The sequence below is a fragment of the Saccostrea echinata genome, unplaced genomic scaffold (assembly GCF_033153115.1).
Source record: "Saccostrea echinata isolate AGI-Se365-2 ecotype Australia unplaced genomic scaffold, CSIRO_AGI_Sech_v1 ptg000038l, whole genome shotgun sequence".
NCBI classification, from domain to species: Eukaryota; Metazoa; Mollusca; class Bivalvia; order Ostreida; family Ostreidae; genus Saccostrea; species Saccostrea echinata.
Genome location: NW_026889787.1, coordinates 969,793 through 1,041,881, shown reverse-complemented (window position 1 = coordinate 1,041,881; position 72,089 = coordinate 969,793). Strand labels below are relative to the sequence as shown.

The window sequence follows — 72,089 nt, the reverse complement described above, 5'->3', positions numbered from 1 at the left end:
AATCAAAGCTTTAAAATAGGTCTTCCATTGCAAATATGAACAACAGAAGTTTATAAATGTTCTTTTTTCTGTCATTGAAATAGTTAAGTATAATATTGCAACAAAAATTTCCATCGAAGGTGCAGTTCATATTGCTTTAAATTTGTTTTAGATCAGTTTCAAATAAAATTTTCAAGATATTTTTATCTTAACTCGCACACTGATACAACTGTACATATTGGTGAGAACTATTCAACTGTGTTCAAAATGTATGACCTCTACTTTACTTTTCTTTGTTATGCCTTAAGCTGATTTCAAAAGAGCCATTAAAGCTAGATATTTTTATCTAAACACATGTACTGATACATGTATGTGGAAACTTATCAACTGTGTCATTTTTTTACCTTGACCTTCCCTGTTACCTTTGGTTCTTACTTCTCAGTTTCAAAGAAATATGACCTTGTCCATACTCTTCCTCATTTATCCAAATCTTACGCAAAAGAACAAGGTACAGGGTTGTCCTTAAGACCCACCAGGGGCTGAGGAATTTCCCTGCCTATAATGACGTAATCGCACGGTTATTCTGGTATTCACCCCTCAACCCCATATTGTTAGGGGAGGAGCCCTGGAGACCCCCTTCTACTTTTTTACTTGTCAGTCCCCTGCTATTTCAATTCTTAAGGGCAACCCTGCAAGGTACTTTTCTTTTCACGATGCATTACTAATAAATCCTGCATTCATGTCCTATTGACATATTTCAATTTTACCAGGAAATCTACATCCCCTCCCCCCCCCCCCCCCCCCCAACCAACCAAAATGTTGAAAGTTCAAAATGATATATTAGTACCCTTGTTCAAATTATTAGGAATACCAGGGAATACATAATAAAAAAAGGTGTACAAAGAAGTTGCCTCAAGAAAAGCAGGTCCACAAACAGATGTTTATCTTTAAAAAAAATGTTGCCTTGCTATTCATGAAAAAACTTCTCATTTCAAATTGAATCAAGTGAATATTTGCATGTGGTGCATGTTCAGAATTTATGATTTAAAAATGTCACTTCTATGTTTAAAAACAATTAGTAAATAATAGTCTTAATAAGTATGCACTGATTTTAAATACATTGTATTTTTTCAGATGGAGCAAATTCATTTTGTTGAGTTTTTGGATAAAGAGTGGGATCCACAGTCCAGAGGTTTTACTTACACTCGTAACTCTCGCAGTCAAAAATCTTCAGCTTCAAGCCACAGCACCTCTATCATCAACACAAACAAGGAGTTACACCCTCAAATGCCTAGCATGAATAAATCGCCAGTCACACTGTACAAATGTAGAGTCTGTAGGAGAGCATACATGAAACAGGTAAACCTAGAGAAGCATGAAAGAACCCATGAAGAACTGGTTGGTGAAATGAAAAATAACGAAGGACCTTCACCAAGGCTCAAATCAAAGCCAGGATCAAGTCAAAGAGATGATGTTCAGGAAGACATAGAAGGGGATGCAAAAGGTTCAACCAGATACAGATCAGAAAATAAAGCAACTCTCAGAAATCAAGATGAGGATTTGAATGGTGAGACAACTTCTACAGTAGAATCCAGGTCACTGCCAAAATCAAGTGATGGAGATGAGGTTCAAGATGATACAACAACTCCCAGAAAGTCCAACTCATCACCAATATCCTGTGATACAGAACAAGTCCAAGAAGATTTTACCAAGATTACAGGTAAATCACAATCAAAAGATAAACCAGAATTGTATCAAGAGGTTCAAGTTGAAGCAATAAATAGTAACACAACATCCACAAAGGCATCCAAATTAAAACCAAAATTAAAACACAGAAATCAAGTTGAAAAAAAGAGAAATAAAAATATGTCTACAACTAAATCAATGTCGAGCACAACTCAAAACTCAAAATCAAACACTAGAAAAAGATCTCAACCTACCACCAATCTGGAGAGCATGACCGACAACCAGGCAGGACTTGATTATTTGAATCCTGAAATTGAAAGGAAAGTTCGATCTGCTGTAATAGATAATTGCAGGTTTGAACAAGATACAGAGATGTTTGATTCCATCGAGTCTAATACGGCAGTAATGGAATGGTGCTCAGCTGAAACAAACTCTGGCATGTTTGACATTACTCAGCAAAATTTCAAAGCATTCTTAAAACCTGCACGAGAAAATGTAAAGATGGAACATGAACAGCTGGATGATGTACAGAGTCAGGTGAACAACATCTTAAACTTCTTAAATACTGAGGAAGAGGTCGATAATGAAACAAGTGAAGAGTATGAACTAGAGGCTGTAATACCTGAAACAGAATTGGATGTAAATCAACAGAAAAATAGCTCCCCAGCAGTGCAGATGGATTCTGACAGAGATGAGGAATCAGAGGAATTTGAAGAGATGGAAGATTTTTCTGAAGAGAAGGAAGATGTTTCTGAAGAAAAAGAAGATGCAGTTGAAAAAAAGGAAGATGGTCCTGTAGAAAAGGTAAATTCAGATGAAAAAAAGGAAGACATTTCTGAAGAGAAGGAAGATGTTTCCAAAGAGAAAGGAGATACAGGTGAAGAAAAAGATGATGCAAATGAAGAAAAGAAGGGGGTTGCTAAGGCTTCTGGAAGAGGCATTTTAAAAGTAAAAATAACAAAAAAATCTAAAGAAATTATTTCAAAGAAGAAAAAGCTGGAAGATTTTGAAAGCATTATATCAAAGAAGAGAGTGCCAGTGATAAAGCTGTTAAGAATTCCAAAGGAGAAGATGCTAGAGGATTATAAAAGTAGTATTTCAAAGGAGAGCACACCAATGGAGGAGCATTCAAGGAAGGCAAATTCAAAGACTGATCTCATTGAGAAAGATGGTGATTTAAAAAGCTGTTCCTCAGAGGATGATTTCAAAAATGAGGATTTAAGTGATAATGATGGATCTGATTACATAGAATCAGACAATGAAGATGTGAAAGTTGAGAGTTCTGAGACCGAAAATAAAAATGTCACTGAGCATAAAGCATTTAATTGTTTTCTCTGTGGTGAAAAGTTTTTGAGTAAAGGTAAAATGGAATATCACAGACGAAAGCACAACTTCCCACTATGGCCACTGAGTGTAGGAAAAGGTGCAAATTGTGACGAGTGTGGCAAAATGATCAAGTCTAGATCTGCCCTTCTTTCTCATAAGAGAACACACTTGCCTAAAATGGTGAAAAAGGTGAAATGCAACATATGCAAAAAGGCTTTCTCTGAAGCTCTCCATTTACGCCAGCATGTATGTTCAAAGGAACGAAAAGTCAAACACATTTGTGAGATATGTGGATCCACATTCAACAGAAGGGGTTGCTTGAATGAACATATGCTAAAGGAACATGACGATAAAACATATGATTGCGAACAATGCGGAAAATCTTTTAAACATCCATCTAATTTACGAAAACATGTTAAGATTCACTCAAAAGAAAAGTCCTTTATCTGTGACCTCTGCGGGCAGGGATTTACATTCTCTGGGACACTGCACCGTCACATGAAGGTACATTTGGATAGTAAACCCTTCAAATGCATCACATGTGGAAAATTCTTCCGCACAAATTACAACTTAAACAGTCATATGCTCACTCATACAAAAGAGAGGCCATTCAGATGTGACTTGTGCCCTGAAGCCTATAATCATAAGATCTCCCTCCAGTTACATGTGAGAAAGTGCCATCACTATGACCTAGTTTAATATGTGACGTACATTTAAAAAAAAAAAATCTTGTACATTCGTTCTTCTTAAATTTGTTGTCTTTTTACCCTTGCATATTCTTTACAAATAGGTCAAAAAAGATAAATAGATCGAGGCTTTAAAGTTACAAGAAATATTAAGCTAAGTGTTTTGTCTCACAGCATGATTTGTTCAAATAAAGGGGAGATAATAAATAAATAGTTGTGTAAGAAAATTGGATGGGATCATTTAAAACTCTATAGGAATCTTCCTACTGTGTTGTGGCAAATGACTTTTGTGCAAATCATTGTTCTCTTGAGAGCATTGCAAGAAAACAACGGAGAGGAGATAAAATTTTACTTGCAGAGATTTTAGAAAATTTAAATGAACTGAGGTCTATACATTTTCAAATACACAAGTATCTTTTGGATATAGAGGCAGTTACCCTTGGGAGAGGATGGAGGTACATACAATGCTATTAATATTTGAATACATGTATATGGTATTTGTGTGTGTGTGTTCCATACATCATTGTGAATAAAATTTTGTTAATTTCATCATATTCTTGTTTGTCTGTTTGTTTGTTTTTTTAGGGAGGGGGGGGGGGGGGAGGGGGGGGGGGCTAATAGACTTATAATAAATCATCTGTTTGTATCCATCAACTGTAAATATGTTCATTCACCCATGTTTTAACGTGTTTATGTGCAGCAATCCATCAAATGGACTTTGTTTCAGGATATATATATATATATATATATATATATATATATATATATATATATATATATATATATATATATATATATATATAATTTACTATCTAATAAGGTTAGGCCAAATAAACGAGATGTGAGTGTGAAACACTGATGCTCCCATGTGACAGCTTATGGCAAAGGTCAAGCTTTCTCATGAAGTGGTTTAGATTTTTATTTCATAGCCATCGTTTCGTAAATAATATTTTACAAGTATTTGCTGATATTTCAGTCAGATTATTCTATTTATCATTTGTTTTCAGTTGTTACTTACGTAAAACCCCTTTATAATTTGTCGTTTATAAGTTAGGACATGAGTTGACATTCCACGTTTTACTTTTTAAACAGGAAGTGTCATCCATGTTGGCAGTCTTTCCGTAGTACTTTTGATAGCTGTGTTCTGATTGGTTAACTTAGCTTTAGGATCTTTGATAGTCATTGGTTTTTATTTTGGACCTTGTTAGGTATTTAAACCCGTGTTCGAGCAGTTTTCTTCACTTGGTTAGGGATAAGCCTCGTGGCTCATTATCTCTGATTTTATGCCATCCTCAAGGTACACGGCATTATAGGTTTCATTTAGCACGTGCTGAGCGAGCACTTTATGATAGGTTAGGATGTAGGTTTTATAGAATAAAGTTATATGATAGGTTAGGATGTAGGTTATTTAAAGTAAATTAAGTTTCCCTTTCCAAGTCCTGCCTGGTCTAGGGATATGTAGATAACAGGTTTATTTTCTAGAACCACTATTTATTATTTATTTTTAGGTGTTGTTTATTTTCTGGGTCAGTTATTTTTAGAACCTAGAATTAGCATTGATATTTTCAGTTCAACTCTAGAGTGTTGATAGTAGTCATATTGGGTGATGTAGCTCATTCCTTTTACACTTTTCTGATTCATTCTTTTTATAGGATTTTTGACAACTTTCATAAGTATGGAAGCCCAGTAGGGACATAAATTATTTTTCATAGTTTTTCCACATTCCTCCCATTTTCTATTACATTTTTCAATTACTTATTTATTTATTGAGATTATTCATTGAGATTATTGTGAATCACCTACCAGATTAAATTACATTTTTGATAAAGCCCTATTAATCCTGTGCAATTTTCAAAGACTTTTCTGTTTGTTAAATTTTGATCATTATTTATTATTTGTTATTATTTACAACGGTTAATTCTCACTTTATCAAATTGATAAACTTACAACTGTGTTTTCATTTAGCGTTGATCATAGTTCAGATATCCCCTTACCTGGGTTGACAATCATAACTGGAGATAGTTCACTGCTTTAAGCCAAGTTGGCTAGTAACTTTGTTAAGTTATTCATTAAAGAGTTCTACTTCCGGTTACACTCAAATACAAGTCAAAGTCAAGGAATTAAAAATGTTGCACCCAAAGAAAGCTCTTGTCACAAGGAATACACCTTTGAAATACGAAAGCATTAGAACCAATTGTTCAAAAGTAATGACCAAGGTTGTTTTTTTTTCTTTTCAAATGTAGGTCAAACTCCAAGGTCAAGGTCTAAGGATAAAAATTAATGGTACCTATTGGAGACATCTTTTCTTGTCACAAGAAATGTACATCTTTAATATGAAAGCCCCAGCTCCAACCATTTAAAACGCATATGTCCAAGGTACTTTCTTTTTCAAAAGTAGGCCAAACTCCAAAATCAAGGTCAAAGGGTCATAATTATTGATACCCTTTGAAATTCTTGTCACAAGGAATACAACTGTAAAATATGAAAGCCTTAGTACCAACTTTCAAAAGTTAGGCCAAGGTAAGTTTTTCAATATTATATCGATCTCCAAGGTCAACATTTTTGGTACCCGAGGAAAGATCTTGTCACAAGAAATACACTTGCGTAATAATATGAAAGCCCTAATTCCAATCATTCAAAACTTACGTAATTATTCGATATGCTTTTTATGGCCCCGCCATAAAATGGCCGGGGCATATAGTGTTACCTTGTTCCGTCATGATTGACTTTCATTATCTCGGCAACAGTTGCACACATTCAACTCGCATTTGACATACGGATACGTCAAAGAAATGCGCAGTTCAAGTTCTAATTTGGTCATGGTACGATGATTTTTGACAGAGTTATCCCTCTTGAACTTAGAAAAAAAAAACAAGAAATTTTCATTTTCCGCTCTCTAACTTTAATAGGAAAGTATGTATAAGGTTGGATTTGCATGTGCAGGTATTTTACCAGTAAATACAGGTCAAGTTTGAATTTAGTCGTGGTTCAATGATTTTTGACAGAGTTATCCCACTTGAAGGTAGAAAAAAAAAACAAGATATGTTTGTGAAACAATGATGCCCCCGTATATGGCAACTTATAGCGAAGGTTAAACTTTCTCAAATGCAAATCAAATATGTTGTTGCCCAAAGTAAGGTCTTGTCCCGAGGAATGTACCTGTGAATTATGATATTCCTAGCAGCAACCATTGAAAAGATAAGGAAAAGGTTGAAGTTTTTCGAAAGTAAGTCAAACATCAAGCTAGGTCAAAATTAATGGTGCGCAAAGAAAGTACTTCTCACAAGAAATACACATGTGAAATATGAAAGCCTTGGCACCAACCGTTCAAAGATATGGCCAAGGTTAAAGTTTTTCAAAAGTAGGTCAAACTCCAAGGTCAAAGGGTCAAAGTTGTCAGTATCCAAGGGAAGGATTTGTTTCAAGGATTACATATGTGAAGTTTGAAAGCCCTAGCACCAACTGCTCAAAAGTAATGGCCAAGGTTAAAGTTTTCCAAAAGAAGGTCAAACTCCAAGGTCATGATCAATGGGCAATAATTGTTGGTATCTAAAGGAAGGTCTTGTCATAAGTAATACACATGTGAATAATGAAAGCCCTATTACCAACTGTTCAAAAGTTAGGGCCAAGGTTAAAGTCTTAAAAAAGAAGGTCAAACTCCAAGGTCAAAGGGTCAAAGTTATTGGTATCCAAAAGAAGGTTTACACATGTGAACTGAAGTATGCAAGCCCTAGCACCAATCTTCAAAAGTAAGTCAAACTCCTAGGTAAAGGTCAAAGGTCAGAGTTGTTGGTATCCAAAGGAAGGTCTTGTCACAAAGATTACACCTTTGAAGTATGAAAGCACTAGCAACAACTGTTCAAAGTTATGACCAAGGTTAAAGCTGGGTAAAATTTTGTAAAACTGGGTCAACCTCCAAGGTCAAAAGATCAAATAAGATCAAAGAAAGGTCCTGTCACAAGGAATACACGTGTGGAATATGAAAGCTATAGATAAAATCAATCAGAAATTATGAACAATGTTATCGTTAAAGTTTTTGTTGACAAACAGAAAAACAGACGGACATGGCAAAAAATATATATACCCCCGAATCTTCGATACGGGGCATATTAAGCTTGATTGATTGTATGTTGTTTTACGTCCCGTTCGAAAATGTTTCACTCATATAGAGACATCACCGTATACCGGTGAAGGGCTTCAAATTTAGACCTTTACTCGGCACTTAGGGCCATTGAGCAGTGAGGGTTCTTTCCCAACGCCTACCACATTTGACTTTTGTAGCCTTAGCGCCCTTTTCATTAAGAGGTCACTGTCAAAATAACTGTGTGTCTTTCAAAGTGATGGTAAAGTTGTGGTAATTGGTTGAATACCATTTAATCCTTTATAAATGAGTGAGAAATTCTGTAAGAGACATTAAACAAACATTAAACTAGTAGCACATCACCTACATGTATATCGTGTATCATGATGTGCACGAGATAGGTGCATGTATATTGCAGACACATAAGCTTGTCTCTCGATTCTACTTTTTTATATTTATTTTCGCAACCTGTCTGCTTTTCGGCAACTACTCGCACTGCTTTTCTTTCTACCATCGGCTCATACATTCATCTCTGTCGTTGGCTCGCAAATCTCACAGTAATAAACACGAGAAATAGTGCGATTATTTTAATTTATTATAAATTAAATACCTACGCTAATGTTTGTCCTTTATGGTCGATATATTCTAAATACATCTTAAACTATTAGTTGAATTTGAAATAATCCTTAAAATACCACGTTTTTACTTGATTTCAAAAATCTTGACGCGAGCCCATTGCAGAGGTGTCTGAGAGAGTAACGAACAACTCTGCACTGGAGATTGTGCTTTTCTGCGATTACTTTTTAGCTCGCCGGAGCCGAAGTCAGTTCTCTGTCGTCGTCATTGTTGCTGTCGTAATTGACAATCAAAAAAAAAAATCACCTTATTGCTAGCGCTCTCGAGCGCTAGCAACTACGTTAGTCTATATTTCTGAAATACGCATGCTCGTATTCACGGTCGGGGATTCTGGGAAAACTACTGTAGATAGACTGTACGATAACAATTTCATTTTGTCATGCAAAAATAGAAATGATCAGAATTTACACTTGCCTTTCCTGTCTGATATGCGCGATATACATTTCGAAGGTTAGAGACAGTCAATACCAGTCTAGATCCGGATTCTGAATTTTTTTTTAAAATTTATTGTCTAACCTACACATAAAAGTACAAGAAAAAATTTGGCTAGACATCTAGCTTTCCTTACATTCTTACCACCATAGTGGATAATTCCGGCAAGCTCGGAAAAACAACAACAACAACAAAAATCTTTTTTAGAGTATGTCGGAAAGACATGTCAATTTAGTGTTTATCATCTGAAAATACATATGATCTGAAGTTTCGTGTTTTGTTGTCTAACCTGCACGTACATGTAAATGAAAAAAAGTAACAATAACTCAGGTCTTATAAAACCAAGACTGTTATTTCTAATGTAATAAATACATAGCTTTTCTAATCTACCTTCATGGATCTTTCCGGCAAGCTCGGAAAACCGCGGCAACCTCGGATATGTTTTCCGAGCTTGCCGGAAAGGCCCGAAGGTGCTCATTGGTTCTTCTGACCTTTTATTTTTCACCTCGAAATTGAAATTACAGTAAAATACAGAATGCTTAAAGCACAGTTAGGAGTTACGCCATTGCCGACGTGAAGCACACTCTTAGATTCACCATTCTGAATTGTGACCCCCCCCCCCCCCAAACTCAACCCCCAGTGCACCAATCTGCCTTTCTATTAATAATTAATCGATTCAGCAAATTTAACAAATGGTTCAGATATCTTATTCTGTATTTTATTATGCTATAGCGCTAGCTCACCAATCTTTTCAAAAGATAAGCTTGTTACCTATCTAACTCATGGAATTTACCAGTGCTCGATCATACAACAACAAAATGTGTGCAGGGGGAGGGGGACCAGCATCTAAAGGAAAATTTACTGTAGAAAAATTCTGTACTCAGAAAAGGAGGGGGCTATAAGTGTAATTTTTCCATCACAGAACATTGTTTGGGTCCAGATGACCTGCCAGGACCGAGGTGTGAGAGAGGCCCGTAGGAAGCAATTTCAGTTGGAGGGGGGGGGGGGGGAGGTCGTAGGTATGTTTTCTATAGTATTCTATATATTGGCAAAATTATTGGGACACCCCCCCCCCCCCCCGTTCTTACGGCAATGTGAAATGTGACGGTCAAGGTGTCGTTGGGAAGAGACTTACTGGTATATACCACCATAAATTTGTATATGAAGTATATAAAATGGTGCAAAATCAGATATTTATATATCTGATCCACCTAATTTTTTTATTTATAAAAAAAAAAGTCTTGCTACATGTAACTATATCATGTACATGTTCTAGATAGCGGACATTGTTCAATCACAATATATATTAATACCTACAAATTTTTGGTTCTGTAATCTGTACAATTACAGCTAGGTAGCACAGTGGTGAAATAAAGATCTTGTATTATCAATATATGAATAATGTTAGGTAACAAAGTACATGTAGCTTATAGTACGTCATATAAAAGTAAAAATATCCCTAAGAAAAAACATAAAGATACAACAGTGTTTGATTAACTTTGAAACATATTCAATTTTTGAAAGGTAAAAAAAAAAAATAAGATCGAAATTACATTTGAATTTGTTGGGAGTATGCAATCAAAAACAAAATCTATAGACAAAAGTTTAACAGCTGTTCATAAAAGTTAAGCAACTGTCATTTGATAATTAAAGAAATTTAAAATTTTAGGGGACTCCAAAAAGTTCATGTCTGTTATATGATCTATGTATATATTTTTAAAGGCTTGTTGAATTTAGATAGTAAATAAATTTACAATAAATATATAAATAAACTGTAAAATATTTCAAATCAGCTGGAAAAGGTTAAAAAGAGAACTGTTTTGACTGTAATCAGGATTTTTGCCCAAAGTTGGTGTTGTCATGTGAGCTTAGTTTGGCTGTAAAAATAGGGTAACAACTGGACCCATGGCTGCTTTACTTCAAAGGAAATTTTCAGAGATGGTGACTATTTTATTCATCACTTTCAATATGAACATACATGTATAGGCCCCCTAATTATATACCTGTTAGAAATATTCTGTAAATGTATTGCTATGTTCATTTCCATAATTTCTAAATCATTTGTTTGTTTGGTGCTGAACTTATGAAGGTAAAAACCTTTGAAAAGCATCATGCCACTGATTTAGATACCTCATCTATTTGCACGTGCCCAAAACAGAATGTCATATACATTTGGAGAAAAAAAATCTATTCGTTAGTATTTGATTAAAATTTTGGTAATATTTGGATAAATCATAGGAACCTTTAAAGCAAAACTGCACTAATGCCCTATTCAGTTGTATTCGTTAGGAAAATTTTGTAATTGAATGCTTATTTCCACCGAAATAGGTTCCTCGAGGGTATATTTTTTTTCTTTTGTTAATGTATTTTGCTTTCTTTTTTCTGCTCATTTGTTGTATTTGTGCCTTATTGACCTTATACATTTTTGTCATTTTCTATGTGTTGGAGAGGACAATCTAAGTTAGAATAACTTGTTTCCAATCCCATTGATTGTATCAATAAAATGACCTTAGAAAACAGAAGACAACAAGGGGGCGTTTCCTAATTTTACACCGTCCCTGTTTTGTTTACTTCCTGTAGATTTCATGTGGCAAACTTAGCCAATGTTTTTAAATGTTAGACCAGCTCAACTTATGCAAAAAGAAGAACTTATTGAATATCTTTTACCACCAGTTTAAAGGTAAATTATGTTTTAAAAAATTGCGGTTATTCTCCATTGACGATTAAGTAACATATTAAAGTTCATATTGTTGAGACTCTTACTTTACTGGGGGGGGGGGGGGGGGGGGGGGGATACTTCACTCAGTATTGGTGAAAACTTATATCTCTTTTCTATTGTACATTCTTATATTCAGTATTCTGGTAGATTTAATTGATTGTTCTTATATTTAAAATGTTTATAGACAATAATTTAACAGTATATACATGTATCTATGTTGTTGTGAGTTGATTTATTCTGTACAAACTGTTGGAAATTACCACATTGTGGTATTACATGAAGGGAGAGGGTGAATTAAGTTTTTAGAACTTGTACCCAATCCCATTGTTTATATTTATCGCTATAAAATATGTTCAAATCAAATCAATAAATCATTTTGGAAAGGATGGAGGGGGTCACAAAATTTCTTTTGGATAACAGGTTTGCCTTGATAATGATAGAATAGAGAGGTTGAGATTTCAGACGTGTACGTGTATGGGTACGTCTAGTAGGGGAATTCCCTAAATTTCTTGCGTATTATGTCATCGGTTTTGGTGTTGATAATTTTCTACACGTTCCTACAACTTGTAAAAAGGCATCTACACGTAAGTGTAAACTTGTAGCTTTTTCAATAAAAACCAGTCAATTTATGTGTGAAACCGTTATTGTTGTTAATTATTTAGGATGTTAGGTTTCATGAACACTTATTTTAAGTAATAACCATGTTTTGTTCACTTACTAAAGTCAAACTAATGTCACAAAACTACTAAATAGTTGGAACAGAGACACCGATTACACTCTACACGTTTACGTTACACGTCATTGAAATCTCAACAGACAAATTACAAAAAACGTGTACCTGTACGTCAAAGTCTGTGCACACATACACGTACGCGTACAAGTTTAAAATCTCAGCCTCTCTAATGTTCACCTTAAGTGATTTCTCCCCAAGTATACCTGTATTCGATCCCACTTTAAAGTAATTAGTATATACATGTACCTGTAGACCTAATTAAAGATATCAAGTTTTCGTACTTGTGGAGTTGGGCATTTTTTTTTTACAAGGCCATGCAAATAAAATAAGTGGTAGCTGTACATCTGTACATGGCATATATATAATATGTAGGTATTATAATTTTGTTTTCTTTTTTTAGAAAAGATATCAAACCATGCACAGTGTATGACTGAAGGGTATAATTGGAATAGTTTATCCAAACCATATATATATATTAAAAAAAAATCAGCACAGAGCAGATATGTATATGATGAAGAGTTTCAAACTTATATATGATCAGGAAGAACCAGTTCCTTTGGAGACAGGCAGAGATGTAACTTCAAATACAACATATAGTGATTCTGATACAATTTCTGCCGAAGAAAACTTGGCAACTAATTTAGATACATCACATAGTGATTCTGATACAATTTCCGCAGAAGAAAACTCAACAACTAACTTAGAGACTGACAAAGATCTTTCTTCAGATACATCTGATATAATTTCTGCAGGAAGAAACTCGGACGATGACTTCAGTGCTGATGAATTTGAATGTGAACTGTGTTATGGAGTATTTAACAGTGAATATCAGTTAAATTTGCATATGGAAACTCATTCAGAGTATGTTCCCTCAGACGGTAGTGGTTCTGATGCTGAATTTGATCGACCAAATAAAAAGTATAAAAAATCTGGGAGAAATGATAAAAATAACAAAAAGACCAAAAAAGTACGGCCTAAAAGAGAAAAGTGCAAAAAATGTGATAAATATTATGCCAGTCTTGATAAACACATTGAGAAAGTACATTTAGCTGTCAAGTGTACAAAATGTGACAAGATATTTGATGACGGACTGAAAATGAAAGCGCATATATTACGTGTACATTCAAACAGAGCAAGATTTCCCTGTGAAGTGTGCAAGAAATCTTACTCGACAAAATCCTTTTTAAGAATTCACAAAGAAAGTAAGCATGAAAAGCGTGTTTTTATGTGTGAAGAATGCGGAGGAGTTTTTACCAGTAAAGAAAACTTGAATGTGCACAAGCGAAAGCATTCAGAAAAGAACACTAGTCATCGTGACATGTATCAAATAGTTTGTGATGTTTGTGGGAAGACGGTTAAATCTCATAACAGATGGAGACACATGCGAACCCACTCAAAGACGAAGGCCTTAAAATGTGCAGTCTGTGGTCGAGGTTTTAACGAAAAGGAACAGCTTGACAAGCATTCTCGAACTCACACAGGGGAAAAACCATATAAATGTAAGACATGTCCGAAAGCATTCAACCATAATGTCTCCCTGAAGGCTCACATGAAAAAGTGTCATTAAATGAGAGATGTGCCAGAATACATTCAAGGACAAAGAGTGCCCAATGACTTCATTTGAAATAGTGTCATTTATAGCAGTACAAATATGGTGAAATATGAGACCAAAATCACTCGACCACATTATGTTTTTTAATAATGCTAAAGGCTCACATGAACATGATGAAAATGTGTCATTTTTTGAGTACAAATGTGAAATATTTCTGCCCCAAAGCTTTCAACCACAGAGTGTTCTTAATGGATAATCTAGAAATGTATCATTTGTAGTTTTATAGATACATGTAGTTATTCACTTTTTAGTATTTTCATACAATATTTACTACCTAAGACATAGCAGGATATGGGACAAAAATAATGACAATTTAATGATTATGAGCAGAAAATACACTGAATTGGGTTGGGTTTTTTTTATGCGCCCGGATCGATAGATCGGGGGCACATATTGTTTTTGTCCTGTCTGTATGTTTGTCTGTCTGTTGTCAACTTTAACCTTCACCATAACTTTTGAACCATGAGAGAGAGAGACTTCATATTTGGTATGCATACTCCACTCATTAAGTTCTTTCAAATGACACCAAGATCAATGACCTTGTGACCTTGACTGTGACCTATATGCTAAAAATAGCTTTTTCGAACTTTGTTGCCGCCGGGTGCATAGTGTTTCACAAACACATCTTTTTTTTTTTTTTTTTTTTTTTTTTTTTTACATTAAATAAGGGGAATTACTTTGATACTGTTCCAGTTTGAAACAATACATTTTTTTTTTGGGGGGGGGGGGGGGGGGGGGAACTGCTGTTTTACATTGGGCAATATTTCGTGCAGCATAGTAAAATATACATACATATATATTTACTGTAATTCTGATTTCATATTAACCTAAGGATTTCTTTTTTTATTATTCAGAATATTATATTTTTTTCTGTGCTTGTCATGTACAAGAGTTATATTTCTTGAAAATATTAAAAGCCATCTACAAGAGTTATCTTTCTTGAAAATATTAATTAAGGGGAAAAATCATTGTTGCAAACCACAATCTAATTAAAATTAGATCCTTTACGCTCCTGTAGCGACATAACAAAATATGGGAGAGTAAAGGATCTAATTTTAATTAGATTGCGCAAACCACTTCCAAAATTTTCAATTTTTCTCCCACTCTGAGGAGAGCTATATGTGGACTCTGGACCTTGGCTTGAGATGATGGGGGAAAATATACTACCAGTAAAAACACTGAAATCACATTGGGTCCTCATTACCTAACTCTTGACCAATTAAAAATCTTCATACAAGAATCACAAGGGAAGGGAAGACAAAACTTATGAAAAGGCCTCTTTATAATTAATATGTTGTAGATCTAGATTTCAATTATCTAAATCTTGAAACCCTCTTGAAAGCCCCAACTTGAACCGTTCAAAAGTTACAAGCAAGGTTTTTTTTTTTTTTGTTTTTTTTTTCAAAAAGTAAGTCGACGGTCAAGTCATGAGAATTGAGATCAAGACTGTTGATAGTTTGGTACCCAAAGAAAGGTCCTCTCACAAGAAATGCACATGTGATATATGGAATCCCTATAGAATCCATCATAAAAAGTTATGGCTAAGTTTCAAAGGTTTTAAAAAGTTTTAACTCAAAGGTCAAGGTAAAAAATGTCGGTACTCGAAGAAATGTTTGGTACATGAAATACATGTAATACGTATGAAATATAAAAACCCTAACATTTACCGTTCAAAAGATATAGCCAAGGTTAAAGTTGGCAAAATTATGAAAAGTGGGTCAATCTTCAATTATGTTGTAATTGGTACCAAAAGAATAACAATAATAGTTCAGCAGCCCCTTACCTCTGTGTCCGCCCACCTGTCTGTATGCACTCTGTCACACTTTGTCCTCCGCATTTTTTTCTCTATCCGCTTGCAGATTATCGGGTTGATTTTTGATATGCAAGTCAATCTTAATGTATTGAGTTATACTTACAAATCAAGTTTTAATACATTTTAGTCTATTTTCGTTCCCATTTATTATTTGTGCAGAATGCTTGTTTTGTATGGAAATTTTCATTTAACAGAAAGGATGGTTGCCCCCTCCCCATTTTTTGTTGTAGTACATGTATATATGCAGTCTAAGTTGACCCTCCCACATTAATCGTGTTATTCATTGAACCCAATATTATTAGAATGAAATTGAAATCTGCTCCCTCTTCCGTCCCTCCCGTAATTTGAAAATTTTGGTCTTACGAAACTGTTTATTTTTTGTTTTTGTTTTTTTTTTTAATTAATGCTACTTATATGTGCATACCTGTTGAGTTACCGAGGATTGGAATAACGTGTGTCATCAATTGAAAGAAAGAGCAATGATGTATATACTTCCTGCAATTGAATATTTTTTTTGGGGGGGGGGGGGGGTGTATGTATGTAGGAATCAGTCTTAATTGGACCTTTCTATCTGTTTGTATTTTTCATATTTTTTTTAAATGGGGGAATATTTAGAGGCACATACGTGGCAAAATGTTGGATAATGGATATTACAAGAAGTTGCGTCAAAACTGCGTCATGAACTGAATGAGGGTTAAATGTCAAGGTCACAGAGTCTCCAGATGTAAAATTCGTCTTTGTTAAAATAGAGAAAATTTTAATAGGCTTGTACTGGACACAAAGGTTGCCAAGGTGGTGCGTCAGGATCCTAAACCAAGGCCTAAAGGACAAGCTAAGGTAATGTATAATTATACGTGTATCAGGGTGGGGAGTGTAAAATTATTCAGGGCTACTAGTATATAGGGCAGGTTCCTTTATTGAATTTCAGTAAATCTCGGTGTACGTGATTGCAGGTCGATCTTGGAAATCTGAAAATGTCAATGCTTAAAAGAACTGAAAGTGTTCAGATGAAAAAAAATATAACAAGAAAAAAAATCATAGATTCACAAGATCGTCATTGAATGATTATAGCTGGTTACAAAAAAATCTAATATATTCATACATCATAAACTAAAGCAAATGAACTTACTTTATAAAAATCAATGTTGATTAAATGAATTATAAATACATGTATATTATGTATTATTAATTTGACGTCTAAATTTTCCTTGTATGAAGAAAAACAAATCAAAAAAAAAAAAAAATGATGAAAATGTCGGTCCATGTATTACTATAACATGTATAAATTGAATCGTTTTTGGTCTTATAGATTACAAATATTTATTTGGTTTCCCATTATTGTCTTTAATGGTCCCTATATTCTTTTAAAGGTACTTTTGTGGTACTTTGGGGATTTTCGATGCACTGGTTTCCTATATTTACCGAGCCCCAATGTTTATTTCCGGTGAAAACATTGTATGTACAGTAAACTTCAACTTGGAATTGTATACTTTGACTGAATAAATGAATCATTGAATGAGAAGAGCATAGCCAACATATAGTGAAAATTAATGAATATTTTGGTAAGGAACAAACACCTTTGGCTGTACTACATGTACTTTTATATGAGCATGCTGAGGTAGTGTGTAGTTTAGATTCTTACAAGTTTTGCACCACTTTTGGCGGAATATGACATAGAATAAGAGGAATAATTTTTATTTTTATGATAAACAAACAAAGCTTCAGACAAACAAAAATCCCAATGAAACATTCAAAGGAAAAAACTCCAGACTAAACAATAAAAGTGCAAAGTAGTCTGGAGGGGGGGAGGGGGGGCATCAAATATTATCTATATTACAGGGGTAATTGGAGTGTAAAAAATATTTTATACATAATTTAATTTTGTTTTCCTCAGTAGTTACATATAAAGTAATAATGCACTGCGCATTACAAGTATTGAAATAGTCAATTAGTCATCTCATGTGCATATCTAGAGTGGTAAGTTTTAGCAGTTTAGGGTCCAGTGCTTCCTTTGGGATTTCTGATTTGTTTAATTATGTAAAGTAGCACAAAAATTACATTGATCCCCCCCCCCCCATGCCCCTCCACCCACCCACCCTAACAATATAGGTTTTAAAGGTTTCGCAGATATGCATTCGGATCATTATTCAGGAAATTCACATGTTCTTTATCAAATCTTACATTGATAAATCAGAAAAATCACAGATGAAACATTTCTATTATTACCCATTGTATAGATCTGATGTCAATGAGTCAGAAACTAGAAGAAGCACCTGTCTTACAACTTCATCAGTTGACGTCTATAAATGAAAAATTTGCCCTAACAAAATATTGAAAAGTTCAACACTACCCCGGAGATAATTCATTTGGATCTGTTTGTGAAAATAATTATGTAAAAACATTATCAATGAAAAGTGCTGCTAGAATCTTACTCTCCCGTCACAGAAATAATTATTTCACACTTTGCCATGAAACCTTAAATTACCAAAATTTTTACACAATTTGTACATAAGATTGAGGAATTTTCATCAATTCATGTTAAGTACACGATTCTAGAAGCACTTTCCAAGTACAGTACTATGGAATACAAGCTTTTGATATCAACAAAAAACAAGTTTCAAAGTATCTGGCATATTGTTTGGGAATTTCCAAAACAACAGAAAAAAGACTGTCTTGTAATTATGGTATCATTTTGATGGTGTTGTGAAATAAAAATTCTCCACCAAAGAAATTTAAAAAAAAAAATATTTTTGTCAAATTAATTGCACCTTGAATTTTACATTGAAGTCTATATATGGGCAATGCATGAGTTATTAGAATATTGTAAAAAGTATTTTGAATTTCATAAAAAGCTCTTGGTGAAAAAATGCATACACTCTCTCATTATTAAAATACGAAATAAAATTAATCATTTACCACAAATATTTTGACGAAATTAAAATTTTCTTCTTTGCATCAAGGGCAGATAACTCTTCAAAAACTTTAAAAGTGCAGAATGACAAGCTTCTTATATGTTATCAGTCATGTGAATTTGGTTCATTTCACTTTCATCGTTATCTAGCAATGCAATTTTAACTAGTTTAAAATGATTAAAAAATTCTTCAAAATCCCTTCATTATACATTGAATACCTTAAGATGTAATTCTGTACATATAATTTTTCAATGTCCATTTGTAGTTTCCCCACCAAACATCTTATTGTTATCTGAACACTAAGTTGTAAGTTAAGTTAAGTTGTTTTTCTGTTTTTAGTTAATGAATATTATTACCATAAAAAAGGATTTTACAGTACTGTAGTAAGTTAAACTATATTTTTCATAATCAAAAATATTTTTTTTTTTATTTCAGGGGTTGAATAGTGCAGGACATCTTCCATATATAGAGAGATAACAACTCATTGGACTGGTCTGACTGTTGTTCACATCTTTATATTGGAATGATGAATTTTTCGACAGGATTTCAAATGCCCTCCCAAGCTCCATCACTGTTTCTGATGAATGCTAATTATGCTAAACCCATCAACGAACAGCAGAATGTTTACTTTAACAATGCGAATCCTGTTCAGATTGTTGGAACTCCTTATCCAGTTGTTTACAACTTCATTCCTCAGATTGCTGTACAACCTGTACTGACCAATACTGGTTCTCTGAACCAAGTCCAAGGCAATCAAGGAACATTTTTTATGCAGGCACCATTATTACAAGGACAACAAGTGATACAAACTGTAAACGGTTTTAATAACAACTTAATCCAGACAAAACAGGAGCCATTGATACAGACGAACGCTGGGCAGACAGAGGCCATGACAAATGGTACTGCTTGCCAACCACTATCAGTCTCATCACAAACATCAACAGTGCCAAATTCAACCAATTCTGAAGTGGTCAATCAGTCAGAGGGCACAGCCTGTAAACCTGCTTTCCAAATTCACCAAAATTCACTCTCTGTATCATCTCAGACTTTTGCAGCACCAATTTCAACTAACTCTGGATCTGTCAGTCAGGCAAACCATTCTCAGTCAAGGGGCACAATCTGTAGCCCTGCTTTCCAAGTTCAGATGAATTCGCTGTCAGTATTATGTCAGACCTCCACAGCACCGATTTCAACAAATTCTGTATCGGTCAAACAAGCAGATTTTTCTCAGTCAAATAGTGCTAGTTGTAGTCCGACTTGCCAAGTTCAGGTGAATTCAGTACCAGTTTTATCCCAGAATTCCACAACATCAGTTCCATCCAATTTTGACTCCAACAATAAAGTATCTGACAAGACATTGTGTGAAGATAAGACAAATAATGAAATGCAGCAACCCAAAACATCATGTGAGAAAAATGCAGACAGCATGCAGCAGCCAAAGAAATTCAAGTCAAGTATGCCAAGTCAAAAGCACCGTCCATTCACAAGTTTTAAATTAGTTTTAGATGGTGATACAGTGGCTGCTGTGTCCTCATCCTTGTGCAAAGCCACACCTTTAGAAGAGAGTGAAAATGAGGACAGTTTACCTGGTGGTAGTTCTCAAGAAAAGGAAAATGAGGAAAATGAGACTCAGAGAGCAGATAATGAAGACTTCAATGAACAGTCTAGAGAATCTTATTCAACATATGAAAATGATACCAATGATTCAGAGGATTTGGAATGCGTAGGAGATAACAACTCAAATGACTTTGATGAAGAACAGTTGAAAGATAATGAAAAGATTAGGGTTAAGTTCAAGGAGAAGGATTTATTGCAGAATGGACAGAAAAGCAAAAAGAAATGCAATCTGTGTGGAAATTATGTTGTAAAGTTGGATTTACATTTTGAAAGATACCATGGTACTCCGTCCAAGTGTAAATATTGTGGAAAGATGTTTGAAGATGTGTGGGAAACAAAAAAGCATATGCAAAAGGAGCATTTAGAACAATTGAAGAAAGAATTCACTTGTAATATTTGTAACAAAACATTTTCCCAAAAACAAGAGCTGAGAAACCATAAATTAGCAGCTCATGGAAGTAAAAGAAAATTCACTTGTGAGGAATGTGGAAGACACTTCAATCATTTATCAACCCTGGAAGGTCATCGGAAAGTTCACACTGGAGTTGACAGAAGCTATGTATGTGAAATATGCGGTAAACGTTTCCCTCGCCGAAACACAATGAGACATGCAAGAATGCATAGCCAGACAAGGGAATTCAAGTGCCCTTCATGTGATAAGTCTTTTAATGAAAAGGATCAACTTCAGAAACATCTTCGCTTACATACGGGTGAAAAACCATACAAATGTAGACATTGTCCAAAAGCCTTCAACCACAATGTATCCCTCAAGTCTCATGTGAAAAAGTACCACCCTAATGTAGAGCGTAACGATGAATCAAATGAATCAAATTCAATGGATGTTATAATGATAGGATAAAATTTTTATGCCCTGAGCAGGTCTTCTTATTTTAGATTTTATTAAGATAAGAATAATATAATTGGTAGGTGATTTTATGTGTTGAGAGAAAACAAATGATACATTTCAAGTTTCTTGTCACAGTACAATATTATTGATACTGATTTTCAGTTTTCTTTTCTTGAATAAAAGCTTATATTGTTCTATGGGACATGCCACTGACTTTTTGAGGGGACATGCCACTGACTTTTTGAGGTCTTCTGCCAAAATCATGTAGGTATATAAATGATGTATAAGATGACATGTTTACAAATGAAACAGAAAAGTAGAAAATGTCTGGCTGGACTTGGAATCGAACCTGGGACCCCTGCAGCAATTAATAGTCTGCTGCTCTACAAACTGAGCTATCCAGGCTGACTTCCATGGTGCAAACTATTTAATTACACTAATTAATACAAGCTCACAAGGCACTTGTCCAAATTTAGTTTCCTAGAAATCTGCTGTTTGCAGCTTCCCTTAAAACAAGGGAGATTAACTTGAAAAAATAAAAAAAAATAAAGTAGTGGTTGATAAATAAAGCAAGATGTGTTTGTGAAACACTGATGCCCCTGTATGGCAACTTATATCAAAGGTTAAACTTTCTCAAATGCAAATCAAATATGTTGGTATCCAAAGTAAGGTCTTGTCTCGAAGAATATACCTTTGAAATATAAAAACCCTAGCAGCAACCATTGGATAGATATGGAAAAGTTTTAATTTTTTCAAAGGTAAGTCAAACATCAAGGTCAAGTTCAAATGGTAAAAATTAATGGTGCCCAAGGAAAGGCCTTCTAACAAGAAATACACATATGAAATATGAAAGCCCTGGCACCAACGATTCAAGAGTTATGACCAAAGTTAAAGTCTTTCAAAAGTAGGTCAAACTCCAAGGTGAAAGGGTCAAAGGTATTGGTATCCAAAGGAAGGTCTTGTCACAATGATTACATATGTGAAGTATGAAAGCCCTAGCGCCAACGTTTAAAAATTATGGCCAAGGTTAAAGTTTTGCAAAAGTAGGTCAAACTCCAAGGTCAAAGGTATTGGTATTCAAAGGAAGGTCTTGTTACAACGATTACACATGTAAAGTGTGAAAGCCCTAGAACCGACCATTCAAAAGTTATGGCCAAGGTTTAGATTTTGCAAAAGTAGGTCAAACTCCAGGGTCAAAGGGTCAATGTTGTTATCATCCAAGGGAAGACTTTGTCACAACAATTAAATATGTGAAGTATGAAAGCCCTCGAACCAACGGTTCAAAAGTTATGGCCAAGGTTAAAGTTTTGCAAAAGTATGTCAAACTCCAAGGTCAAAGGGTCAAAGTTGTTGGTATCCAAGAGAAGACCTTTGCACAAGGATTACATATGTGATGGATGAAAGCCCTATTAACACAAACTGTTCAAAAGTTATGGCCAAAGTTAAAGTTTTTCAAAACACGGTCAAACTCCAAGGTCAAGGTCAAAGGGTCAAAGTTGTTGGTATCTGAAGGAAGGTCTTGTCAAAAGGTATACACGTAAAGTTTGAAAGCCCTAGCATCAACTACTCAAAAGTTATGGTCAATGTTAAGTCTGAATTTTTTTTGCAAAAGGAGATGGGCGAACATAGCGTGCAGAAAGCCTATAGCTTCAGAAATATAAAAATCATGTTTAATTTGTGAATTTAATATTTAGAGTAAAGTTCTCATTATTGAAATTTATGAAATTGTGATAAACAAAACTTTTCTGAGGAATATTTTCTCGGCAAAATTTATTCTTTTATTAAAAAAAAATAATGTGGTATTGGTGGGGTTCGAACCCTAAAAATCCTGAGTACAATTTTCTTTCGAGACTAGCACGCTAACCACTAGACTACACAAGTCCTGATGAACAGTGGCATTTAAATCATGTTTGTGATATGACCCTTGACTTAATGGACTTCAAGTATTTCTCGAAAAGATGCGAATGTTATGTCATAAAAGTATATTTTTAAGGTATAGTGGGTCAATGCTCCATATTTTTGGTAACCAAAAAATGTATATTTTTATGCAAACTTTGAGGATTAACTTTAAAAAAGGTGGAGCGAAGACCCACTCATATCGAAAAATAGTGTTATAGTATGAGAAAATGACTCTTTTTGTCCGCTTTAGAGTGTGTCTAATATTTCACAGGCAAGTAATTTCAATCTTTGAGGGATTTTTGCAAATTGTAGAGATTTTACATAAAGTATATTTTAATGTTAGACGAAATATCAAGGAAAATTTTGATATAATTGAAATTTAATTTTTTATCTTCATGTTTGTCCCACTATAGGCTTATCGCTCGTCATGTTCACCCATCTCCTTTGGTCAAACTCCAAGGTCAAGGTCAAAAGGTCAAATTTTATGGTACTCAAAGAAAGGTCTTGTCACAAGGAATACATATGTGAAATATGAAAGCCATAGCTCCAACCAATCAAAAGTTATGGGTAAAGTTAAAGTTTTTGCGGACAGACAGACGGACGGACAGGGCAAAAACTATATGCCCCCGAATCTTTGATTACGGGGGCATAAAAATTCTCCATATTACAGTAAAACTTTTCTAATCCATACTGGCTCCATAGAAATTGTCTGCATTAGACAACATTCCAGATGAGACAAGATTTTTAAACAATTATTTTTTGATTTTACTGGTGTCCTTTCTGACATATTTCATTTTGTCAAATAAAATCTGCAACATGACTATAGGGGGAAAATAGTCATGTTGCAGATTTTATTTGACAAAATGAAATATGTCAGAAAGGACAGTTATGATTAAAGATAAAATTTCACTTTGAATTTTAGTCAATTAATATTTCAATTTGGGTTAAGATTAATGTATGTGGATATTTTAACATAACATTTTGGGTATTCTCGTTTTATAGGAATTATATAGTAAAGTCTTTATTTTATTTCCTGTTACAATTTCAGATATATGTATAGAAATTTGGTAATAGTATTTTATTTGATGAAAAAGAAGGAATGTCTTTGAAGAAAAAAATAAGTACAGGTAATTGTCTAAAATAAATAATATGTGTTACTCAGAAGATTTGGCATGAGGGATTAGTAAACTGTTTAAGCCTTTAGCCATACAATTATGTAATTTTGCTGGAAAAAGAGAACAGCAGTAATTTGTAGATAGGTGATGTGTTTTTTTTGTATATTTATTTATGGGTTCTTTTATCTTTTTTATCTAGTGTCAAAAACACTATCAAACGAAGTAGAATCCATTAACCTATTGTTAGGGGATTAACTTGTTAAGTGGCAGGTCAAATACTCAGGTAATGGTCAGTTCATGTCATGTGATTTTTCAAAATACGATATTTTGGCTATTATTGATACAAATTAACAAAGAAAAACTAATTTGATTGGACAAAATAATTCACGGCAAGCGTGGGTCTCCGAATGGAATTGTGCCCGCAACTCGGCCATTCTATTCGGAGACGTGAATAAAGTAACATCGTTTTTAATTTGATCCACGCTTTGCTTTTCCTTATTACAGGTATGGTAAAAATGTTTTATTTGGTTAAGTTATTTTTCTAGAACTTATAAAGAAAAGATTAATTAATTATTTATTAACATTTGCAATTAATTTCTGGAGTTTACAAAAATTTGAGCTTTAGTTTACAAAATTTGAGCTTTCATTAAAATAGAAATCTATTATAAAAGTATTATATTGAGATCAGGGCATTTATATTTGATGTGTGTTCTTATGATTTTTCTTGTATTTTGGTAGCTGTAGTCCTATGTAGAGTGTAGTTTTATAGTTAGACACGTTTTACTTTTTATCGGTTTTATACCGGAAATATAATGCCTTTCTTTGTTTGGCTCTATTATTATTATCAAACTCTCCAGTCGAGGGAGGTAAATTTAAATGTATCCAGTGTAAACAAAAGTACGAGCTTTAGTATTTCAGTTGGAAATTACATTGTCTAGATTTTTTATTATATAGAGTGAGTCTTTTAATATTGTTTAATCACTCTATGAGTCACCAGATGTTAGGTAGGTTAAGGCACACTTGTTTGTAATGCTACGAGCAACTCATAATGATTTATTTTATTGTGCCTGGTGACTTTTTGTTGTGCATTCTATTCGGAGACGTGAATAAAGTAACATCGTTTTTAATTTGATCCACGCTTTGCTTTTCCTTATTACAGTGCACCCAAACCTAATCTGGACCTGGTGGCTGAAAAGCAGAATCATTATAAATAAGGGTCTCTCACAAGCGAGCGAGCTAGACAAATTCCCAAGATAAGTGCGGTCACCCAATAGGGCGACACGACACTGGTATTTGATTCAGAATATACATCATGCATGCAGATTAGGCAAGCTTCACTGTATAAAAATATACAGTCAGACTTCGGTATCTCGAACACTGATATCTCGAGCACTATGGATATGTCGAAGTGATTGGAGGTCTCAATAGCTTATTCCTGTTATTATAATATTATTATTATAGCTGGATATTTCGAACCCTCAGATGTCTCAAAGTATTTTCTTCTCGGCCCCCTCGAGTTCGAAATAACCAGGTTTGACTGTATCTGCTGGCCATACTTTCACTATAGTATGATACATAAGAATTAGTATATATTGTAATAGTATATTATTAAATTTGTTCAAGGTCACACAAGGGCAAAGGGTATGGTCTCAAGGTCATATTTAAATATACCGTAAAGATGAATCCTACACCAACATTTTATTTAATGGTTCTTTAAGCCATCTCTTTAGAAGTATGATGTCAGCATGGAAAGATTGATATTAGCTCTTAATCATTTGATATGATTTTTTTTATCTATTTTTCCAAAGAAAATGTAAAAAAAAAAAAAAAAAAAATCATTTGCAATTAACATGCTTTGGATATTGTTAGGGTGTAATATTTACTGTTGATAAATGCATTTCTCTATTACATGTACATGTAAATGTGTCAAGTAATGGCGATATTTGAAATTTTAAATAAAAATTAATATACTTTATATATAAAAAATGTAATTTGTTAATATTTTATAAACTTAAGGTTGAAATCTCCAAGAAACAAGTCGCCTATAGAAAAGAAATATCAGGATTTTATAAAGAAATTGAAATGATCTTATATAACTTGAGTTGATCCACCTTCAGCTCAGGATGTTTTAACAAAAAAATACAAGTTGTCATACTCTTTGAATTTCATCTTTAATCTACTCCTCTGAGACTACTCGATCTGGTCTGCATTAATTTGGAGTGCTCTAGAGAGCAAAAAGTTTTTTTTTTTTTTTTTTTTTTTTTTTTTTTTTTTTAAATACCACAGAAAACGTAGATTTTCGCTTCCGAGAAGGTATCCGGAAATTTTTTAACCGGCTTGATTTCTTCTAAATTTATCGTGTCAATAAGATTTCCGGTGATGTATTCGTTCCGAAAAAAATCGTGATCCATGATAGATACATATATGAAATGCACAGTTTACCGGGAAGTGCTCGGTTTAAGAGTACCACTACAGGACGAGCTGATTCCACACAGAAGCCCTCTCAGACCGGGGAGGAAATATCCGAAAGGAAAGAGGAAATAGCAAAGAAGGAAAGTCAGCAAAAACGTCTCTACTTTTACCAGAGCGAGCTTCAAAACATGGCCCGAGAATTACCGGGGTATATATAGATCTGTGATAAACTAGAGCAATAGTTTGTAATTAAGGGATTTACAAGGCCAGTTTTATATGCTCTGCATTGCTTTTTTTTTTTGAAACGTGAACACACGGGTGCTTGGGAAGGGACCCCCTCCCCCCTCAAGTGTTCCCTACTCCAGGGTAATTTGACATTTTTTATATAAAATATTTCTTCTATGACACACTCACAAAGTATTAAAATTGAGAAATCCAAAATATAACCTTAAACAATTCACACTGAGTACTTTATGATACTAAAAGAGAACAAAGTTGGAAACTTTGACAGACGACCTAAAAAAAAAAAAAGATAAGAATGGAAGCTACTTACTGACTGGAAGTCTTCAGAATTTATTAATATATTGATACATCGCTAATTTGTGTCCCATTGTAATTTCAGTCCTGGGCATTTTCATGTTTTACACCTGCAACTCATCATTTCATTTGTCAATAAATTGATCAGAAGTTACTATTTCTAGAAGGGGAAAACCCTATGTTTTTTTTTTTTGTTTTTTTGTTTTTTTTTTTTTTTTTGAGAAACAAAATTTTGGGCACAGAACAGGGGGAGGGTCCAAGGGTGTCCCTCTTCAAGCACTTGTGATGTGAAATACACAAAAAGTTGCAAGTGTAGTATTTGTACCATGGATATATGATTTAATAAATAACTATTTTGACTAATTTAAAACCCTTAGGTCTTACAACTCAATTACCGAATGCATTTAATCATGTTAATCTTGATCTGCAATTATGGCAACCATATTTTATATTGGTCTTTCTTAATTCTAATGAAAATCCAGTGAAAAAACAAAGTAGTAGTGTTTCTATTATGCTATGTAAATAAATTATCCTTCAGTAAATATCAACAACGACTCCCATATGATCTGCTATCTGGTCTGGCCAGTTCCCTGCTGGATGGTACCGTATTTGAAATCGTCCGCAGTCTACAGGAAGTTCAGCAGTTAGAGGAGAGACATCTTCACACACAGCGAGTCAAACTCATCAATGATCACAAAGGTTAGATACTCCCACAGCAAGTCAAACTCTTCAATGATCACAAAGGTTAGATACTCCCACAGCGAGTCAAACTCATCAATGATCACAAAGGTTAGAGACATACACACAGCGAGTCAAACTCATCAATGATCACAAAGATTAGTTACAGACACACAGCGAGTCAAACTCATCAATGATCACAAAGGTTAGAAACATACACACAGCGAGTCAAACTCATCAACGATCACAAAGGATAGTTACAGACACACAGCGAGTCAAACTCATCAATGATCACAAAGGTTAGAAACATACACACAGCGATTCAAACTCATCAATGATCACAAAGGTTAGTTACTCACACAGCGAGTCAAACTCATCAATGATCACAAAGGTTAGAAACATACACACAGGGAGTCAATCTCATCAGTAATCACAAAGGTTAGACACATACACACAGCAAGTCAAACTCATCAATGTTCACAAAGGTTAGATATCCACACAGTGTGTCAAACTCATCAGTAATCACAAAGGTTAGATACATACACACAGCGAGTTAAACTCATCAGTGATCACAAAACTGGATACCCATTTGTAGCTAAATGTAAGAGTTAATCTTTTAATTAATAACTATACCCCCGCTCCAAAGGAGAGGGGGGTATACCGTTTTACCCTTGTGTGTCTGTCTGGCTGTCTGTGTGTCTGTCCGTAACAGATTTTTGTTGCAGTTTTCTCAGCAACTACTCATCGTAGATGCTTGAAATTTTAGCAGTCTTTGTTTAGGCATCCCATGTGGTGAGATTCATTTTTGTACGAATCTGATGTTAACTTCCTGTTTATCCATGTGTCTGTCAGTACCACACTTTTTTCGCAGTTTTCTCAGCAACTGCAATCAAATGTCAACTTCATGTTTATCTGTAAGACTGTTTGTACCAAATTTCTGTCACAGTTTTCTCAGCAACTATTCATCATTGATGCTTGAAGTTTTAGCACTCTCTTTGTTTAGGCATGCCATGTGGTGGAATTCATGATAGCCTAATATATTCACATCAGAGCGGGGGTATCACTAGTGAGCATTGGCTCACAGACTTTTGAGGTTGCAGGATAGAAGGTCTAAGTCAAACTATCTAGGAATTATAGAATTACTGATTTTTGATGAGGTCTACTCATGAAAACAGACCTGTATGTATTGCTTGACCAAGGCAAAGGTTAAGCAATATCTCCCCGGGTATGTATAATCAAGAGGAGACCAAATTCAAAAGTCAATAAATGTTTCATTAAATGATCAGGAATTTTACACACTATAGTTCTTGTTTCAATCAAATAAAAAAAAAATAATCAAAATATAATATATTATACTTTCATGTAAATTAGTTGAATCTGATTCGCCGAGAAACATTTGTTAAAAAACACTATCACCCGCTGAATAATGAAGCCACGCCCTCCAGCGTAGCAACGGTCAACATTGCTTGACGATGGGTGATATTCCAAAAAATATTGACTGCGCAGAATTTATGCGCGCAAGGTTCACTGAAATATGTATTGTATAAAACATTCAGTATAATATAATAAATACTGCATGTAGTTGAGTGTAACATTGAAAATTTTCACCCCTTGAAAACCATTGTCAACCGAGGCTGCGCCTCGGTTGACAATGGTTTTCTTGGGGTAAAAATTTTCAATGTTACACTCAACTACATGCAGTATTTATATAGTGTTGTGCAACAGCACATCAATTACATGTATATTTCAAAAGGTTAACAAATGTAAAACAAAGTGGAAAATTATATTAAAATCAATAAATACTCTATAATTTATGATATATAAGAATTTAGACTCTTTGATACTGGCATCTGTCATTTTTACATTCACAATGGCACTCTTTAAAATGCACAATTTAATTGGACTATGACATTGTAAGCAAAAATATGGTTTGTTAAGAGGGAAATCTGAATAAACCGCTCAGAACTACGTTTTGCTCAAGGTGAACTCACTCTGAGGTACACCTAATTACCAAGGGAAAGAAAGTCTGGACTAATCAGAGAGCATTAAAATTCCTGATTACTTAATCAAGGAAGATGCTAGATCTGTTCACTTAATATCCTGAATATCCTTTTGTTGACAGACACCAAGCTTGGTGTGCTGATACCATGTACCTTGTAAGAAGGCAATCCCTATTGATATTGGAGTCTCAGAGTTTAAGGTCAAAAGTCAAACAACTTTTGTCTGCCAATATCTTGTGAATTCCTTTGCGTAACAGACATCATCTTGGTACACTGGCACCCCCTAAGGAGTACAATTGGTGTTAGTCATGATTGATACTCAAATGAATTTAAAAGTGGATCTCATGTTCAATATTGACATACTGAGGCCATGTATATTTCTAAAACATTTCTTGTTTCACTTACAGCACAGAGACATGAACTGCAAAAGAGACACAAAGAATTACTACAGAGTTGTCAGATGAAGCCCCACAATTTACCCATCGTGGAGGCTCAAATTGAGAGAGAAAAGGAGGTATGTTAACTGCAAATTGATTAAAAATTTTTAATGACTTTATTCCGAAAAAAAAAAAAAATAATAATACTCTGCTTGAAATAATCCAGGTATTCACTTATTGATTGGTATATCCAAGTCTTAGAAAGTGTATTCAATTTTGTCTAGCTTGCTTAAGTTTATTGAGCCCTTAATTTATTTGTATTTATTATTTGAGCCATTTTGAGCTAAAACAAATGTTAAGACAGTTTAGAGAATGTTTGTAACTGAATACTAAAGATTGATTCAGAACTTTTTTATGGCTTTATTCAATAAAATAATAATACACTGTACTTGAAATAATCCAGGTGCTCACTCATTGATTGATATGTCCCAGTCATAGAAATGAATTCAATTTGTTGACTTACTTTAGTTTATTGAACCCTTTAGGTGTGTTGTCCCTCTGATAAGAGAGACAACTTTCCAATGAAATCCAATGAATTGTCCTACTAATCAAATCAAGTGAATCCGAAGTATGTTACAAATATTGCTTTTTATTTTCTGTTGCCAGTTTTTAATAATTCCTTATAATAGTTTACCTAAAACATGTGCACTAAGTTCCTTTAGACTGTTAAAATTGAAATATTTCTATCTCTTAACATATAATTCTTTTAATTGTTAGAGGAATTTAACATGTATCAGATGCAGAATTTTCATAATCTTTTTTTTTTCTCTTAAAAAATAATTTAAAGAAAGATAACTCCTGAAGATGGAAAGATAACTCTTGTAGATGGATACATTTTTATTTTACAAGCACAGAAAACAATGTGATATTCTGACTTAAAAAGCAACACTTCCTTATGTTTTCTAAAATGAATTAAATAGTAATGACAGTAAATATTATTTATATATACCTCAAATTTAAACTATTTTCCATATGAATCTAACAATATTATTTTTGGTGAAAATCAATGTAGGAAAGAAGAAGGTACGGTTTGGGCTTTATTGTGCCCTAAAAAAATTTAATGTTCTTAAAATGTTATGGAATTGGATAAAATATAAGATGAGTAGAGGAATGTGATAAATCTTGAAAGAATATGGTATAAAGGAGGACCATTGTGGAAATATGACGTCATAAATGTGTTACATTTCTACATTTTAAACAGAAAAAGCCTCAAAATGACTCATTTCTGGGATTATTTTCCTTAAGAAAATAGTGTCCACAGCTGTCGCCCACTGCCATTTTTAGATATGTTGTGTAAAATCGTTTTAAAAATCAGATATATTTATTTCTTTGTGGGCAGTGCATGTGCTCTATATTATTTTGTAGAAAATTCTACTGAAAATTGATGTCTTCTGCTACTTTTTAAGAAAATACAGGAAAATGCACAAGTTCATGACATCACAATTAGCATTTAGGAGGCCATATGAGAAAAACGATATGCATCTTCTTACTGCATGGAATTTCAATAATCCAGAAAGCATGAGTTTTATTTTCTTACATATCTTTCATATTTAAGAAAAAAATAGGGCACAATTTGTATTGAAACCGTACCTTGTTCTTTAAAAAAAATGATGAAATTTAGAGCAGAGGGATATTTCACCTTATACATGTACATGTATTAAATTGTATTAAATGATCATTTCAGCCATTTTGCTAATGTTAAGATAGTTTAGATAATATTACATGTAGTAACTGAATACGTTAACAATATTACATCTCTAATTTGTTACTTGTAAAAGTTGTGTAATGTGCGAAAATAGCAGAGCCACAATTATCTATAATAATTAACTAAATGATATAATAAAAGCATCTAATGATATAATAAAAGCATTTGCATACAGTGTAAAATTGGCTTTGTTCAAATCTTTCCCTCCTGTTTAGGGTGGAGCCACAATATGGGGGTAAAAATTTACCTGTGAATGCATATATAAAATCTTAAGAATTACAGTGTTAAACATAGTCATATTCACATGCAAAAAAATGTTATATAGGTAGATTCAAGTCTGTACAAGTTATGTCTCCAAGGCTTGGATTCGGTTGCAGTAGAGACTCAAAGTTATCTAAAGTTGAAGTAAAAGTTGTAGGCCTTTCATATGGGACCTTAAAAACAGAGACATCTTGTCATGGCAAGCTTTGGCATGATATGATAAAGATTCCTCACTATTCAATGGCCCAGAGTGCTGAGTGAAGGTCTAAATTTGAAGCCCTTCACCAGTATTTGGTGACAACTATGAGTGAAAAATTCTTGAAAGGAATGTAAAACAATATACAATCAATCAATCAATCAGTCTAACATCTAGCAAATGAAGTGTTAAATGTTTATAATGTTTATAATAAAGATTTTTTCCTGTATCAACATGATAAAATTTATGACCTTACACCCTGAAGTACATGGTTCATGCCCCAGAGAGGGTCAATCAGTCAAAGCACACATCTGAAAACTATTTGTTTGGACAATTCAAAATCAATTTTTTTGATTGTAATTAACACTTTGTTCTCTACAAAAACTGTGTTGCTTGAACAAAATCAGTAATACAGGGTGTTTCAGCAAACATGTCCTGACTTTGCGGTTTCAATATAAAGTTAGACAGTATTAATGTAAGAAAATTTTTGCAAAAATGAAAACCACATAATAAAACAATTCTATCAATATGAAAGTTGAAGGGATGCCGAATCAATTACTTTTTAAGACAGTCATTTTTAAAGTTTGAACTTCAGCATCAGTTTTCAATTTAACGTCATTTTTTATGTGTTCGAAAAAGCTTCAATGTTTTTAAGTCAGCATCCTAATTTTGTCTCTGAAGTCCTGTATGGTATATATTTTGACATCATTTGAAAAGTCTGTTTCCTAGAAAGATGGTTTTCGTATGAGCTCTTCTCTTTTCAAAATCTTATGCCCTAGTATTGGTAATTTTTGGAGATTTTCTATTTGTGTTGATTAGTTCAAAACATCCCATGGAACCATTTTTGGAGGAAAAAAACCGACAACCTGATGTAATCAAAACTTCAATAGGAAAAAAATAATGAAGTTATTTTATATTGCTTATATCACAATTATATTGCCAGAAAATGCGCTATAAAATACAGTTATAGTTTTGTAAATATTTTCTTAGTGTGCGAAAATATAGACATCAAAAGTTGGGACATATTTGTTGAAACACCCTGTACTTTTACTAAAATTTTAAATTAATTATCCCAGGTTTATATTCCAAAAAGGTGTTATGTTTTTGGAGTTTTTCTCTTTTTGTCTCTTGTCTCAAGAGCATCTTGCAGGAAAACTGTTCATCTAAGCCCTTAACCTGAATTTCAATATCGTGGCCTATGGTTCTGTGCTAGGTGGGGATTAAGGGGGCCATATATTGAATATATTAGACCAATGGAGTTCTTTTGTTTGTTTTACCTAATGAATATCTAGCAGACAAATAAATGAGCAAATTTATTTTTAAAAAATATTTTTGAAAATCTTGTAACCTAGATACAGAAATCATTTGTCCTTTTCACATGTATTTGAAACATGTTTTGCTAGAGCTGAGCTGAAGATTGGGACTTTGGTCATTGTAAAATTATTTTAAAATGCAGTTTATCTTTGAAATTCTTCCCCTAAGAAATAAGGAACATTTTCCTACTTGTAAATAGTTGATAGATAAGTGAATAAAAAGTCCTCAATACATTGTTAATTCATGTTGCAGAGCTCCATAATTAATCATATGAATTAATCATATTTGTAGGGATTTTCTGTGGATATAGACATTTACATTGATTGATATAGCAATTTTCTGCAAATGCTTAATAGATATCTGATGTTTATTTTAGGTCTTTATTCATTAATATAGCTTATAAGCATCCATGGATGCTTTTTTTCAGACAATGGAGAAGAGATGTGAAGAAGAGGTTAAAAAGAAGGACATGAAGATAATCATGGAGCTGGATCAGAAGGTTATGGATCAGCAGGTCATGTTAGAGAAGGCGGGAGTGCCAGGGTTCTATGTCACCAACAAGAGCATTGATGTAAGATTACAGATGTATCTACTGGAGTTTATCACCAGAATGGGACATATGCAGCCACCTTGAAGCAGGGCATTAGGTGGTTTTGTTTTGTTTAAGTTCAAGAAATCTTTTCATAAATTTAGAATCTGAAGATTGATGAATTATGAGTTACAGAAAAATCAAAGGTTGCTACAACATACATGGAACATTAATCCATAAAAACATCCTTGATGATCTTTTTTGAGCAAGAAATATATAAGTTCACCTTAGCCAAGGGCTTAAGTGAGGTTATTTGATCAAAATTTGAAGCTGTCATCTCTCTGCTTTTCACATCTTGACCTGTTGTACAGAAACCACTTTGCCAATTTCAAGCAAAATAGCATAAAGATCCTAGGGGAAGTGGATTCAAGTTTCTACAAGTGGAGAGAAATTCATCTTCCAAGTTTAAATGCTCAACGAATAGTGAAATTATGATGGCGTCATTTAAAATTCTCAAGAACCACTGAGCCAGAAGTGAAAAATAACATGTGAAAGCTTCCTCATATAATGAAGAAATTATAGACCTTGAGGTGTTGGCTAAGCTAAGATGACAATTGGGATTTACAAAACTTTATAAGAAAACAGAGGACAGAATCTTTTATCAAGCACAACTTGGCTACATTTTCTCATATTGTTATGCAAGCTTAGATTATTCAAGTTGTTGTCCTTGAGGCAATGGGAAATAGACATTTTATATGGGAATAAATAGGAATAAAATAGAACACAAGTTCAGGTGAGTGTTGTGGCACATGGGCTTTTTGTTTAGACAGTACTTAATTCAAAGAAATCAATTCATCTAAAGTGAAAATAATTTTCAAGCTTTTATTTTGACCATTTGAAAAATAGATGATCAAGAATGGTGTAATCAGCTAGGATTTGTTTGTTTTGTCATTAATTTTCTAATCTAGATTGTGGAATGGAGTGCTAGGTTTGTGATATATTACTTCATAATGTGACACACTGTCTATGTTGTATCTACATGTACATGTTATCTAGTCAAATGAAATTTTCAAAAATATAATTTTATTTTTTGTACAACATATGTGGAAAATGTTTTGATAGCTATGCTTGGATTAAAACATGGAAACTTTTAATTAAGTAAATTAAGAACTTGGTATAAGCTGATGCTTATCGTGTATTGTATCTAAATGTGCGTGTGTTCAGCAACAACTCTTTGTATTCCTGTTGTCTCAGTTGTTATTTGAAAGGATGTTAAATGAACTTTATTCTCTATCAATTTATATTGAATCTCAGACTGCCTGTGTACATGTATTTCTTTTATCAAAATGAAGGCAATAAATGTCAGAAATATTTTTTAATCTAAATGAATGAATTTTACCAATCGAGTAGAAACATTAGGTATGAGATGAAGTACATGAAGAAAAAAAAACCCATCGTAATAAATGTCTACACAAGCATTAAACTAACTACATTTATATATATGTAGTAAAATTTATGTACATTTCAATTCTACACAGTCATATAAAATTGATATGAAAATTGAATGCTTTATTAAATAAAGAAAAGAAAACACAGAATCATTGTTTTTATGCAACAAATAGCTATGGGAATGTTATAATTTCTGTCTAGAATATGGTATATAATTATAATATTATTGTTATAAAAATAATATCAAATCTGTTGATTATAAATTGTAATGTATGTCCTGTATCATCACTTGTAGTATATTGGCGATAATTTTAAAATGCAAAATAATAGCCCTCTACCAAGCAGAAACTTCTATATAATGAGCTTAAAATCTCGAACTGAATCATTGAAAATAATGCACTTTAGACAATCACAATTATAGAAGAGCTGTAAGTTACAGTGCAAAATGTTCAGGATTTTCATAAACTTTTTCACTTTCATGAAATTTAAAGATGTTTAATCTGTTGTGTCTTTATTGAAACCATGGATGTTGCTTGCTCTAATTCTGTGTAATTTCTTTGATACTAAAATAATATTGAATCTTTTAATAATTCCAAATGATGCGTCAGGAAATATTTTCAAAATAATAGCAAAAATATTAAGTTTATCAGTAATACACGACATAAGTAAGTTGCAAAAAGACTAAGCACGATGAACTCGTTCTAATTCACTTTCTTATTTTAAAAATTAATTGTGTAAATTGCGTACCATGTACCAATAATACAGCAGATCGTCACGAACTATTTGGTGTTTCTCATGCTTTGTTGGGGGCACATAATTTGGACAAATTCTTCTGTTGGTTGTCAGTTCTGCAACTGTTCTTTCGCTTAAGAAAAAATGCTCATCTTCCTCAGTGATATTTATATCTTTACAAGGGTATCCGACCTCATACAGAACTTGGTGATGAAATGTAGTGGTTATGTCCTTAATCATCTTTTCAATGTTTGATCTGTTCTCTTTGGTTTTGTCACTTGTCAGCTGGATTGCTTTATCTGGAGTAAACACTTGCAACTGAATGGACGTTTTGTTTACTGCAATAGCTATGTTTCGGTCACCACCTTTGTCTTTGTAAAAAGCAACATTTTTGCAGAGTAAGTCATCACTTAAGGGTTCCCACACAGAGAAGCACAAAGCCACAAGTCTAAAGAAAAAGAAATGTGGAATGTAAGTTTTGAAAGAAAAAGCTAAAACTGGCGTTTTGTTGACATTTTCCGTTATCGCCCTGCATTCTTTCGTGAAGTCAGTTTTATTAATGCTAGGAATGTAGTAAACAGGTCTCATTTTTATTGTTCCAATCTCCTTGTCAGCAGTTTCTTGTGTTCGCACTATAGCAAGAATGCCCAGTTTTTCCATATAGGGTACAATAATGTCTTTTTGAGTAACATACGAAGAATTTTCTCCCCATATCTTGACAAGTGTTAGATCAGAAATTCTTCCAGTTTTCATGAATATCTCCCATTCCTTGACTCTTTCGCAAAATGGTTCAGCATGAGTTGGGTCAGTTATGATATTTTTAAAAGCATCTACAAACCACTGGACGTCAATGATAATATTTTCCTTAAGACCTTCTTCGGCAAAATAAATAATTAGACCTATCTCTTTAAAATATCTGAGCATGTCGTCTACCTTAAATTCATGTAATGTTTTAAATTCCTTCTTGCTTAGTAGTTCCTTTCTGCTTAGAATTTCCATCTTCTTTTCCTTGTTTTTTCTAACTAACTGTTCAAATACTGTCCAAATTGATGGTAATTTTTCACCCCAATGAGGTAGGCTTCGTGCAGTTCTAACAATACATTTTCTGACATTTTCTATCTTTTCTGCTTGGTGTTCATTCAATCTTTGCTGTGGACATTCTATTTCATAGTAACGTTTCCGCGAAATATGACCTTTCAATGTGTGTTCCTCTGGTAAACACTTCTCTAATTTGTTATAAAAAGATTGAACACTGTCCATTCTTGGTTTCTCCTGTTGTAATAAATAAATGCGAATTAAACAAAAACAGTCTATATGCAATTTTAGTTAAAATCATTACGTGGGTTATATATCCATAAAGTTCTTGGATAAATGTTATCATTTTATGTACCAAACTACCCAACGTGCAAGATAACATTTTAATATAGACCAATATTCAGTAAATGTATAAAATTTAAAACAATTTACCTTATTCTACAAAAGTTATAGGTGTAAATACTTTTTTATATGCAAGCCGCACGACTAAGTCCGACGTAAAGCAAGTTTTAATGATAACGTCAGAAATATGGATTTTGGAATTTTTTTTCACATGTTCATAGACACACGCTATTTTTACGATTTGATGGTATCAACTCATGTTATGTGACTTGTAAGGGATTCCCCAATGTATCGAAACTAATCACATTTTCATTTGAGTATTTTGCGAACGGGTTCTTGTATAATATTGGTTTATTTACAGTTTTCATAATCTACAGAACAAGAATACGTTTCCTGATATGCGTTGAAGTGTTTATAAACATAAATATTTATTATTAATTTTACTGGAATTTGTATCCATCCGCAAAAGAAAATAGTGTTAGGGACATGCGATCAACGAAAGTGACATGCCGTGCAAACAAAATTTTGATTTATAAATAAATAAATGTTTTATCTAATAAGAAGTATTTTGAAAACAGATTTTTAAAGAAAATTCACAAAATTGAACATTGTACAAACCAGGTTATTCTTAAAAGATTGACGTGCTGGTGGTGTATAAATAAACTAATTCTTGCGCTGTTATGCTAATGAACAGCTAGAGCAGTTTTCCCGCGTAAGTGATGAATCATTCAACACAGAGAACACTGCCTATGTTTGTAAACAAAGCGAGGAGTTTGCAGTAAAGAAGGTCGAAGTAAATCAACTACTAATCTCAAACGGAAGAAATGAGCTGTACCAGTAAAATTAAAGTTCTTATTTCTTGTGCAAGCAGTAAAAGATTTCGATTGCTTCAAGGGTCAGAATTTTTCAGCAGCGGACAACTTTGTGCTCCAATTTCTTTTTCCCTGTTTTAAAAACACTGTCTTCCACAATCTAGATTTGTTTCAGAGCAAGCTTTATATACAGCAATGGTCACTTAACATGCCTATGATTCTTATCTCATTAATTGTCGGCACTACACTGGCAAGTGGTTTCCTTTAATATGTCCAGCTGTGTTTTGCTATCAGATGGTGGCCATGTTATAAAGTGAATTAATAGTACTGAGGGCAATAAATAAAAACAAAAACAAAAAGAAGTAACTTGGGTGTTATTGATAAATTAAATGTGAAATGCATATTTATAAATGTGAAGAGATCAAGAAATTAAATTAATTCAAGAGTAGTTAGATCATGTAAATAGTTGATATCATGCCATTGTGATTAATTTAAAATCTTAAATCGAAAAGCAGAAAGAATTTTTTCATCGTGCATACTTGTATCAATGAAAGTCAAGTAGTTGAATTTCAAGAAAGGCTAAACCGAGAAAAATGATATATAAAATGTGCATATCAATTTAAGTCAAGTAGTTATATTTCAAAGGTGACTAAACCAAATGAAATGACATATAAATTCAGTTAAATGTCAATTAGTTCAATTTCAAGAGTAGCGTAATCAAGAGAATTAAAATATTTATTGTGCATATCAATGATCATAAAAGACAGGGGTTTGAATTTCAAGAGTGGCTAAATCAAGAGAATTGAAATATCAGATGTGCATGTAAATGTTGAAAGACAAGGATTTGAATTTCAATAGTAACTAAATCAAGAAAATTGAATCATGTAGTATACATATAAATGAAAGTAAAAGATATGAATTTTAAGACTGGCTTAATCACGAGAATTGGAATATATTGATGTGCATTGTAAATGTCAAATTGTTTGTCAATTTAAGAAAGCAGTGAAAATATCCAATGAGCATGTTAATGAAATAATTCAGTTTGCGTTATTTGTAAATAATAATTCCCTACTTGTAATACTATTGTAGGTTTGGCCTATTAATTTGAGATATGTGTGTTTAAAACTTTTTCTTGTTTTTTGTCTTAGGCTACTTAGTTGTTTTACTTCTGTAATATGATTTTACAACTGTTGTGTACGGAAGCCCAATAGTGCAAACCAAAAAATAAGAAAAAAAAAAAACGAAATTATTATATAAAGAAAACGAAATTATTAAATAAAAAACGAAATTATTAAATAAAAAACGGAATTATTAAATAAAGAAAACGAAATTACTTAAAAAAGAAACAAACGAAATTATTGAATAAAGAAAACGAAATTATTAAATAAAGAAAACGAAATTAATAAATAAAAGGGAAACGAAATTATTAGATAAAGAAAACGAAATTATTAAATAAAGGAAACGAAATTATTAAATAAAAGACAAATGAAATTATTAAATAAAGAAAACGAAATTATTAAATAAAGAAAACGAAATTACTAAATAAAAAACTGAAACTGAAATACGGAATTTATAGATGTGCATGGTAATGGCCTGAACCCATGAATCATTCCATAAAGCGCACGTGTTATAAAGCATCACTTAGTAATAGACCTGATTTTGTTTCGACATTGAAACAAGTGTGGGGGAAATGAAAAAAAAAACTTAGATAAATGTCAAATTGACAAACGTAGAAAAACATGTGCTCACAGCCTATAATTCGCATTTGTAAAGTAAATGATTAATAACTGTTCAATTTTGTTTACGGGAATTTGATGCTGTGTCGCATCCCCACAACGTCAAAGTTTGAGCCTGTAAGCCTGGACGTAGCGAGGATGGCTGTTTCTGCTTACATAAAATTAATGACATTCCAAAAGAGCTAATGAATCGCTGAAAGGTCAAGGCCTTGCGTATCGTATCGCTGAATTCCCCCCGAACTAAACCTAGGGCCCTATCTGTGTACCCATAAATCTTAGGTTGTTGAAACAATAAAGAGAATGATTTGAATACTTGTTGGATTTGTTATGCAAGTGTGTGCATTGTTTGTTCACAACTATCACTGACTTATAAATACAGATTGAGAATTTGTCATTTAGAATATGTGAGAACAAATAGTTAGTGCATCACTTCTAATTATGCTTTGATAAATGAACAAGAAATCACAGGCGCTCCCCATGTAATTCTGTAAATGACGAATGATAAGTATATATATATATATATATATATATATATATATATATATATATATATATATATATATATATATATATATATATATATATATATATATAGGTCTACCCCTCAATACTATAAAATCAACCTTGTTGGTTTTATAGTATTGAGGGGTAGACCTATATATATATATATATATACTTATCATTCGTCATTTACAGAATTACATGGGGAGCGCCTGAGCAAGAAATTAGAGGTGTTTTGCTTAATTTTTAATAAAGTAAGCAATCATTAAAATCTACTCATTGTAACAACTTTGTCTTGTTTAATTTTTGCACTTGCTCTCTTTAAACAATAATTTATAATGGGCTCCGATCGGTAACGTATCATTTTACAGCATTTTTTGTACTGTGCTATAATTGAAAAAAGATGTATAACCATGGGAATTTCCTAAATGTTATAAGGTTCAGCAGTTGTAAACAACGGAATCTTAACAGACATGTATATCTTAAATATTTGTGCAATTTATTAGCATAATCTCTTTGATGTTTCATGTCCAGATTCATTGTTTGCTAATAATTAGACCTTCTGAGTTGAGGGTTTAAGAAAGCTAATACTAACGTAAACTTGTCATCACTGGCCAATTCATCAGACTGGTCAAATTAAGTTCACATTAATCATGTTAAGGTAAGATAAAAACATAGATCTAAACATATTGGATAACCAAAGGTAAATTCTCCCCTATTTATCTATTATGATTGTCTACTCCAACTGGTCATGTTATCGATACTAGAATAGCTGAGTGTAAATGCAAATATCACACTTGTTTTAATGTCGAAACAAAATCAGGTCATAGAACACGTGTGCTTTATGGAATGATTCATGGGTTCAGGCCCTTACCATGCACATCTATAAATTCCGTATTTTAGTTTCAGTTTTTTATTTAATAATTTCGTTTTCTTTATTTAATAATTTCGTTTTCTTAATTTAATAATTTCGTTTTCTTTATTTAATAATTTCGTTTGCTTTTTATTTAATAATTTCGTTTTCTTTATTTAATAATTTCGTTTTTCTTTATTTAATAATTTCGTTTTCTTTATTTAATAATTTCGTTTTTCTTTATTTATTTTTGGTTTGCACTATTGGGCTTCCGTAGTTGTGCCATTTTTCAATATTTTAAATTTCTAGTCACTTGATATGTAATATTTCTGTCAAATGATATCGAGTGCTCAAAAACTGTTCTCGTTAGTTTTAATGATGATAGTCTCTGCTCTGTGACTATTTCAATGATGGTATCCTTTAATATTTTGTAAAAATACAAATTACTTTAAATGCAAGCTACATTGTCATTTTACGAAAAATCCCAAAACTAACTAAGTATTATTTGTTTTCTATGTTTAAAGGTTCGATTTGTGATAAATTATCATACATTCCAGTAGATATTAAAATAAATAAATATACATTTTTTAAAAAAAAATACATGATGGAAAAGGTGTAAATAAAATGATATAATTTTATTTCTCAAAGAAAACAAAAAGAAAAGATTTTAAAGTGATAGTTTTCATTATTGCACATAATATCGCATAAACTAAATATGGATAAGGGACCTCAACTCATTTAAACATTATTTATATAATCAATACCATCAACTCGTAGTAGTACTTTCAGTACTTTGATTCCTTATTATGCCACACTGCAAAGTGTGTGCTTAATGATACTTAAACGCCATAACTGAGTTAATTTTTGAAATTCAAAACAATACACAATAATTTACGAGTCATCAGTTTACACACTTTGAATACACAGGATGCGCAGCCCTGTCAAACTTTGCGCTATTTTCATCAAATAACATTGGTAGTCAATTTCTTGTTCAGTCAGTCTATTTCAAATCAATGAAATTAATATATTCTAATAATTTCCAGTTATTTGAATTACTAATTTGTCTTTGACGACGTGAAACATTATTTTATGACTGGACTTTGTTCTATTTGGACAGCCGTCAATCTGTCAATTGTTGAAACATTTCTCTTGCGTTTTTTAACTAATAATACGGGTAAATTTTCACTGTCAAATATGTAATATTGAAGATAAAAGATCAAAGGCCTGATGGGCTTGAGAGTCGACTCGCCCGAGTTTATTGAGCTTTTTAATTCATACAACATGTCACCATGCCTTTTATTCAGTTTTTATTGCATCTTAAGAAATTGAATATCAGGTCTCCATGAGTTGTTAAAAAATTAAGGGCTTCAATCCCATCTCACATGAGATTTTTTAAATTTATTTAAAGTTTGGGTTTGTAAATACACAAATAAGATTACATATTGTGACAAAAATAACAACATTTTGAAAAGGGATCCAAATACAACTGTTTAAATTTGTACGGGTCTCAATTTACCACCATCCCCCTCCCCCAAAAAAGTAAATAAAGGTTAAGGGTTTAAACATCTCCCACCTTTTTAATGCGTTCTTTAAAAAAATTCTCTTCAGTATTTTTTAATTATAATTGTCATATCTTACTAGATCTCAGTGTTCTATTAAGAAACAAAAAAAATACAATAAAGTGAAATAAAAACAAGGGGAAAAGGGAAGATCATGTTAAAAGGGAGAAAAAGTATCATGGAAAAAAAATTAACATTTAAACGTAAGATAAATCACTTACAGGTAGAAACAACCTCCAGTAAAGGAAAACAAACATTAGATATCTATGTGAAAATTTTCAAGATCCGCCTTACTATATACATATATTCACACAATTTTACTTTAATTTAAGCATTATGATTATGTTTATGTTAAGTAACATATAATAATTTAATATATCATTGTGGAAAGCAGCACTGCAAACCTGGATTCTAAAAATAAATTAAGCACACTAGCTGCAGTGGTCTGTGTTAAAAAGTAATTAGGTCAATGATTCACACTACAAACCTGGATTCCAAAAAATAGATTTTTCAGGCACACTAGCTGCAGTAAATGAGAGCAGCAGGTGTGAGTGTTAAGGAGTAATCTAGGTCAATGATAAATAAACTTCAGATGGGAAGATTAGATCCGCCTAATATGCTTGCACATTACTAGTATATTCATACGCAGTATTTGTACATGCATTGTACAGATATTTAATCGAATTTTTCTTTAAAAAAATTAAAGATATAAATAATGTTACAATATGAAATTTTATACTGTTTGTACCTCCTACGTTTAAGCAATCACTCAAGCAAAAGCATTTTTACTAGAACTACAGCTAGATGAATGAGTGATAATTTTTACAGCTGTTATAACAATGAGTCGCCCTGCGAGCCGACTCAAAAATGACGACAGACCGTTTATTTGCAGCACATTTAATTTCTATTAAGTTTTGACTTGCTTATATGAAGAAAATAAACATTTTCATCATTTTTTATTTCAAAGTTTGTGGATGTTAACCCTAGGCCATTCGCACGACCAGCAACCTTTAAAGACTGCGATTTTTAAAAAAAAAATTTGAGCACAAACGATCAAAATAAAACTATACTGACTTGAATTTTCATAACAAATATTATGGAATACAACAAGTATATCTAGGACCATTCACTTTTACAAAAATCTCACTTTTCACGAACTTTATTGGCAACCCTCCGATACTTATCACTTACTTATATTTATTAGTTGACTTTTAATAATCAATGCTAAGGACATGTAAAATTCTCTTCCAGAAAGACTCGTTTAACAAATGATATATTCAAGAGATGAAATGAAAAAAACAAATTTCAGTTATCTTTTTTAATTTGTCAAATAACTTGAGATTACGTACTAGAACAAAATTGTTTTCCCCCCTAATTTTTCATATTCAATATACAGTATATATATATATATATATATATATATATATATATATATATATATATATATATATATATATATATATATATATATATATATATATATATATATATATATATATATATATATATATATATATATATATATATATATATATATATATATGACTGCCGTCATGAGAAAAGGGCCCTTATCTTTTGACGTCACAATGCGCAGAAAACGACGTCAATGTTGCCGTATTGAAAACACGGAAGTATTTTTTGTTGACTGCGTCGTGAACAAGAAATAAAATTGGATTTCCGAGCCCCCCCCCCCCAATCAAATTGTATGAAATTTGATACGGACATTTTTAATAAATTATATTGTTACTGTTTAGTACATGAATTCATTCATAATTCTGTTTAAGTATTTAACTTGATATCACATAATTAATTTTAACGCGACATTGAACACATTGTTACGTAGAGCGATTTATAGCGATGTCTATATATTACGCACAACTATAGATCCTGTATATTTGTTTTCTGAGCAATTTACAAATGCTTAAATTTCACTTATATTAAGTAATCTTAATATTAAAAAAGAATATTAAAAAAGTATTCTACATAAACGTTTATACAGTAAAATTTGTCTAATCCGGACTCTGAGTACTCCGGATTTTTGTCTATTCCGGCTATAAATTTTAGTCCCATGGACTTTTTTAACAAATGTTTTAGAAAAAATTCTGTGTAGACCGGATACTGTCTATTCTGTATTCCGAACGTCCATACTGATCCCAAGTGCTCATAATTAACGGTAATTATTTCCTCTAATCCGGCCACGCATACAATGTAATAACCTGAGTTACTTCAAAGCAATTAACACCTTTCGTGAAGATGTGCTAACGTGTGTTTACACGAGTGCCGTGAGACGAACTGAAACGCGGCGGTGACACAACCCACTTGAAGAAATATAAGATTAAATTACAAAAAATTATTCACACATTTAATTTGCTTTCAACTCCATATAACACAGTATAATGAAAAAATCAATACAATATAGGTACACGATTTGCAAATCAAAATATAAATCAGGATCGAAACTCAAACGTCTCATCCCAAAATGACGCCATTACATTGTAGGGAAGACGTAAATTTTTACATAAAAATTAAAATTTCAATCCAATAATTATGAAATCGTAAATTGTGTTTATAGTTATATTGAATGCGCTCTTTGACATGCAAAACCCGGGCCGCGTTATATATATAGTATAATATACGAGTCTGTAGATTTTGACTCCGGTAACATTTCACGTTAAGTTCCAAACTTTGTGAACGAAAAAGAAAAATTTACAGTAAGTCATGTAATGCTTTTAAATAATTTCTAGACTCCAAAATATTGATTGATTTTATCATTTATTTATATAATATATATTGTACTCGTAAATAAAACAACAAAATTCAATTTCAAATATTTCCCTGCATTTTCCTGCACTCCGGATTCTGTCTAATCCGGCCAAATTTTTATGGAACCTGGGGTAGCCGGTTTGGACAAATTATACTGTATATTTTTTTTCAAAGAGAGAGAGAGAAATCAATTCAATAATATGCGTTCTTTATAAGTGCTTCTTTATTCTGAAAAACACCTTCATTTAAAATGTATTTAGCATTTTAATTTTAATCCATAGTTAAACATATTGATATGCACAGTTAGACCAGCTCAGGGTGAAGCACCGATTTCCAAATGTGTGTGTTTGTGTGTGGGGGGGAAGGTGGGGGGGGGGGGGTAATTGACAAGCAAAAAAAATCTCTGAATAAGAAGGCAACCGGTAAAAGTTCAAACTAAAACAGTGAACCCATCTTTGTTCGGATATAGTTACTGGTAACATGGGGGATTCGAACCTCCTACTACAACAAAAATAAGGAGGAGGACTTATAAAATTAATTCTATACTAAATTAACAGCAAGAGAACATGCTATTAGGGGGAAAAACGGAGGAAGTGGGTGCCACGAAAATTTTGCTTAAAAAAATACAATTTTGCAATAATCAAAGAAATACATTAAAAAGTAGTCTCTGATAAAAAAAAAATACTATTTTATCAATTTTCTTAAATTGTTCCGATAAAAGCTGACTTGAAATTGAACTGCAATATGCTTTGGAATTAACAACAGGTAATGTGGACTTTTTCCAGCAGCATATACTCAATATTGGAGATAATAACAATTCCATCGACAATGATATTATGATTGAAAATATTTATGAAACATACAGAAGAAACAACAGATTAAACAATAGATTAGGTTGTAAAGAAATTAAGAACTTCTGATAAATGTTGAATTGGCGACATCTTTGAGAATAAATCACTGATGGAGGAAAAAGTACTAGTAATGTTATGACTGTCATATTCAAATGATATGAAAATGTTCCAAATCATCAACCACATTAACACCAATCGTACTACAACAAAGACAATCAAGAAATCTACATTTTGAGAGAGATAAAAAATAAAAGCACTGGTGATGTTTAGAACAGGAAAAAACGGAGGTTCATGTAAAACTTTGATGACCGTGAAATATATAAGGAAGCATTTTTTTTTACTGACGATATAGAATTCATGTATGTAATAAATTAGTCACGTTTCGCGTTGAAATCTTGGATATCGAATCTTAACTCTGATATCTCGATACCCCGGATATTATGACATTTTCTGAAGTTCTGTTGATGCCGGGATACTGAAGTTTATACCTGTATATGACTTTAAGGAAAATGATTTTAAAAACAAACACACACACCTTTCTGCTTTTAAAGAAAAAAATTCCAGTTGTGTCGTAGCAGGCAAAAATACGAGTCGTGTTCTTTAATTTTAAGATTCAGAGAATTTTTTAAAAATAATAACTAGCTTAGGATAAAATGGTTTGCCTGTTTTACCTTAAGCTATCAGGTCGAAAGCAGATACTAAGTCGCCTGTGAAGAGAGTCAAGTTAGAGCGGACCGGTAGAGTTTCAAACATTCAAGGGGTTATTGCTTAACCGCATCGCCTCATACAAAAAAAAGGTATAAACATGTGTTCGACTTAATATTTAATTACTGGTTAAGACATATACATGTATACATATACATTTCTTAGCATCGAAATATGAAAAGCTTAAGTGTCAGGATATAGCTGTTCTCACGGTGGAAGATAGATAGATGGCTTAATTGCGTAAAAATATATTCAAGTCTCGCAAGATATTCAGTTTCAATTTCAAATAGATCTCGTCAAATTGTAATGCAACTGTACTTAAATTTGCACAGAAAAGTTCAGCTCCGTTTAGTGTGCAAGGAATTTTATTTTTCTAGGATTGAAATGTCGAGCTTTAATAAGCTTAAATATGACACGGGACCGGCTATATCTGTATGTCCAGCAGGAGAAATAGTACCTGGCTATATGATCGCGAGAACTTTGGCAATTCATTGGGAATTTTTTTTACAGGAAAGAATTCCATAATGTTTTCTTATTGAGATAACAGTAACGCCCCTTTTCAAGAACTGATGCACGATTGTTGTGTCCAAGTGATACAGAAGTAGCGTCAAGGCCACAGGTGCCAAAAAAAAAAAAAGATCAAAGTACAGAAGCATTTATAAATGCTTTTGATTAATTACTATGTGCCTCCTTTTAAGGTTTCTACTCCATAACTGTACAGGTGAAGTTATTGAATTGAATGGACAATGGAAACTTAATTATTTAACGTTTTTTATTAAAATTATTTTTAAAAAGTTAATAAAAAAAAGTTCGCTTGGTAGTAGCGAACTTTTTTTTTTTATTTATGACTTTTCATAAACGGAATAAATGTAAAAAAAAAATAATAATAATAAAAAATACACATCTTGGTGTATCTGAATTGATTTCCCATTAGGATTCCTCGGTGATACAGAAAATACATGGGGTGTTATTATCCCCTCGTAACAAAGTTAGAGGGGATAAAGTAACGCGCGTTTATGTGGGTGAGTGAATGCGTGCTTATACTCGAAAATAATATATTTTTTATATCGGGATCGATGTGCTTTTTTGCGAGGGGATGCCCCGTTTTGCGCGCGGTGCCCTTCTCTGGGTTGGATCTCACTTTCTCCTTGGGAAATCTGTGAAGTTCTTATTTTTTTTTAAATGCTACAAGTTCTTTATATATTTTATAAATTGAGCTAGAGTATTAAATATAAAAAGAATACCATGTGTGGAATTGAACAAGTATTATTTTTTCTACTACATATAAACCGTTTCTAGATCCTGTCTAGACCCCCCCCCCTTTTTTTTTTTTACGAAATTACTAGATCCGCTCTAAATTTATGAACTAGACTTTCCTTAGGAATAATCACATAATAGTTGCTTTGAAGAAAAAAAAATTCAAATTTATATGTGTCAAAACGAGTAGGATTATTTCTAAAAAAAAAATTAAGAATGTTTGGAAACTGAATTTGACGTCATTACGTTTCAGATAGTAACGTCAACGTTGTTTTGAAGCGCCTTACTAAAATGCTCATAAAATACTGAAAAAGTGAGATATTTTTAAAAATTATGTATATTTGCATTCAGAAAGAGTCAGGCTATCAAAATTGATCAAAAAGTCAATTTGTGAAATTTTGACTTTAAGGGCCCTTTTCTCATGACGACAGTCATATATATATATATATATATATATATATATATATATATATATATATATATATATATATATATATATATATATATATATATATTTCCGTTTGCTAGATCATGAGAAGGGGACAAGGTGGGTGTGACCGGTCATTAGGGGATGCTTAATTTTTCTTGGCAACTGATCCAACCTAGATGTATTTAGAGGTCCGTATTTGCTTTCCTCCCAATTTGTAATGTTTCAATGGACTTTGAAGTTTGATTACTATTTGCTATCTCTATATTTCATATATAAATAATACGAGATTTATCCTTTGCTTGGTGCAATGTACATGGAATATGAAACATTTATACATAAATATTCAATTTTCTGATAAGTATATTAAAAGAGTCACTCGTCATTACATTCTAAAAATATCGACAAGTAAGTAAACACTATTGGTATTTGCATGAGGTTGTCCTATGTTTTTTATTGTTTGTTTGTTTTTTGAATTGTTTTTTGTTTTGTTTCTCTTTTGGGGGTGGGGGGGGGGGAGGGTGCTTGCATTACTTCGACCCACATTTTTCAAAGTAGGTACACCTGTAGGTAGTTTTTGGGTCACTTAAGTCACTCAGGTAACCTATTGCTATCCGTTTTCGTCCGTCGTGTGTTAACATTTGAACATTTTCGGCTTCTTCTCTGAAACCGCTGAACCAATTTCAGCCAATTTTAGCATATGGCATCTATGTGTGAAGGGAAACAAAATTTGTGAACTTCATGGTCCCTGTCCCCCTTGGGCCTGAGGGGTGGGGCTTAAACCACCAAAATTAATGCAATTTTTAAAAATCTTCTTTACTCCTGGACATCAAGCAGTCAAACTGTTGGCATGATTGTAATAAGCATTGGGCCCTCTACCAAAATTGTGAAATTCATAGCTCCAGGGTCAGGGGCTCTGGTGCTAGGGCTGGGCTATATAGATCATATAGTGAAAGTGCATTATTTCTTTGAAAATTTTCTTCTCTACTCCTGGGTATTATTTAAAAACAAATTAAATATAGTGAAAACTGTCTTATCCGACACCTGTGCAATCCGTCACACTGTGAATTCCGACGTTAAATTTTCTTTCGCAGTTTACTACTTTCCATGTTATTTTTTACACTGTGCAATCCGACACCCTGTCTCTTTCGACACAAAATTCGTCTCCCAGTGCATGTCAGATTAGACAGGATTCACGGTATAGTGAAAAAGCAAAATTTCTTTGAAAATATTCTTTTCTGCTTCTGGTTTTAAAGCAAAGAAGCTAAGTATATAGTTATGATGAGCAAGAGTGCTTCTTCCAGAGTAGTCAATTCCATGACCCCTGAGTCAGATGTGCTGGTGTAAGGGTGGGGCTCTTGATAATATAGCGAAAATGCATAAATTCTATTAAATAATCCTGTCTGCTCCTTGGTGTTAAACAGATACACAAAGTGATACTTATGATGAGCAAAGAGTGAGAGGCTCTGGTGTTTCTCGGTGGGTGGGTGGGGGGGGGGGGAGGGGCTACATTGAAAATATAGTGAATCTGTAGTAAAAATGCAATATTTGCTCTTCTGAGCCAAAGGCTCGAAGAGGTAATGCTATGGCCATTTGTGCTGTGTGCGTAAACTTTTTAGAATATGGGCCATAACTAAAAAAAACCCTTGGCCAATTATTGTCAAATTTGTCACAGGGTATCCTTGGCCCATTGGCTCCCGTTTGTACTAAAACTAGGGTTGTGACACTTAAACAAGGGGAGATAATTAGGAAAATAGAAACAAAAGTACTGGTTGCTAAAAATATTCTTCTCAAGCACCACTGGGCAGATTATCTCCAAATATACGTAAAAGAATGAGGATATGTTGTACATTAAAATTTGCACGGGGATTTACACTGGGGCAAAGGGCGTGGTCTCGTCACTTAAAAGTTGACCAAAATTACATTTTATTAAAAAGTTGATATTTCTTGTCAGTTGATGCATCTGAGGACCCCATATCATGTTGACTCAAAAGTAGGTCACGGTGATCTACTTTTTAAATTTTGCGGCCATTCTTTCTCTAAATGATTTACATGCACATTTTGAACAATTTAAGGCCTATGATCATCAAACTTTGTCAGTTGATGTATCTTGGGTTCTCGGAGTGCGTCGACTAAAAAGTAGGTCACCTTGACCTACTTTTTTGAATTTTATGACTAATCTTTTTCAAAACAATTAAGGTCATTAATTCGAATACCGAGAGGTTTAGAATCATTAAAGCTTGTAAGATGATGTATCTTGGGGCCATAAAACATATTTATTAGAAAGTAGGTCACAGTGACCTACTTTTTGTACTTTGCAGGCATTCGATTTCAAAGTGTTTTAGAGGCATAATTTGGACATTTAAAAGCCTATGATCATAAAACTTTGTAAGTTGATGCATCTTGGGTCCTCAAAAAACGTCAACTCAAAAGTAGGTCACCGTGACCTACTTCTGCAATTTATATGACTATAATTAAATATTTCAGATTCTAATTGGCTTAGAATTATCAAACTTTGTCATTTAATGCGTCTTGGGTCTTCGGAGTAGGTCGACTGAAAAGTAGGTCACCGTGATCTATTTTTTGATAATTTATGGCTTTAATGAAATTTTTCGGCAAATAATTAGCTTAGAATTATCAAACTTAGTCAGTTGACGCATCTTTGGTCCTTGGAGTATGACAACTGAAAAGTAGGTCAGCTTGACCTACTTTTAATTTTATGGCTGTATTTAATATTTTCGGGTACTATTTGGCTTAAAATCATAAAAATTTGTTAGTTGATACATCTTGTGTAATCGGAGTATATCGACTGAAAAGGAGGTCACCGTAACCTACTTTTCAATTTATATGACTATAATTATATATTTCGGGTACTAATTGGCTTATAATCATTAAACTTTGTCAGTTGATGCATCTTGGGTCCTTGGAGTAGGTCGACTGAAGAGTAAGTCACCATGACCTACTTTTGAAAATTTATCGCTTTAATTAAAGTTTCAGGTACTAATTAGCTTTGAACCATAAAACTTTGTCAGTTGATGCATCTTGGGTCCGCAGAGTTAGTCGACTGAAAAGGAGGTCAATGTGACCTATTTTTAAAAAAATTTTATGGCTTTATTTAAATATATCAGGTACTTGTTGGCTTAGAATCATCACACTTTGTCAGTTGATGCATCTTGGGTCCTCACAGTATGTCATCTGAAAAGTAGGTCACTGTGACCTACTTCTGAAATTTATAGTTATAATTTTAAAAAATATTTTAGGTATTAATTGGCTTAGAAACTTCAAACTCATTTAATGCATCTTGGGTCGTCAGAGAATGACAAGTGATAAGTAGATCACCATGACCTACTCTCAGTTACTAATTGGCTTAGAATCAAAGTTCTCACAGTCTTTCATCTAAAATGTAGGTTATGATGACCTACTTTTGGAATTTCAAGGCTTTATCTAAATATACAGGATACTTAGAGGCTTCAAATAGAAGTGATAGGTTGTACAGTTTATCAGAAGAGCGATTCAAGGCCTTTGGGCCTCTTGTTTCTTTAAAAATCTTCTCTGCACCTGGACATATCAGAGGCAAAAAGAGTAAATATTTTGATAAGGAAGGTTTTTTTGAACATCTGGACCATTAATGGTCAGGTAGACTTGTAAGTAATAGATGAATAAAAATGAGACAAAAATAACTTGTCTTATTAAATGTTGATCAAAGACGAAGACAGGCCAAATTGCAAGAGATTTCAACAAGGAATTAAAATAGTACAGAAGCACTGATAGTTTGTTAATATACTGTATGGTGATATTGATAAATGGGGAACAAATGAAAACCTAATTTATGAACTGTTAATGAATACTAGACTTATTATTTTGTTGATCCTGATCACCCTATTTTTCTTGCTTATGGGCAACAAAGCTTCATCTTTCAGTTCATTTTATACTCTATGGATCCTCTAAATTGTTGTATTATACCCAGGTGACCGTTAGGGCCCTTGGGCGTTTTGTTCAATAAACATCTGACATTATGATAATTGTCATATAAATCATAGAATTGGGAAATTGTGGAAGTTTTCAATAAACACCACACAACTAGACAGCTTCAATAGGTTAGTCCCCTACCCGTGAAATCGAAGGGGACTATATGTTTCTTCCTCGTCTGGCCGTCTGTCTGCCTGTCCATCTGTTAGTCTGTCCCACTTGGTTTTCCACACCTTTTCTAAAGGCTTTCAGATATTGAGCTGATTTTTGGTATGTGAGTATATCCTGATGAGTTTCAGATCATGTTGCATTTCATTCCTCTTAAATGACTTTTTGACAGAATTACGACCTTTTTAATATTTAAGGTTTTGCACAATTTTTTAATAAACGCTTGCAAATGTTGAACTGATTTTGGGTGTTTGACTTTACCTTGATGGGTTATAGATCAAGTTAGCATTTTGTTCCGCTTCAATAATTTTTGACGGAATTATGGCCTTTTCAATTTTTACTGGGAGCCAGATTACACTTGCCGGAATTGTCGAGTATTGCTAAGGCAAAACACTCAGAATGCTTGCTCTATGTAAAAACTTCAATCCTAAAGGAATGATAAAGCTTAATTCTAAAAATTATATTGAAAATTTTGACTGAAAGAAAAGAGTAAAAAATTGAAATACTGAAAAAAATTATAGGATAGGTGAATTTGATACATATAACAATTTTTATTTATGGCCTAATACGAAAATGTAAATACAATTTCACTCAGTCGTAATACGCACTTTTACACAGTCGTGATGAGAGGCAATCAGGATAACTGGACTGTTCGTAGTTTCCGGTCTGTTTCTGTCCTCACAATACGTTTTTATTGATTGCAACCAGAACAGGAAGTAATCTTGAAAAAGTAAAAAAAAAAGTAACTTTTTAACGTTTACATTCATACAATAACATTCAGCATATTAAGGTATATATATAAATTTAAAAACAATTTCTGGTCAAACGTTATAACATACCACAATTTAATCTTTGGTATAATATATTGATGGAAAAAAAAATCATGCTCTCAATTATATCTAAAACTTTGCCAAAATAAAAGCCTCTAAGCTCCGTGATTCAAAAGTTATTAAGAAGGTTAAAGTTCATGACAGATATATACAGAATTACAGAATAACCGGTGGTCGATCAGAAAAACAATATTCCTCCAGATCTTCGATCACGGGGCATAAAAAATTGCCCCCCCCCCCCAAATATACGTACGGTATATTTCTGTGATGTAGTATTTCATTTGGAAGCGTATTAGTGCCACGTAATATTTTCTCCAACTTTAAAGTTGCCTTTTCTAACTTTAAAGTTGGCTTTTCCAACTTTAAAGTTGACTATTTCAAATTTAAAGTTGACTTTTCCAACTTTAATCTTGGCTTTTCCAACTTAAAAGTTTGCTTTTCCAACTTAAAAGTTTGCTTTTCCAACTTAAAATTGGAATTTCCAACCTTAAAGTTGGCTTTTCCAACTTTAAAGTTGGTATCCAACTTTAATCTTGGCTTTTCCAACTTTAATCTTGGCATATCCAATTTAAAAGTCGATAATTCCAACTTTAATCTTGGCTTTTCCAACTTTAAAGTCGATAATTCCAACTTTAATCTTGGCTTTTCCGACTTTAATGTCGGTAATTCCAAGTGGGGGAGGGGGGTTGGGGGCAGCATCTAAAGGAAAATATATTATAGCAAAAAATTATACTCCGAAAAATTTCCGACTTTAGAATTGAAAAAGCCAACTTTAAAGTTGGAAAAAGCCAAGATTAAAGTTGAAATAAGCAACTTTAAGGTTGGAAAACCAACTTTAAAGTTGAAATTACCAACTCTAAAGTTTGAAATGCCAGGATTAAAGTTGGATAAGTCAACTTTAAAGTTGGAAAAGCCAACTTTAAAGTAGGAAAAGCCAAGGTTAATGTTGGAATTACAAACTTTAAAGTTGGAAAAGCCAACTTTAAAGTTTGAAAAGCCAAGATTAAAGTTTGAAAATCCAAGATTAAAGTTGGAATTACCAACTTTACAGTTGGAAAAGCCAACTTTAAAGTTGAAATTACCAACTCTAAAGTTGGAAATGCCAAGATTAAAGTGGAAAAACCAACTTTAAAGTTGGAAAAGCCAACTTTAAAGTAGCAAAAGCCAAGGTTAATGTTGGAATTACAAACATTAAAGTTGGAAAAGCCAACTTTAAGGTTTGAAAAGCCAAGATTAAAGTTGGAATTACCAACTTTAAAGTTGGAAAAGCCAACCTTTAAGTTTGAATTTCCAACTTTTAAAAAATGTTACGTGGCACTTATACGCTTCCGTAATTTCAATATCAAATTAACAAATTTATCTAAGAATTTTGTATATACTTAATGAATTGATTATCTGCCTTAAAGATCCTCTGAAGCGTAATAATCTCATGTGCTGTAAAAGTAACTAAAGACAGGTAACCTTAGTCTATGAAGCCAAATATTGTAAACAAAGAAAGAAGTTTGGAATGTCAAAATAAGAGGTAATTTGAAGCGATGTGAAAAAAGGTGAGAAATTTTTTTTTATCATCTCTTAAGTACAGGTAGATGTAAAAATCATACAACGGGTGATATTTGAGGGTTCTTAGAATTTGATGATTTTTCACACATAGTTTTCTTTGCACTATGAATCATGTATGCAAAATAAAAAATGCTTTGGTTCATGGTTACCATGGAAACACGGGTAAAGAAATTTCCCTAGCAACCAGCCAATTTTTCAGCTTTGATGATCAAAAAAATTTCTTATCTTTAAGGCTCAAATTAAATGTAATTACTACAGAAATTTCTTTTTTATTGCTTTTATTCTCAAGATAAACATCTTAGGTGCTTTCACAATCAAAAACATAGAAATAAGATTTAAAGATATTTGTATGATAGATATGGGTATACACTTAACAAAACTTCTAAGTGTTCATTCTAATAAATGTATTTATTTAAAAACTACATGATAGAATGGTATGATATTTTCAAATTATTATAAGCGATGAGTCTTCTCAACAATTGTCGAAAGAAAATCTATTATCACCGATGAAAACCAATGTTCCGTGACGAAGCTTAAACACAATAAATCTGTACTTTGCGGCACGTGTTTTGTGTAATCAGCTTCTTTTTGTGACCATTATCAATTTTTAACAAATGGTTTAACTAAAAAACACAAAACATGGGCAAAATGACCATTGAGGAAGGAGGGAGAGCCGTTGGAATGGTGATATCTGGATCATTCTTACGACACGTTTTACTCACTTTTATTTTTGTGCTTATTTGTCCTTCACATTATTTTAAAAATGAACAACCTGAATAAAAATCCATTTAAACACATCTTTCTATAGGTTGTGCGACATTTTTATCGCCAATTTATCCCAATTTGAAAGCTGTGGACAAAATTTAATCAAACCGGAAGTGATCTGGATCTTCGTCTGAGGCCAATGTTTTGCGTCACAACCAGATTAAAACCAGGTTTAAAGCCTGTTACATGGTCCTGAACCACTTTAAAAACATTTAAATCAGCAACTTCAATAGTACGAAAATGGCAACAAATTGGTGCTCATGGCAAACCTGTATCATTTCAAACAGTCTGAATCATCCTTTAAGAGGTACATTTAAGTGCAAGACGCTTTAGTGTGATGCAATGGCCTGCCAAATCCCCGGATCTGAATCTCATTGAACACATTTGGGACTTTTAAAAGGGATGTGAAAGCCCCCCCCCCCCTTAACACAATTTCAACGGTTTAGAAAGATCCATGCAGTAGGTGTGGCAGCAAATAGGCCAATCTCCTGTTCGGGGGTACATGGAATCCATGAGAAAAGGATGTCTTGCAGTAATTAGAGCGAGTGGTGGTTTTACGCCATAGGGATTATTTTATGTGAATTTTCATTTTGAGGGTTCATCATTTCCTTGACTCTTTGCTTTGAAGTCTAACGAGATACTTACATGAAATTTACGCAACATCGAACTGAAATAAGCATCATTAATAATGAATTAAAGAAATTATTTATTGTATGCATTTGTTCTTCATAACTTAAAACATGTTAGGTGAACACTTACAAGTTTGGTTCAGTGTATATACATGTTTTTCCTTTTTTGCTGACTCAGCATTTTCCTTGATTTTAGAATTATTCAATGTCTAATTATTCAAATGATTGACCTGATACAGACATCGAGTGTATATAATATAAAAGCAGAAGATTTTTTCTTTTAGAATTTGAATTTAGAAGCGTATAATTTTAAAAAATTCCTATCCGTTGCCTAGGAAAATCATCAAATTCTGATAACCTTCATACAGGTGACTCTCGATCTCCAAGTTCAAGGGACCATAAGAAAAGTTCGAGAGATCGGGGGGTTCGAGAGATAGAGGTGACACTCGATGACTCGAACTCCGATCTCTTAAGCTTGAAGTTCTTGATCACTCGAAGTGAACCTCCGGTTTGATCTTTTGATCTTCTTTTAATTTTCTTCCCAGAAATCAACGAGTTTTTCGATATTTTTACTGCTAAAGTTGACCATTATTTACCATGTGCTTTTTTGTCAAGATAAAAATACGATGACCCCAATGTGAGTATTTTTGATTGGTTTAAAAATGAAAGGTAAGTTTAGACTTGTACTAAGAAATAGATTCATAATACAGTTTTACAAGATTCGAAAAATCTTAGGATTCACCATATCAAAAGTCTATACATAGTCAGATTTTATACTCAAATACATATCCGTGTGTACCGCCCTGAAGTCGATTGACAGACACAATGAAAGCTTTTCGAACAGTGGATGTCACGTGAGTAAAGTGATTGTAATATCAAACGGGTTAAAATTGGTTGACACTTGGTGACCTGTTAATTTAGTAGTTAACCCGACCATAGTTTGGAGAAATTTTCAAAAAAATTACATCTGAGTCGCAAATTGTCCAACATTGCCCTTTGGATATGTATAAGCTTAAATCAAATTACACATTCTGTGCAAATGAGAAGAATGGACAAGTTGTGGGTCGATGTAAACAATGTCGTTGAAAACTGGTATGCATATGAATAACAATAGAAATGTGAGAAAACTGCTAGACTCTGTCGCAAAACCAGTGTCGCTCGCCATTATTTAATATTTTCATGTGATATAATAAATCTAACCCTGCTCTTAAGATATTATTTAATAATTCTAATTCAAAAGGTTTATAAATTTCGGAAATTTATTTCTGGCAAAGCACCGGGACCCAACCCTCATAGCTTAAGTGCACTGATCCTTTGCAAATCATGTTTAAATTTAAGTAATATTTCATTTAATATAACAAATACGTCTGTTTGAACTTTAAAACGTAAAATATCACAATCTGAAACCCATAGAAAAAATACCTTTAATTATTCCTCATAGTGAAAACTTCGATTTGTTATAGTAAAAACTTTGATTTCATCGTTAACTATAGTAAAGTATAGTTAACCATAGTAAATTTTTGATAGGATTGATTCGTTTCGAGGAAAAAGAATACCTGGTTAGATTTTCTGTGATTGGTGTGGTACTTATTTCCAGCATAGCTTAATTAAACTACTTTTTTTAAAATTGTACCACAGTGGATCTCAGTTTCATTTGTCACATTTAAAGTACAAATTAGATGTATTCTAACAATGGTAAGGGACTGTCCCGAATTTTTACCCATACAAACATTGTCCTGGAAAACTCAAATTCAAGTTGCCTTAAAGACGAAATTAACAGATTACTTTGAAGTTAACCTTGAAAAGATGCTTGAATTTTTTAATTGAGAATATTTACTGTCAACGTCTTTGATTTCAAGTTTTTTAATACTTCATGATTTCCTATGATGGTACATTTCACGGTGGTTTTAATTTCACGGTCAATAAATTTCTCTTTACTATATATTTTTTCAATTTTATAAATCATTCTTTAAAAAAAAGAAAGTTATGGAAAATTATTTAAAATTAACTTATCCAGTAGCAAACTTTAACCCGCCATTGTATTCTAACTCAGCTCAGGATTCCAAATATTTTCAATTATTTACCGTTATGATATAGAAAAAAAGATTTTAAAGTTTGTAGGTAATTGAATGATTTATTGATATGTCAACTATATTCACGATGGCTTAATTTTCGCGGAAAATTTTTCTTTGATCGCGAACATAGTGAAATTAAAAAAAAAACATCGCAATGTATACCCCTTTACAGTATGTAATTTTTGGATACCAGTTCTTCCAAAAATCTGTCAGAATTCCAACGGGTACCAATTGCGCTCCGTTATTAGTAGACCTAATTTTGTTTTCAAATGAAGCAGAATTTATTCAAAATTTTAATTTTGAGAAGAAGAAAGAACTTGCTGTGGCCTTCAACTAGACATGTAGCTTATATATCGTCGTATTATCAATTAACAATAGTTACTGCCATTCATAAGTCGACTCGATATGTATCCTAGTGAGCTTGAATTAAAAAATACTAGAGAGTCTTACACCTCTTTTTCAAATTTGGAAATTTAACTAGACGATGATGGTAACATAACAACAAAGCTTTATGATAAACGTGATGTTGTTAAGTTTTCAATCGTCAACTTCTCTCACTTAATCATGTGACAATATACCCTTACCACCTGCATATGGGGTTCACGTCTCTCACTTGATTCGATACGCAAAAGCATGCTCTACGTACGAACAATTTCTTAAACGAGACAAACAAGTTGATGAAGCAGTCTCGTTTAAAGTGACCTTGTCAGCAAATAAACATATTAAGACAAATGCTGACTGAAGTTTTTCTGACAAGTTGTTAGGCTATTATTTACAATGAATTGTCTAACAATTTCTTTGTTTTTCCTGATTATGACAAGGAGCACAGTACGAGTGGGACCGGTCGGCCGGGGATGCTCGTGGCACCTGATCCCACCTCTGATGTTTTAGAGGTCCGTCTTTGCTCTGCTCCTTATTGTATTGTTTGGATGGACATGTGCTTGGATACTGTGCGTTGTCTACGTGTTTTATTAAACCAAAATGAGCAGAACTCAAGGTCTTACATCTGAACTTAGAAATTACCTTTGTACGCCCTTCCATGAAATAAAGATCCTTTCGGGTTGTGTCGATCAGTGTCTTGCGTGTGAACTACTTCATCCAGTCCCTTAGACATGTCCATAACAACCAGATAAAACGCTCTTCTAGAGAGGTAAATCTGATGACAAGCGTAATACGCTACTTGACCAGCGAAGTCCGTCATGCTTATGATCTGTTTGCCTTGACTTTCATCTTCCATGTCTTCCTTTTTCAAATTAAAGTCTGATTGAAATAGAGGTGATATATTAATATATTTCATGGGAATTAATTCAAGTGAGAAATTTGAGACAAGAAGGAGTTTGCCTACATGTATTATAATATTGGATCATTTTCTTCACATTATGTGGGCATGGTTGTCACATAAGATCTAATATAGTTAAATATCTTTCAAAAAGATAAAATTATTTCACCTATTAAGGTGTCATTTATTATTTCAAACAGATCTTCGTGGATTTCAAGACCAATGGTTGTCTCAGTTGAACCTGGACAATCGCTTGTTCGTTTCCTTTGAAGCTGTCTAAGAAGAGTTGTTTTTCCTGCGCCTGCGCAGCCCACTATCATCCCTCTGGCTCTGCACATGTTCTTTCTTCCTTGCTTGGAAATGTCAATGAACCTTTTCCTTGCATCTATGTCCCATTTCATTACCTCTTCGGGTATTTTTACTGAAAATGATCTTTATACTTAATATATACCTGTACATAGGGCTTGCATAAATTATCGATACTGTTAAACGCATTTTTAGTTCACCTGAGTAAACTCAAGTGACCTATTGCTATCAGTTTTCGTCCGTCGTCGTGCGTTAACATTTGAACATTTTTATCTTCTCTGAAACCGCTCAACCAATTTCAACCAATTTTGGCATATAGCATCTATGGGTAAAGGGGAACAAAAATTGTGAATTTCATGGTCCCTGCCCCCTGGGGCCTGAAGGTTGGGGCCAAAACCACTAAAGGTAATGCAATCTTTAAAATTCTTCTTTACTCCTGGACAAACAAGCAGTCAAACTGTTGACAAGATTGTAATAAGCATTGAGCCCTCTACCAAAATTGCGAAATTCATGACCCCAGGGTCAGGGGTTGTGGTGCTAGGGTGGGGCTCTGCTGAATATATAGTGAAAATGCATTCATTCTTAAAAAATCCTCTCCTCTGCTCCTGGGCATTAAGGTCATAAACTAAGTACATAGTTATGAGGAGGAGGGGGCCTCTTCCAAAATTTTGAATTTCATGGCCCCTGGGTCAGGGATTCTGGTGTTAGGGTGGGGTTCTATTGATTATATAGTGAAAATGCATTAATTCTTTGAAAATCCTCTTCTCTGCTCCTGTGTATTAAACAAACTAACACAGTACATAGTTATGATGAGCAAGGATACCTCTTCCAAAATTTTGAATTTCATGGCCCCTGGGTCAGGGTTTCTGGTGCTAGGGTGGGGCTTTAATGATAATATAGTGAAAATGCATTAATTCTTTGAAAATCTTCTTCTCTGCTCCTGGGTATTAAACAAACTGTGTACATAGTTATGATGAGCAAAGATGCCTAGCTCTTCCAAAATTGTAAATTTCAGGGCCCTTGGGTCAAGGGTTCTAGTGTTAGGGTGGGGCTCTATTGATTATATTAATAAAATGCATTAATACTTTGAAAATCTTCTTCTCTGCTACTGGAGATGATTTAAACAAACTAAGTGCATGATTATGATAGGCAAGGGTGCCTCTTCCAGAATTTTTAAATATATGGTCTCAGGGTTGGGAGTTCTTGTGGAAGGGGGGTAGGCTCTATTGATTATATAGTTAAAAGCATTAATTCTATTAATTAATCATTAATTAATCCTGTCTGCATCTTAGTGTTAAGGAGATAAATAAATTGCATAGCTATGATAAAAAAGGGAGCTTCGAACAGAATTTTTAAAACTTGTGGTCCTAGGGTCAGGGGTTCTGGCATAACGGGGGGGGGGGGGCTTTTGATAATATAGTTGGAATGTGTTAATTCTTTGATGTCCATAGATATGATGATGAGGGTAACTGTTCCAAATTTGTAAACTTCTTGATCCCGAGTCTTGGGTTCTGGTGTTAGGGTAGGGCTCTGTTGAATCTGTAGTGAAAATGCATTGTACCTGTGAAAATCTTCTCTGCTTCTGGGCATATCGGAGGCAAATTGAGTAGAAGTTTTAATAATATAAGTAAGGGTATTTTAACAGAATTTTGAACATCAGGGCCATTTGGTTAAGCAATCAGGTCCTGGGCAGGGCTCTATTAATTTGTATTCTACTGAGAGAAGGTATTCCCCTTTACCATTCACCTTTGATAATTAATCACTATTTGTTTGTATGTTGTTTAACGTCCCTCTCGAGAATTTTTCACTCATATGGAGACGCCACCACTTTCCAGTGGAGAGCTGGAAATTTTGTCCTATACTTGGCACTTACGGCCATTGAGCTGTGGGGGTTCTTTTTCGTGCCAGCACCTACTGCGACACGGGACCTCAGTTTATACGGTCTCATCAGAAGGACCGGTCCCCACGTCCCACAGTGGGATTCGAACACGCGTCCTAGGGATCAACTCCTTACTTCTCGACTCTAGAGCAGACGCTCTAACCACTGCGCCACGCGGGCGACATTAACACTGTTTATAATGTATTTGAAAGGTTAATAGAATAAGATAATTACGCACGAATTTTTTATTGTATAATTCAAAAAGTACTTTCTTAGTTTTAATGACCAGGTAGATCTGTAAACAGTAGATAAATAAAAATGAGACAAAAATAACTTATTGCATTGAATGTTCTTCAAATACCAAGAGAGGTCAATGTTAGAGGTCTTAATATGGGTTTAAAAATAGTACAGAAGCATTAATAGTTTGTTTTTAGTCTGCATGGTGGTAGTGTTAATTGGGGGATATATTAGAACTTAATTTATGAGTTGATACTGAATACTAGACTAATTATTTTGTTGATCTTGATCTTCCTATTTCTCCTGCTTTAGGGCAAAAAAGTTTCATCTATCAGTGTATTTAACTTCTAAATTGTTGTATTATACTCAGGTGACTGTAAAGGCCCTTGGGCCTCTTGTTAATTAATTTTTATCCTGATTAATGAGTTATTGTTCTTTTTTATTATCTTTAAGTCTAAACGCTACAACTAACTGATTTTTTCCGTAAAAAGCGGTTATATTAATTTCGTTCTTTTTTTCCATCCGTCCCAATGCCTATCTGTACATGTAGTTATACCTGTCTGTAAATTAAAAATGTCGTTTCCAAGTAATATTTCTGAAAGTACTAAACCAATTGTAATGAAATTTTATATCCTTACCCCCTTTGACTGGAGACGACCGAATTGATTTCGATCTCACAGGTCAAATTAATGTTGTAAACAAGAGGCCCAAGGGCCTTGACGGTTACCTGAGTATAAACAATAGAAGTATGAAATACAAGAAACTGATAGATGAAGCTATGTTGCCCAAAAGCAAGAGAAATGAAAAGGGATCAACAAAATAATTAACATACTACTCCTTGTTAAATAATAAATTCTAAACTAGATCTATTTACTTATTTGTAAACTCCCCCCTCCCTCCCCCCCCCCCCCATTTGTCACTATTATTATGTAAACTAAAGAAAACAATAGTCCAACAATTGAGCACTATTTATAAGCCCATCTCATTACCTCTTACACTTGTCTCTATTTGTCTAAGAAGAACATTTATAAATGTATAAAGATACGTTGTTTTTTCTTGTTTTTTATTTTTTTTTTATTAACAAGTCTACCTGACCATTAAGAACTATGAAAATACCTTCTAATTATATAATATAAAAATTCCTTATATAAATCTTTAAAAAAAAATTGACATTAATTTCAATATTTACGGTAGTTAATTATCATGGGTGTAAAACAAAAAGGAATAATTTCTCTCAGTAGAATAGAAATGATAGACCCTTTTCCAGCATCAGTACCTTAACCAAGTCGTTCACTTGTCCCTTGACTCAGCCGGTAAATTAAAAAAATTGAAGGATGCACCCTTGATTATCATAATATGCAGTTAGTTTATCTGCTAAATATCGAAGAGCAGAAGAAAAAACTACCAAAAAAATATATGCAATAAACCTGCGCCCAAATACTAAAACCCATGATTCAGAGGACGTGAAATTAACAATTTTAAAATAGGAACCCTTGCTCATCATAACCATGCAGTTAGTTTATCTGCTAATTTCCAGGGGAAGATAAGAAGATATCAAAGAAAATCACTTGGACAATGTGTTTTATGCATTTGCAGAACGATGGCATATGTGTATTAAAACTGGGGGCTAGGGATCGCTCCTTTTAAGAAAAATAAACATTGAAACCATGAAATACTTCTTTTAATTAATGAAGGTTTTTGATCATATCTTGTTCATGTATATTAAGTATAAAATGTACGAATATACAGCGTTATATTTTTGTGATCCGTTCTCCGTATATTATGCAATCCCTATGTTCAGGGAACTTCAGTAGAGTAAACATGACCAAATCGTATTAATCATCGATAAAACATGAACAAATTACGTCATGTATAACTTTTATAGTATGGTTTATATATTTGTTGAGTGTTCATCTCATATATCATATTTTCCGTTTCCCACCTGTTTTGCATACAGCGATTTAGCCATTCCCACCTTTTTTATTTATGTGAAGAATTCTGAAACTTATATTTCGTTTACTGGAATGTATTAAGGAATAGACCAGTCTTTTGAATCAGAAAATATCAATTTCCCATTTATAGGTCATTCTCACAATAGCGGAGAGCGCCAACGTAAGTCTAACGGATGAAAACGATGGCAGAACGCAGTTCGTTGGTATTTCGTTGAAGAAAGTTCTCAGCGCTTATCGAGGCTCATGCAAACAACATTTTGTTCAAGAAATGCTCAGTAAAAAAATCAGTGGCGAAGAATTACTTCAACGGTTTTCAAACGCAAGGATGACGAATTGATCCTTTTGTCGATATCAAGATCGTGACAAGTTTATTGGCATAACAATCGGTAATTGCCCAGATGTGACTCAGGTTCAATGGACTTCATTCATCAGCAGAATGGTCAAGTACAGGTGCATGAGTTCCATACAAAACGTCTAACTATGTACTCTAAATAGATATGTCGAATTTTGGGGGGGACACCTCAGTCAGGTGGTGTCCATCGGATTCCATATTTTGAACTTGGGTTAGGTCTAACTGGGACCCTTACTGCATTATTCAATTTTTGAGTGTATAGAAGCAATAACGTGCATACAAGTTACCAATCAAAGTCAATATTTTTAACGAGCATATATATAAGATTAATAATTTATAACCTTACTATCCTTTAGAACGGTTTGAGTTTTTAGCTCACTACCCTGAAAGCATCTTTGGGTAGTGTAGATTTTAAATTGTTCAAATCATGGCCCCCGAGGGTAGGGTGGGGCCACAATAGGGAATCCAAGTTTTACATTGAAACATACAGGGGAAATTATTGAAAAGTCTTCTTCTCAAGAACCTCTGAGTTAGAAAAACTGAATAATGTAGAAGCTTCCTGGGGTAGTATAGAGATTCTAAATTATTCGAATCAAGACTCCCTGGTGTAGTGTGGGGCCACAATGAGAATAACAAAGGGAAATCTGGTGACGAACAGCAGGTCCAAAGTTACTCAGGTGAGCGTTGTGGCCCATGGGCCTCTTGTTTTTTATTCTTGTCAAAATTATGGTACATTATGGTACCCCCATATGTGTGTTTGTTCATCGTGTGATTATTTGTTGTTATTTTTTTCCAATAGGAAATAGTGAATCTTATTTTCACAAAAGTATCCCAATATGAATATGCAAGGAAATTTTATCATTATCGACAATATCAATTAATTTAGGAAAAAAACTGAGATGTGAATTAAAGACACTTTGATTTTGTTGAAAGTACTTCTATATTAAGTAAATGATACGTCGCATAATTTTGGTTAATAAGGTGGTTAAAAGTTCTAAATAAGTTAAGGGAGGGACATTTTTTATGTAAAAAACTTTGGTGGTGCTAGTATTTCAAAATTTTCGAATAATTGAAAAAATAAATCTATACTTACAACGCTTGATACTCTTATGAAAAAAATTCTCATCAGACATCGTACAATGAATGATGATGTCCAGCTGTAGTTTGTCTATGAGGAGGTCGTGCATCTTCTCCGGTCTTTCAGGTACATACAGACATCTCTCTCCCTCACTCCTCTTATACAACCAGGACCTACAGTATTCCGATAGCACTTGAAGCGACGCTGTGGTCAGAAAGAATTCCAGATCACTGTCCTGAACCAAACATTCCGTGACAAACGCATACATGACGGCATGTTTAATGTTTCCTGATATAAATGTGATGCTGCTGCCCTGTTTATTAGCTATTTTGTCAGGAATGATCGACACGTCTATTTCATCATATATAGGTAATTCTGTGAAATATTTTCCCCTGAGCTTGTTTAACACTTCTTTGTGGAACACATTTTTGACATTAAAATAATACAGATCCACCAATAAAACACCGTACAGGAGACATCTCACAGCAGGACTGTATTGGTGATACTGATCTGAAGTTACACAGATTCAGGTTAGAGCAAAATTGTATCGTAAATAATGAACCGAGTATTATAAACTGGGCAGAGAGTTTCCTAAGGTCAAAAGTACGTGTTTTTGTTAGAGATTAGGGATCTAACAATGTGAACGTAATAAACATCAAGTATAGTAGAGAAGAATTTATCCTAACAATGTCTCAAACTTTATTAAAAATTATTTTAGAATCAGTTAGTGGTCATATGAAATATTGAGATAACGAACAGTATTCAAGCTCATAAGTCTGTTCACACAATGCAAAGAACAGGGCACTATGACTGACATTCGGCAGGAACCTAAGCGCACTTGAAAAGTGAAAATTTCATTGATCTGTCACGTGAAATGTAAGCATTATTTTGATATATCGGGTTCCTGTGAAACAAGAAAGGGGAATATTTTCCTGATATTGAATTTTGATTTGCTCAAAAAGAACTTGAAAATTAGCTGGATGAGTCATTTGGTACACAATGTTACATTTTTAATTTTTATATAAAAATTGCTATCTCTGGGTCATCTCTCTATGATTTTTACACTATTTTGTGCGTATTTTAATTTAAAGAAACTAAGAAACATCTGTAACAAATGGAGAGAAGACTTAGAGACTATAAAAATGAACTTTTTCCAAGTCATCTATATATAGAAGTCATTTTCACATTGTGACGTCACAAACATGGAGCAAAACAGAACATAACCTTGCTATTTATAGAACATGTGTATTACGATATGTGTGCCAAATTTCATTTTGATCTGAATTGTGGTTTTGTAAATATAGAGATAGTTCGCGAACTTTTTGATTACCCCTCGTATATATATATATATATATATATATATATATATATATATATATATATATATATATATATATATACAAGGTGTGAAAAAAGCAAGTTTTGCTTTACGTCTTAATTTTAAATAAATGACAGTGATCTTCCAGTCCCCCCCCCCCCCCCCCCCCGCGTTCTACGGTCCTGACTTGTACTACATATAAAGTATTATCTGTAATCTATTCGTAATCTATTTCTTGCACAGTATAGTACGACTGTGAAGTTATCGATCATTTTTTTATCCACTTACTTGGTTTTCTGTAAGCTTTGTTGTCGATGATATAAATGTCCCAGTGAGGATGGAGTCCAATACAGGATCTCATGATGTCAGGTCTCGCATCACTCCTGTATCTCCGGAGCCATGTCACGTGATCTACACTGTCATGAGATCTTCCTCTGGAACTTACAGTCTCTCCTGTCTTTTTCAATTCCTCTAAATACGCCTTCCTTTCATTTTCATTTCCTCGTACAACATCTATCGGGATCGTCACTTACGTAATAGAATGAGGGTAATAAACTAATAACTGTTATGTTTTCAATTATACGTGTAAATATTTAATGGTCCAGCTGTACATGTATTTAGGCAGAAAAAAAGAGAACGATAATATTCCCAAAATGTACTTATCAAGACCATATGCATTCAAAAATATCGTTAATTGTAGAAAAAATCCAGTACTTGTTATCCAAGTAAAACAGTAGACTTTTTAAAAACGTAATCATGTAGATAATTTCTTTTGTATATAAAATGTTATGACAGTATTGCTCTCCGATAAAAGATGGATCAATATCAAAATCAATATCTTCTTTGGATGCTGGGAATATTGGACTGTTGATAGTTTTATTCATTAAACAAAATTAATAAATGTCAAACTAAATCATTATATTTTTTTTATAGAATCAATTTCTTATGTGTTGAAAATTCAATTTAAACCTGAAAAAAATTAATGAAAATAATACTGATAGATACATAAAGAACGAAATCAGTCATGTTTCACACTTACAGATCTGAGACACTTTATCACAGAGCGTTTTGTCCATCATGGTGACGTGAGTCAGTATGTTCATCTGTAGACGGCGTATTAGTAAGAAATCAAGGCTATGGTGATAACTAATGAAACACATCTCTCCGGGTTTCCTGCTGTAACCCTTTGATCTCAGGTACACACGGGCCGTGTTATAACTACTGCAACAAAATGGTATATAACGGTTAATTGATGCTATCCTATACATTGTCTCATCCTTTGTGTCCTCAGAGATTTTATCCTGATCTTCCCAAAGGTAATCACGTGACTTCAGTCTGTCCAGAGTCTGCTGTGCTTCCTCACTTCTTACAGGATTCTCTTTACGGTACACTACCCGTCGTATCATATTAAGCAAGTCCAGCCACTCTGTGTCAGTGAAGTCTGGAGGACCAGAATCAGAGCATAGAAAACAGAATGACGCAGACATTTCGTCATCAGTCAGTGTAGAGAACAAATCTGAAAATTATGGCACAAAATCTAAATTATATTTTAATTAAAGATATAAATAGACATGCATGCATAAAAGGTGTGTGAGTTAAGGGTTCAGTTTGGTACGAGAGAAAGTTCGCAGACTACCGTCATAACTTTTTTACTTAACGTCATATTATATCCAATTTTGGTAGAAATGTTTCAGTATTAAATTCAAATGATGGGAATTTAAAATATCTTGATTAATTCATTTCAAACTTATTTAGAGTTTTAAAATGCGAGAAAGTCAAAATTTTGTAAATTACAATCAATACACTAAATAATATGTCTGAAGTCATATCCTCTGAAAAATGGCACAAAAACAGGAAAATCCTATATGTTCAAATACAGAATTGTTACATCGTTTAATATTCAAAATTATGACTTGTAATTTTGCTTCTTTGACAAGAAGTCAATTTCAGAAGATAGGCAGTCCTCATTGAAAAAGGCTAAAAAAAAGATGATGTCAAGAACCTCACAGAGCAGCAGTTAATGATATAATTTTATGTTGTACTCCAGAAAACTTTAAAAATAAAAACGAAAATCCTGGAGGAAGTAGGAAGTATGTCACATGCGAGCCATGCATCTGTATGTACATAGCACAGATGGTGTTTGAATGATAGATACTCTGTATTAGAGGAGGACAATCTGTGAAATAAAACATATTAATTGTAAAAATATGATCAACAAGATGTGTTTGTGAAACACTGATGCCCCCGTATGGCAGCTTATGGCGAAGGATAAAGTTTCTTCAAATGCAAGTCAAAATCCAGGCCAAAAGATATAAAATGTTGATACCCAAAGAAAGATCATGTCTCAAGGAATACACCTGTGAAATTTGAAAGACCTAGATACAACTGTTCAAAAGTTATGGCGAAGGTTAAAGTTTTTTAAATAAAAGTCAAACGTCAAGGTCAAGGTCAAAGTGGTTGGTATCGAAAGGAAGATCTTGTCACAAGGATTACATATGTGAAGTATGAAAGCCCTAGCATCAACCATTCAAAATTTATGGCCAGGGTTAAAGTTTTTCAAAAGTAGGTCAAGGTCAAAAGGTCAAAGTGGTGGTTGGTATCCAAAGGAAGGTCTTGTCGCAAGGATTACATATGTGAAGTATGAAAGCCCTAGCTCCAACCATTCAAAAGTTATGGCCAAGGTTAAAATTTTTCAAAAGTAGGTCAAACTCCTAGGTCAAGGTCAAAAGGTCAAAGTGGTCGATATCCAGAGGAAGGTCTTGTCACAAGGAATACACATGTGAAGTTTGAAACCCTAAGCACCAACTGTTCAAAAGTTATGGCCAAGGTTAAAATTTTGCAAAAGTGGGTCAATCTCCAAGGTCAAGGTCAAAAGGTCAAAGTTGTTGGTATGCAAAGGAAGGCCTTGTCACAAAGAATACACATGTAAAGATTGAAACCCCAAGCACCAACTGTTCAGAAGTTATGGCCAAGGTTAAAGTCTCATAAAATTTTGCAAAAGTGGACAGACAGACAAACAGACAAACAGACAAACGGACAAACAGACAAACAGACAAACAGACAAACGGACAAACAGACAAACAGATAAACAGACAAACAGACAGACAGGACAAAAACAATATACCCCGGGATCTTTCGATCTGGGGGCATAAAAATTTTAAAAAGTAAGGTCAAAATAAACAAAATATAATAATGACAAAGAAAATTATGCTACTGGAACAATTGTTATCAATATGAATTTCAAGTGATAGAGAAACATTTTTAATATAAGCACTGGTATTGGGCCATACTGTGTGAAATGTATAGGGAGAGTATTTTTAAAAACCTTATAACGTTATGTTTTTGATGTTCCTGATTTTGCTTAGTGGTTACAACACATGTTGAATTTAAAATTATATAACATGACTTCTATTAAATCACATGGAATGAAACTTCACACATCAACAAAATGAATATTTTTACATTTGATAATGTGCTCATTTTAAATTTCTTGAAGATAGTTTAACGAAGATTGACATGGTCCGCGAACTTTCTGAATAACCCTTGTACAGTTTAGACTTCATGTCTTGTCTTCCTACCATTTTGTGTCAATAAACTACATGTAATTGCAGAATGGGCCATTTTTTGCCCCCTTTCAGATTTCAACAATATTTATAATAAAAGATGGACTTGGGTCTAAGTAAACAATTATAATTTTATTTTATTTTTCTGATGACCCCGTTGCCTAGCAACCACCCATGTAATAACGTTGTTAAAAGCTCTTGGATTTATTATTTAACAGTGTTGGGAATTATTTACCAACAACAATATTTTCATTTCAACTTTAATGATCATATGTATGTTTAAAAATTCCATAGCATTGTATGAACAGATCTAATTTAATGGGAAAACACCATAGCAACGACTCAAGCACATCTTAGCAACCAATTTATATACTATAGCAACTAATATGAGCATGTAGTGAAGAATTCACCAATATATTCATTAGCATTAAAGTTAACTGAAGTATATCTATAAGCTTCTTACTTCACTGGCAATGTAAAAGAAAATATTCCCTAGCAACGATTAACCATAATTCCATGGCAACCATTTACTATTTTTGACAATAAAAACATTTATAAGAGCCATTATATATATATATATATATATATATATATATATATATATATATATATATATATATATATATATATATATATATATATATATATATATATATATATATATTGCACTTTTACATAAAGTGCTTGGCACACATAAACAAAGATTCAATTCAAACTTTGTATATCATAAATGCTTCCTTCAAAAAAATATTTTCAAGAATTTTCAAAGTCTCAAGTCTCAAATTTGGAAAAAAGTTATTTTTTGACCATTTTCAAATCTTACTGCATATTTCTGTGGTAATATGGAACAATGATCTTTGCTGAAACACGAAGTTTAAGGCTTCATGTTTCATATTTATGGGAAAGTCATTGGGGTATATACCCATTTTCTGGTGTTACCATGGA

General features: G+C 33.2%; 5 protein-coding genes across 5 annotated transcripts in view; 4 read left to right on the top strand and 1 right to left on the bottom strand.

Annotated features, from left to right (window-relative positions):
* Positions 1 to 4,229, top strand: part of LOC133200277 (zinc finger protein 37-like) — a 6,990-nt gene extending 2,761 nt beyond the window's left edge. The window contains exon 2 of the mRNA XM_061336092.1: positions 1,114 to 4,229. Coding sequence (XP_061192076.1) covers positions 1,114 to 3,690 — 2,577 coding nt within the window. The 3' untranslated portion in view covers positions 3,691 to 4,229. The remainder of the gene's footprint in view (positions 1 to 1,113) is intronic.
* Positions 4,230 to 11,427: 7,198 nt separating this feature from the next.
* LOC133200282 (zinc finger protein 239-like) lies at positions 11,428 to 14,587 on the top strand. The gene is made up of 2 exons (XM_061336100.1): positions 11,428 to 11,506; positions 12,679 to 14,587. Exon 2 carries the CDS (start codon positions 12,781 to 12,783, stop codon positions 13,843 to 13,845), a length of 1,065 nt encoding a protein of 354 aa, XP_061192084.1. The 5' UTR covers positions 11,428 to 11,506; positions 12,679 to 12,780; the 3' UTR covers positions 13,846 to 14,587.
* A 2,595-nt stretch (positions 14,588 to 17,182) lies between these two features.
* On the top strand, positions 17,183 to 21,174 carry LOC133200279 (zinc finger protein 852-like). Its single transcript, XM_061336098.1, has 2 exons — positions 17,183 to 17,265; positions 19,051 to 21,174. Exon 2 carries the CDS (start codon positions 19,139 to 19,141, stop codon positions 21,089 to 21,091), a length of 1,953 nt encoding a protein of 650 aa, XP_061192082.1. The 5' UTR covers positions 17,183 to 17,265; positions 19,051 to 19,138; the 3' UTR covers positions 21,092 to 21,174.
* Positions 21,175 to 26,492: 5,318 nt separating this feature from the next.
* Positions 26,493 to 35,760, top strand: LOC133200345 (protein DGCR6-like). Its single transcript, XM_061336160.1, has 4 exons — positions 26,493 to 26,713; positions 27,581 to 27,741; positions 30,128 to 30,234; positions 34,061 to 35,760. Exons 1-4 carry the CDS (start codon positions 26,523 to 26,525, stop codon positions 34,265 to 34,267), a joined length of 666 nt encoding a protein of 221 aa, XP_061192144.1. The 5' UTR covers positions 26,493 to 26,522; the 3' UTR covers positions 34,268 to 35,760.
* Positions 35,761 to 36,337: 577 nt separating this feature from the next.
* On the bottom strand, positions 36,338 to 60,436 carry LOC133200321 (uncharacterized). Its single transcript, XM_061336138.1, has 3 exons — positions 60,204 to 60,436; positions 53,930 to 54,042; positions 36,338 to 37,615 (listed from the first exon to the last, which is right to left on the bottom strand). Exons 1-3 carry the CDS (start codon positions 60,415 to 60,417, stop codon positions 36,338 to 36,340), a joined length of 1,605 nt encoding a protein of 534 aa, XP_061192122.1. The 5' UTR covers positions 60,418 to 60,436.
* Positions 60,437 to 72,089: the final 11,653 nt, after the last annotated feature.

Bases quoted from the DNA above. Each gene is read 5' to 3' on its own strand.
- LOC133200279 (XM_061336098.1), top strand. From the start codon at position 19,139: ATGATGAATTTTTCGACAGGATTTCAAATGCCCTCCCAAGCTCCATCA.
- LOC133200282 (XM_061336100.1), top strand. From the start codon at position 12,781: ATGTATATGATGAAGAGTTTCAAACTTATATATGATCAGGAAGAACCA.
- LOC133200321 (XM_061336138.1), bottom strand. From the start codon at position 60,417: ATGGAAGATGAAAGTCAAGGCAAACAGATCATAAGCATGACGGACTTC. The intron at 54,043-60,203 runs GTAATTTCTAAG...TACTTTTTCAAG, and splicing joins TCATGGAAGGGCGTACAAAG to ATTACTTCCTGTTCTGGTTG. The intron at 37,616-53,929 runs GTGCGTATTACG...TTATTACAACAG, and splicing joins CTCATCACGACTGTGTAAAA to GAGAAACCAAGAATGGACAG.
- LOC133200345 (XM_061336160.1), top strand. From the start codon at position 26,523: ATGCACAGTTTACCGGGAAGTGCTCGGTTTAAGAGTACCACTACAGGA. The intron at 26,714-27,580 runs GTATATATAGAT...ATTATCCTTCAG, and splicing joins ATGGCCCGAGAATTACCGGG to TAAATATCAACAACGACTCC. The intron at 30,235-34,060 runs GTATGTTAACTG...GCTTTTTTTCAG, and splicing joins AAATTGAGAGAGAAAAGGAG to ACAATGGAGAAGAGATGTGA.